Genomic DNA, 72,089 nt, shown 5'->3' on the forward strand with positions numbered 1-72,089 from the left:
AAATACAAGGATACATTTTCTCCAAATGGTTTCTTATTTTTTTAATAAATGCAAAAACAGTGATCTTGTAGTACATCATGTCTTAAGGCTAAATTGTTGATATTAAAGCATAAAATGATATAAGAGCACAAATGTTAAGGAAACTAGTTTACTACATTTCTGGTCAAGTAGTCAGGGCTAATCCGGCACATAGCTGTAACATAAGCCATGAAAACTTCAGACAGGATGTCATAATGTTCAACATTCAAAGTATCCACTCAACACATCCAAAAGCACACAGGTGGTAAGTATAGAACAAAGACAACAGAATATAGAAAATGGTTAAGATAGGTAAACTACCAACATATTCCTAAAAAAGATAGTTAACAAAAAGAATCTCTAAAGAAAATATAAGTGTTCATTTTCTTCAAATTGTTTCTAGTTTTTAGATTAAATGTGAAACTAGCTATTAGATATTACATAACTCCCTCTTTTGAAGCGTTTAACATTGCATGTGTTGGAGTTTTAATTAAAAAAAAGATTTAAATTTTCTTATCTACTAACCTTCAGTTGTTTTGAATGCTTTAAAACACCCTTTTATGAGACACCTCTTTTAGAAGAGTTGTGACTCTTCGAAAGAAAATATTGATTTTCGAAAAGATACAGTGTTTTTGAAATATTATGTATCTTCGGAACCATCGTATCTCTTCGATTTTTGGATAGAGTCTATAAATAGACTCCTCCGGGATTAATCAAAATTCAATCCATTCTCTCTCTTTCTCTCTTTTTGATATTATGTTGTTCAAGAGTTATTCCACAGACAGAGAGTCCGTCAGGTCAAGCCTCCCGGCGGTCGTGCTCATTGGAGAAAGATTGGGCTAAGCTGGGTTGCTGTACCTTGGAGACGAGATTGCCCAAACCTGCGCATAGGGAACAAATCACATTCTTAGAAAAGTGTATATCATATGCCTCGATTTAGATAAGCTCTTTTCCATCTTCTGATTTTATTCTAGTAGATTATTCTTTAAAATACTCTTATAAAATAAAGATATAGCAATTTCTAGGCAAACTATTTCTGACAGTCTAAGAACGTAAGCTTGATTGTACTAGGAATTGCTATACATATTTGTTTATCAAAATTTAATTTGATAGCATAAAATTAGATTTAGTTTAATTATATACAAATTTAAAAGCTTTAACTTCATCCAGAAGGTTTTTCTCTTCACAAAAAACGACGTTTTAAAAAAGTCATATTGCTCTAAAAATTGTGCAAACAGACTTTTTGTAACTTTAAAAATCATAGAGAAATTTTCTATAGCTTAAAAATTCATGTAGAAAATTACAGCATCTTTAAAATCCGAACAAATTTTTTACAGCTTTAAATTCTGTGCAATCTATTTTCTATAATTTTAAATTTTTGTCCAGAATTTTCTACTTCTTTAAAATCTATGCAGAAAGTTCCTGGACTTTTAAAAGCTGTGTAAAAATTGCCGTTGCTTTAAAAACTATGCATATATTAGCTGTTCTCAAAATATATACTACTGCTTTGAAAAACATGCAAAAATTACAAAGTTATATTACTTATTATATTTCTTAGTGTGGTTATTTAATTGTATTGATATTATGGTTCTTTATTGCATTTATTTCAAAATCTAGAATCTAACTCAAAACCTTATGAATCAAAAAAGTGCTAACAAAAAGATGAGTTGATATATCCTGATTCATCATAAATTTATAAGACAACTCAAAAAGAGTAATATTATTTCCTTGGAATTTGTTAAATCTGAGAAAAACTTGGCAGATTATTTAACCAGGTGTTTGTCTAATAATTGAGTCCTCGATTCATCAAGTAGGATAGAGCTTAAGCCCACTATTTGGTCACGATAGTGGATTCCCAACCTCTATGATTGAAAATCCCGTGAAAAAAGTTTAATGTGGCAGAAATGAAGCTAATTGAGTGATCGTGTCAGAGGATATTTTTCGGAGTATATCTCCTCTCATCCCTATGATGAATGCTCTTATTAGTGACAAGAATATATTGAAAAGATTGAGTATACTCTTAATGAGTTCAAGACAGAAAATTTATAGGATATTAGGTCACAAATATCCTTAGAGGACTTACCTATGTGAAAATTGTCATATATGCCGTGACTAGGGGTTTAGGCTAACCCTAATAAAATTCTCATGAAAAATCAAGGTATTAAGTACATAAATAGTGCTGATCGTATAAAGACCTAATTGATCCATACTGTGTGTGTGATAAATAGAAGTCTGAATCAAAAGACCTAGTTCAAGGTCTAATCCACTATAGTTCCTTCAAATGGATGCTATCAATACTAAGTGAGGTTCAAGTCTACGGGACACCTCACCTATTGCACAGTATAAGTAGCCTAGATGTTCCACTTTATGATTTTAAATGCTTTAAAATACCTTTTTGTGAGACATCTTTTTCGGAAGAGTTGTATCTCTTCAAAGAGAACGTTGATTTCCGAACAGATATAGTGTTTCCGAAACATTACATATCTTTGGAACCATCACGTTTCTTCAGTTTTCAGATAGAGTCTATAAATAGACTCCTCCGGGATTAATCAAAATCTAATCAAATCTCTCACACTGATACTTTGTCTTTCAAGAGTTTATTTCACAAACAAAGAGTTATTTCACTCTTCAACTTTCTGCTTTCTATATTTTCTTCTTTTCTGGGCATATAAAGGAGTCTATCAAGTCAAGCTTCCCTAGTGATCGTGCTCGTTAAAGGAGGATTGAACTGAATTGGATTGTTGTACCTTAAAGACGAAATCGCTGCAAATCTACACGTAGGGTGTGAATCACGTTCTTAGTGTAGTATATATCACATGCCTCGATCCAAGCAAGCTCTTTTTAATCTTCTAATTTTATTATAATAGATTATTCTTTTATAATACTTCATAAAATAAAAATATAGCAGTTTTTAGGCAAACTATTTTTAACAGCTTGATGGAGACCTAATGAACAATTTGCTCTGATGTTTTAATTCTGAATTTATTGTGCCTGTTTTGCTCCTCTTGTTTGTTGTTTTCAGGTTCTGGACCAATAACAATGGTAGAATTTATGTGATAGAGAAGGCAGGCATGTATTCTTGGCAGAATAAGTCCATGTTAATTTTGTTCTCTAAGATAATTTTCCTATTGGGTACTAACGTGGAACTTTCCTTTAGGTCCATATATCAGATGTCATCATCTTCAAAAAGATGACCTTTTTGTTATATATAAAGATAAAGATTCTGAAATTTATGTAAGTTAATCCATTATCTTACCCTTCTTCTTCTTGCTCTTCTTCTTCATCCTCATTTTTCTTTAGGTGATGATGGTATTTTAGATAGATAATATTTCAAGAATTTTTTGACAAATTGTATTTGAAATCTCTCAGTTATAAGATTTCTACAATTCTACCATTTAGTTTGATTGAACTGAATAAGTAGGCAAGGAGCAGTAGTATGAGGTACATATACCCAAGCAAGAATTTTTACTTTTGAAGAAGTCAATAGTTCTTCAAATCTTTAGAATATAATAACTATCATTTTTTCGATAAAGTTACCAATCTTCTATGCAAAATACAAGCAGCAACCAACCATTCAATTGCACTAACCAAGTAGTTTTATTATGTCTAACAAATGGGTTGTTTTCCTATTACATGACTTGTAAGGACTAAAGTTTTTCATTTCTCTAAAAAAAATTCTTCTATCTTTATCAAAAATTCCCGTTGTTTAACAAATGAATCTTAAAGTAACCAAACAAGATAATAGGTCAAGCAGTTTTCCTATAGATAACATGAGTAATTTTGTTTCCCAGCATATTCTCTGTGTTGATAATTTTGTATCTTGATTATGGAGATAAGACATCTGTTTTATTTTTGATTAAATGGAGAAACAGTTGTTTCATCATGCTATCCAATGCCTCCATTGCAATGAGTTTCCAGTGATAACAGGATGTGGTTGTTACTCTCAATATATCCCATGTTATCAGAGCTCAATGGTGAAGCTTGTTTTCTTGGAAATCTCCTCTTATGTGAATAATCAAAATAAAAATTGCTATTATAATTCTCGTAAATCTTTTTTGATTAAGTCTTCACGTTATATTTATTATAATACTACTTCCTGTCCTAATTTTTCTCTTTTTTTTCTTAAAGTATGTTTCTTTCAGTAAGAAAATTCCACCACCAAACATAATGGATGACAAGCAAGACAATGCCAACAACCAGCAATTGGTCAGGGATGGAAATGAGAGGGAATTACGATGCCAAATTTGTCAAAAACCAAGTAAATGCCTTGCTCATGTTTGCAATTTATCCACTATCATGACTAATAGTTAATCCTTCTCTATAAACAAGTTCCTTAGATAATTCTAAAAGGGAGCATGGAGAGTTCCCTCCTATCTTTACTGTGATATAACCCAATAAATATTTGTTTTGATGATCTCCAATTCTAAATAGATATTAGCCTTTCCATGCAACTTCTCCAGCATTCTGTTAAAAAAATTGCAGTGACAAATTCGAGATTTACTGTTTATGGACCACTATATTTGTTCCTTTTCCACTAAGCTTACTTCAATCTGTTATTATGTCATCTACTGTTTTTGCTTTCCATTTACTGATCTTTACGTTAATTACCTTCTGATGGTCTTCTGATTTTATATAATTTTCATCATCAAGCTTAATTCTGGCAATGGACTGTTGAATATTTTGAACTACATAACAATGTAGGAGAGAGAGCATATTTTACAGTAAGCTTTTATACATATGGACCAAATAAATACATAACATGGTATACTTTAGTTTGAAGAAGCAGTGCTAGATAACCCCAAGTCAACATCAATTAATCATCAAATAGAAATAATTTTACACTATGTATTATACCTTGTTATTGACCCTTGTTCATCATTTGGATTTCCCATGACACAACTATGACTTTAGAAACACATTGATGCATCAAATGCAAAATAAAATAAAGTAAAAATAAAGTACCATGGTTCTACCATTATTTGGTGGCTGTTATGATCAATAACTGTATAGTGAAAGAAGAAAAATGAAAAAAATATCACAAATATATATAAATCATACATACGTTGACAAACTTATTGGATATAGAAGCAAATGAAAGTTTATCGGTAAACTTCCATGGATGTTTATCTAGGAAAGGAAAGAAGTGTGACGCCCGGCCCTTTAAGTGAATTGGGCCTGGTCCATTTGACCGGCTCAGTTAAATTTGGCCCAAAAACAAATAAAAAAGAAAGAAAGAAATGTTGCGCATATGCTTGGAGAGAAGAGGACTCCTGATGGGAGTCTTCTTCCTCCCGATCTCTCAGCATGGAATCTAACTCCGGGTCAAATTCCGGTTTAGGCCGAGTCTATTTAAAAGCCCTCTCGGTCCCTCTTCTACCCCCACCGGAGTTCCGGCCCTGATCGGAGCTCACCGCCAGCATTTTCTTTGGTTTTCTTTCCAAAGCTCGGTCACCATCGCACCGCTGCCGTGTCCATTCCTCACCGGAAAATTAGGTAAGGTCCTAGGCCCCTTGAGCTATGCCTCTCCTCTTCCTTTTGGAGTCGTTAAGAGCTCCAACACCAGTCGGGGATCGCCGGATTTTGGCCGAAAGGGGAAAGCTCTGATTCCCCTGTTTTAACTTGTCGAACCCATATTTTTCTTGATTCCAACTATTTCCGCCACCGGTGCTCACCGCCGAAGTCTCTCTCCAATCCCTCGCCGTGGCAGAAGGCCATGGCCAGAGCTCAAGCCATTAGAATGCTTGATTTCTATGGTTAAAGGGGTTGGAAACCCTTGTTTTGAGTGGATTTTGTGCTGCTGTCCGCCAGTCCCCACCGGTCGTCCGTTGCCCGGTTGTGAGTCTCTTGACCCCAGGAACCACTACAACCATCATTTTTGCTTTGAATCGGGTTGGTGAGTAACAATATTGCGGGTAACAGGATCTCCCTATTTGGATACTTATTTTCTTCTGTTTTGCTGGTCGTCATTGAGCATGGCACGCCGCCGACACCGCCATGAGTTGTCGGCCGCTGGAGTCACCGACCACAATCACCGTCGAGAGCCTTCGTCTATTTCAGGAAGGATAGGGAGGGAAGGAGAGAGGCCTCACAACTATTTGCTTCTTCCCTTATTTTCTCTCTCCTCTCTCTAGTTCTTCTCTCTCTTGCTCTCTCTCTATTTCACTCTCTTTATCACTCTCTCTTTTTACTTGTTCTCTTTCTACATGTTTTAGTGGATCAGTGGCGGGTTTAGGTACTTTGTGAAGTTAGGCTGTTGACCCTTAGAAGTGTCCCGACCTGTGTTGTGTGACTTGGAGCTTCGAGCCAGTATTGGTCTTGGGTCGGCACTATACAACCATAGGAAGAGTTCGAGGTCGGCGTTATGCAACCGTTCAAGAGGTCCTGGGTTTTCCGATTGACTTCTTTCTCTATCTTGGTGTTTTCTTTCTCTAGTTAATCCAGAAATTTTGAAAAAGGGACTCAGAGGGTAGTCCTGGGTTACCACGTAATGGTGAACCCTTTAGTAGACTAGTAGAGGATTCTGGGGTGTCGAATACCTCGGATATTTTTTTGATATTGATTTAATTTTTTAGGAGAACATTATTTTACGCAAGAGGACGTTGAGCAGGGTTCTGCACACTCCAGTTCGTAGATTGTGGTGTGGGCAAGTAATTAGTCTGTCTGAATTGTCAGCAAAGAGGTAAAAATTCTTGTACACCCGCCTGCATAATTATAGGTATTTTATACACATACGTATGATATGCTAATAATCCTGATATTGAGGTTGTAATAAATTTTTAGGCTTTGCATATTCTCTAAGGCTTTGATTTAGGGAATACGCGGTTGTGTCTCGTGGTTGGACCCAGGTGTTAGGTTCAGAGTGCGACAAGAAGGCAACATATGTTTAGTAACAAAATCATTCACCACCATTTAGCTAGAACTCGGAAGTCAGTTCACCATCTTTCATCTCTTCTATCAAGTATGAACGTCTCTACTTCCTATCTAATCTTACCGAACAATAGAAAGTTCAAGCAATAGTCGTGTAAGACGAAGGTTGAGAGGAGTTGGGTTGTATCTTTCGCGCAAAAAAATGATTAATCTTCTTTCACGATGTTGATTGTTGGACCGCATTTTGCACAGCTCTCAAAGTACCCCAAACGCCATCCATCAATCGCAGCACAGCTCTTAAAGCACAATCCAATGGTGGACTCACGCTAAGGAAGTATCCTTCTTCCGCGCGAAAGATACAATCCGTGTCCGGCCGAGAGATTGGTCCATATTGATCTTTGGGCCAGGTATTTCGGTCTACATGGGTTTATCCTAAGGTCAGACCAAACCGGATGTTTTTGTCCCAACTAAGCCGCAAATGGGTCGGGTCGACCCGTGACCCGACCCGACCCGACCCGATCTGCATAGATCCGACTTGACCTGACCCACGGATCCGGATCGGATCCTACAATTGGACCCAAACCATTTGCTGGGTCGGATCTGAGTTTATTAAATTTGGACCCGACCCGGCCCATTATTTTTTTGGGTCTATTTCGGGTTTACTGGATCTGGACCCGACCCGCAGAGCCGACCCCAACCCGAAATGGAGCGCGATAAATTGAAAGCACAGCGCTTGGGTTTCTTCTCCTGAATCCCTATCGCTATTCTTCATCCTCCGAGCGCCGCCTCCTCCGAGCCCCTCCTCCGAGCGCCGCCTCCCCCAACTAATCCGGTTTGGAAGTCAAACTTCCACTCTTCCATGTAATTCGCCCACCCTCTTCTCGTAAAACCTGGTTGCTTCTTCCCAAAAAGAAAAGGAAAACCCTAGCTTGCGGTTCTGAAGTCAATGGATCCCCAGCCTGAGCCTGTGAGCTATATTTGTGGAGGTATAGTCTATACAGCGATCATAGATTCCATATTCCTCTCGTTTTCTCTTTTTGATCATATCTTCCATCCTCGATTCTTAGCTGATTGATTGGTTTTTGTGTTGATCAAAAAATTTTGGGAAAAAACGATGCTTAGATTGCGGGGCAGAGAATACTTTGAAACCTGGTGATGTGATTCAATGCAGAGAGTGTGGATACCGCATCCTGTACAAGAAGCGCACTCGGAGAAGTATGTGCATACGAAAACTGCTCTGATTTTTCCATGGAGTTACTCTCCGTACAATTCCTAATTTTCTAATTATTTCATGGGTTTTAAGGATGCGATTCTTGAGACTAGTGATTTCATCGTTGTTATTGCTGTGCTGAACTGCTGACCATTAGAAATAGCGTCCAATGGCCCTTTCTCTTTATTTTCGAGAATTGGGTTTGTTGTGCTTGTCGCTTCTCATCCCCAAGTCCATCATAATGCTTTTGAATGGTAGCAATAGTTCCTATATGTGATTGTGTCTTTCTAAAGTGAAAAAGAATATGGATAATGATGATTGATGGAGACTGATTGCATCATATTAGCTACTAATTTGTTTGCACTACATTTCGGAAACAACTAGTTACATTGAACACTGGAATTCTCTCTTAATTTATGCAACCCTGTTAATCTTTCTTCATGACAATAGAAAGTAATAATTTGATCTGCTTTGTTCTGAAATATGTATTTTCTATCTTTTGGGTGAAGTCGTCCATTTTGTATATATCTGCAAACCATTCTCCACCATTTTTTTCTCAAATCTTCTGCTATGGCATCTTACATGATGTCACATCTGCATGCCCATCCTTAGTTTCTCCTCCTCTGAAACCCATCAGTCGAAATGTCACTTCTTTATTCTTCAATTCTAAATTACTGATGGTTTCCTGATGCACAAACTATTGCCATTTGATGATGATGTAATGGAATGCAAGATACCTTAAGGTCATGAAAGCTAAGGATGTGGTACATAAGCATTCATATGAACTTAAAATATTAACCAATTATCAAGCAACTGCGAATGACAACGAGAATCTTATGATCATCAAAAAGATTTGTGTCCTGTAAGTACATCTTGAAGATTATGGAGAGGCCTTCCTTTGATTGGGGAAGATTGCGGTCAGAAAAAAAAAAAAAGGAAACATTGAACTAAATAACAATTTGTACCTACTTGTACTGATCAGTTTATTCCAATACCATATATAGCAAGTCTTAAATTTCTTTTTGATTGTGCTGACTTCTACTTTTATGGCTTGTATTGGCTAAATTGATTTATGGAGTGGTAGGGGCATCTGTAGCATGATAGGTTTGTATAACTTGTTTTAGTTAAACCAAGTTAATGCTTTAAGATTATGTGCCCTGCTTGAGTTGATATTTATTTTTATCCATGTTAGAATCTTAATTGCCAGAATCATGAGTGGATGTGGGAAAGAAGATTTGTGTAGAACTGTTTTGAGTGAGGAAGTTGGTGTGTGTTCGAGATTTCTTGAAGATTTTGAAGTGGGTTTGGCACACTAGGTAAATGATAAGAATAACATTTTGAGTAACATGTAGGTAGGGTTGTCAAATGAATGACACGTTCATGAGTAGCTTATTATTTAGCTCATTATTGGCTCACTTGATAATAAGCAAGCAGAATGGGAGTTGACATTTAAGCTCAAAAAATAAATGAGTTGAACTTGAGTTGGGCCAAGCTGCTTATGTTCAGCTTGATATAGCTTTGAAATAAAAATAAATAAATAATATCTGATAACCATTATTAAATATTATTAGATATAACTTATCATTCAACAATAATAATTTTATCTGAGGAAAGGTATACTTAAGCCGTTAATCTAGTGGATGAAACCTATATTTTTGGGACCTATTAAGGAATTCCCCTAGGAGGGTTAGCCTTGATTAAATTGTAAGTTGCTCCATTATGTCCTGGGCATCATGGGTTGGAAACATGGAACATTCTCTTCACAAATCGAGGTAAGGCTGCATACATATGACCTTCCCTAGATTCTATAGTGGTAGGAGCCTCGTGCACTGGGCTATGCCTTTTTTTCTTAATTATGGAATGCCCCTAAGAAGAGTTCCCCTATTATATTAAATGATATGTCGGTGATTGGTTACAATGGGATTGAGAAATCTAAGTTTTGTATTTACAACTAATATTTCATGATATAAATTAGCAACAACTAAATTTCCTAATATTACCAACTTTAAATCTATCATTTATATTTCACTAAATTAAATTGTAACTCTAAATAAGGTGGTAAAAAAGGAATAAGTGCAATATACAGGTAGGTTAGTGATTGAGATGGAGAGATTTTTAAGGAAATTACTGAGTAAATTTAGAAAGATAATGGGTGAGTGATATATTATTGTTTAACTAAATGTTAGTAAACAATAATAATTCAACATCATTAGTGGTAAGTAGGGATTTGTTAACATTTTTATTTTTATTTGTTAACATTTTCACCTGTCATTATTTTCTAAATAAAGGGGAGCACGAACTGTTCTGGTTGTACTTGTTTTCCAATTGACCTTTCCCGAGATTTCTTTTTCCTTGTTGGATTTGTCTATTTTCTTCTAATACTTCTGCTAAATAACAGCCTAATTTTTCCGAAACATGTTTTAGTATTATATTGGTTTCTTCTTCTTTATGTGTGTGTGTGTGTGTGTGTGTGTGTGTGTGTTTTCTGTGATTTTGGGCATTGACTAAAAGTCATTTGGGTTTTGAATGGCGAGTTATGCTTTCAATTGTTCCTATCATTTTGTCTTTTGTGTTGGTCATGTGCTACTGCTCCTTTTCATGACTTAGCTTTTAGCTTTTCTCAATCATTTATGTCCTTCTTCATTCACTCGTTTTATTCTCCCCTTTTCTCTTAGATGTTTCATTTTTGCTTTATTGTTACTTTCTCACCGCAAATTCGTCCCCCTACTACACTCTATGCCTGCTTTTGGCTTCACTACCACTAAGTTTTCCATGATGCGATGCTTTACAATGTACTGTTAATGTTTTAATTGCTGCTATGGCAAATGGATGGTGCAGCCCATTAATCTATGTTATCTGACAAGGCCAAAAATGGCTTTCAAGGTTTCCATTTTCATCTTTTTCATATCTTTATTCACTAGCATCTAACATTGGATTAATCTATTGATGACCATGATAGGGTTGTCTTTTCATTTTTCACATAATTGACATTCAAATAGCTTGACAAAATAGACTCATCCCCTACATTTCCCACTTCTATGACTGGCTGGATGAAGATTGCATCTATCAAATTCTATGGATTACATATCTGCTCAACCTATAAATGGTTCATTAAGAAGTTATGCTTTCTACAACCCTGTTTTTGTCGTCATTTTTTTGTATCTTCATTTCAACAGTGCGACTGAATTAGTGAATTGATGGATCACATCCTATCTGATAATTTCAACAGCATTGTCTCTTCATCTTCAAATAATCAGCACTCATGCACTTCAAGAAATTGTGATCTTGACTATATCCAAGAAACTTAACTCTGTAAAAGCCAGTTTATTTTGTCAATTCAGATGATGGAACCATAACTTGTTCTATTCTGCAATCTGTAATGGCATCATGTCTTCCTTTTCATAATCCTTAAAATTCACTTCTTATCTCTGGACAGCAGCATCTTGAAATTCATTACTTCTCATCTGAACAATCAAATCATAAATTGTTTCAGTTTTTTGACTTATTAAATTGCTTCTTCCATGTAATTGATATACTCTGTTGAAAGATCTGGTTAATCTTGGGTGCAGGCATCATCCTTTTATTATGGTTTGCTTCTTGGGATGAAAATTTGTTTGGTCACAGTGAATTTAGAGTTTACCTGACTAAAAGGAGACCATTATCTGATTCAGATCTGACCGGAACCCAACCTATTAGGAACATCAGCAGGTCAGACCTATACCTGACCCTACCATAAGCCAGTTAGTTGCAGTCCACCTCAACCCAGAGTTGCCTGAGTTAATCCCATCCTTCTGTTTTATTGTATGTATAACCATGATGTGGCTGCTGAGATAGAGCAAGGATGTTGATGACGTAGGATAAGAAAAATTGGGAAGAGGTGGAGGAAGCATTTGGCTATTAATCCTTTTATTTCCTTTTTGTTTCACTTCTTAAGAAATATTCATATAGTTGAATTCTTGGATTTATTTTGGTGAGTGGAAATTGAAAAGCCTAAATAGCTATTAGGCATAAAAGAAAATTTTCTGATTTTTCACCCTGTTGCGAGCTTTCCAATTTTTTGTATCCACTTACTGGCCAAGTATTGCTGATATCCACTAATTGAATTCTTATTTAGAGCCTGTTTGGATATTTCTACAGGATTGGGCTGAAAATTCTATAGGAATCTGGCCTGTTTGCCCATCGATCTTGTATTTTCTAGGAGTCAGGCCAAACCTAGCCCAAATTCTAACTTTTGGGCTATGGAAAAAAAAAAAGACCTATGGAGGTCTTTTTTTTTTTTCTTCCTACAGGATTTGGGTTGGGTGGTATTTGGTTGGTACAAGGCCATGATTTAAATATATAGCCCAATTCACAAATGCTACAGGATATTCAACCCAATTCTGTAGGAATATCCAAACAAATCCTTAGTATTTGAGTTCTCTCCCTTGGGCTTTCAAATAAGATACGAATATTACTGAGACTGGCATTCCTTCTGGCTAGACTAGATGAATCTTCTTCTTCTTAGCGTGCCATCTCTAACTAGATTGCCCAGTTCCGAGGTAACACTTGCCAAAAGTAGAAATTGGTGTGACATCTTTGAGACCACTGTAGCATGGAGGTTATATTTGAAATGCTTCATAACAGATTTATTAAAGGCTGTCTGCAGCTTGAATTCCTAATTCAGGAACTTGGTTGTCTCACCATGTTTGTTGTGTATAAGAATGGCTTCTAAATGGTAGTAAATTATATGCTGCCTTTTGTTCCAACTGTTTCTTGTATTTTATGTCTTTGCATGATCTGCTGGAATTTTTTAAGATGCTTCTGTATCCTTTCTTACACAAATAATATTTTGTGCAGTTGTTCAGTATGAAGCGCGCTGAGGACAAATGTGAAAGGATGTCCTTGGTGGTGGAAGCTGTTGTCTACCGAATGGCGTACTGCAGTGTCGGAGTTTTTTAAAAAACAATACTCGTGGTCTTTGTGTTTATATGGATAATTATGTCTGAGTGAACTTTGTTTCTGTAATGGCTGACTGTTATCATATGCTGTTTGCTTAGTAATTTCGTTATACATCTTGACAGCATTTCTTGGTCCCGTCAGAAATTAGTATTTTATCAGTTGGTGGAGTTCCTGCATATATATAAAATGTGTAAACCATGATATTTATGCTTTGAATTGGAATGCTCTGTGGGAAGATCTCTATGGCCAAGTATATCTTTAGAGGACGAAGTTGAACATCTTTATGTTATAGCTTGGGGAATGTAATACGAATGCATTCTTGGTCCACGCAGGGAAAAAATAAATTGCGGCTCCAGATCTTAACAGGATTTAGTGAGACAAAGTATTCATAAGCAATCCTCTTCTCAAATTGGAAAGAAAAAATTGCGACTCGAGATCGGTTTAACACTTTGTTGGTTAACATTGCAAGCTTGCTGAATCTGTGTAAGAGGAGAACTTGCAGATACTTTTGAATTTGCTGGTTAACATTGCAAGCTTACTCAGTAAAGGAGATCTGGCAGGTATTTTTGAATAATGCACAAAGCACAATTTGCAAGGAGGTTAGTGATACAGAGTTTTATATTCTTGTAAGTGGAGCTCAAGATTAGTCTAGAAGAGAACAAAATGGCTCTTATCTTCATTCATAGAGATGGTGTCCTACGCGATTTTTAAATCTCATTCATATTTCAAACACTGCTTCATTAACTTTGAAGAAGGAGATGTTCTGTCCTTTCTTGTCATAATTTTAATATTGAAAACGTTAGAGGTCGGAGATATGATGGCGCTAGTAGTATGAGAGATGAATGGAATGGTCTGCAAGCATTATTTTTGATTGAATTGCCCATATCAATATTATATACACTGGCACAACCACTTTCCAACTCGCAAGCTTATCTAAAACTAATCTAAACTAAATCAAAGCAAAGCAGAATTCCTGAAGGTGTTGGATAGAACAGCTGAAGAGCTATTTCAATCTCTTGCAAATTCCATATGCACATTTTAGGCGTGCTCTCTATCGTGGCAAAATTTTAAAACATCGGCATACAAGGAGAAACGAGGAACCCCATCTATCTTAATTCATCCACTGGGGTTTCAAATGGATCGTATGCCGGCATGATGAAAGTTGGACCCTGGGTAGTTGTTGTATGTTGACATGGAAAGAGAGCATTAAAATAGCGAGCAGCCTCAGCTGGCGACAAAGACCAATATAGGCCGAAATCTTCGTTTATCTCAGCTGATGGAAGGTTGAAAATTTTAGAATTTTCTGAAGATTTGATTGATATTCTAGTGCCAAGCTAAGAATTTGGTTAATATGGTCAATCCGATACTAACTATTATATTTAGGCATTGATATTGAAAATTGTTGATTGACAAAGCTATCTAAAGAAGTAAAAAAAAAAAAGGTGAGATAGAAAAGATGAGTTTGTAAAATAAAAGAAAAATAAAAAAGCTATTCGTTTTCTCCATCTTTGGCTGCTGCATCGATGGCTAAAATGGATTGACCAACCCAACCCCTTAAATATCCTGCAATTGGTGCAGAGAGACTCTCATCAGATAGAACCTGGGCTAGACTTTGGTTGGGCAATTGTAGGTAGATTTTCTTATCAGCTGATATATCGAGACTTATCAATTTATCATTTGCCACCATCCAAGATTGAATGAGGACATCCTTCTGCAGGGAGCTATGTGCCAACCAGGCTAACTTACAGTTGTTGGCAGCATTCCTCTAACCACTAAGTCTTCCCCTAACCACTAAGTCTACCCAAATCAATGCCCGCCTCGAATCGGTTGAGTCCTCCCTACAGAGATTCATTGAATCCAAGGAAGATAACGTCACCCACTCTCGAGGTCTAGACTTCGATGAAATCCTAGGACTGCACGGCTCAGTTCGACAGGATAATTTTGACCATATACCTTTACAAGGTCGTCAATATGCCTACCCTTTCCCTAGAGGAGCGGACACCTTCCCTAATGTTGACCGAGGTCATCGCTATAATGTGGAACCGAGACAGCCTCGTGACCATGATGACGATGTGATGAACGGCATTCGGGTTGAGGCCCCCACCTTTGATGGTCGCCTTGACCCAAAGGTCTTCTCAGACTAGTTGCACGAAATGGACCACTTCTTTGAGTGGTATAATTTATCTGAAGACAAAAAGGTCCGGTTTGCTCGAATGAAGCTCATTGGTCGAGCCAAGCTATTTTGGCAAAACACTAAACAACTTTTGGCTAGGAGACATCAACCTGCCATAACTGAATGGGTTGAAATGAAGGAAAAACTTAAAGAAAAATACTTGCCCGTTGACTATAAAAATGATATGCTTGATCGATGGAACAATTTGAGACAAGGTACCCAATCGGCCATGTTTGAGAGGCGCCCGAACATTCAGGGCACTTCCACGACTTTTAATTTTTCAGGGTCCAAGCCTTCTGTAGGGTCCACTACTCCTAGGCCCCCTCTTGCTGTCCCTGTCCCAAGCCGAGACACTAACGGCAAGAGAATCCTTTGTGAGCTTTTCAAACCACATTCCAAAATTCAGTGTTACAACTGCCAATGTTTTGGTCACGTTGCCTCCCAATATGCTAACAAATCTTTCGTTATTGCTCAGTAAGAGTAGAGAGGTGACACGGATGACTTAGAGGAGCAAATCTATGAACCAAACCTCGATGACTTCAAGATATTGAAGAAGAGTGTAACGACAGACCTGATACCCTAGGAAGCACCAGCACAACACTCATATCATTTGCATGCAATAATATAGTCAACAAGCCCGTAGGCATGAGTCCATTTGAGAGAGCGCATGGTTACATGACTAAACAACTTTTAGATCTCTTGCCCATGTCACATTTTAGAATTTCCGAGTCTGCACATGCACTAACACAGCACATTCATGCATGTACTACTCAATCTATGGTGAAAGCTGATTCCAACAAGCATACCAAAGAATTTCAAACTTTGGGTTATGTAATGATCCGTCTTAAAGAATTGCAGTCTCTTAGTGTTGGACCATTCAGGGTGTTGCACAAGGATGGCACTGACGCCTATGCCATTGACTTTTCATTTGATTTTGGTCATAGCCTTACTTTTAATATTAAAGATTTGGTTGCATTTTCTGATGGCTCTTTTGCTAAACCCTCTGCTGAGCCAATTGCTTATCCTATTGCTGATTCCATGTCATTTTCGTTTCATTTTCTCCTCCATCGAGCACAAAAAGAGTATATTGATTCTATTTTAGTTGAGCAAATAGTTTTTGACAGTGATGGAAGCATCCAGCATTTTCTAGTTCGTTGGCGTGGTCTACTAAAGTCCGGTTACACTTGAATCCCGCGCGAGGAGCTACAGCCGATTGACCCAAACTTGTTAGAGTACTACCAGAGCTTTACCGAGCCACTTTCGTCGAGGTCAACTTTTTTCCACCCGAAGAGTGCGGACACCAGTGCCAGGTCAGCCGATCGCCACGAAATCCAGCCAGCTCAGCGGGTCCCAGCCGATTCAGCCAGCCTGATTTTATTTTCGATTGATTTATTTTAAATAGATATATTTTATATTGATTGGATTTATTTACATATTATCATTTGGATTTATTTGCATATTGTCATTTTAAAGCCTTTTTGGGATTGTTTTATTTGTAGGAGTTTGTTTATTATTTTGTAACCCTATATATATATATATATATATATATATGGATCCATGCTCATGTTTAGGACGATAAATGATGAATGAAAATTAGCCTCCTCCTCTTCTTCTTCCTCCTCTTCTTCTTCCTCCTCTTCCTCTCCTCTGCTCTCTCTCTCCCTCTTTTCTCCTCTGTCCTGCATCACTTCCACAACAAAAACCAAGAAGAAAAAAAGAAGAAGATGTTTTTGTGTTCACTTTCTCAGCAACAAAACAAGAGCCTTAAGAGATTTGCCTGACTTCGCTTCTAGCGTACTGGACCATCTGCTAGTTCAAAACTAGGTTCATTGAGAAGTGGACAATAACAGAATACAAACAATTTATCTTATACTTTTCTCTTTAATCACAAACTACAGAAATTACCACAACTGACCTATTTATCCTCTCATGGAAGAAAGTGCAAAATGTTTGTTGGAACTTCTGTGCAACATAAAGGTAATTCGAGTAACCCACAATTCCCGAGCAAGCACTTTTTATATACTCTGGATCCATGCCATATTGGCCTGCTGCTTTCAGACACTGTTTTATGGGCTCCTGTCATAAGCGATAGGGTAATTAAGGCTATATTTTTGGCATTCAGCCATCCAAACACTTGCGATCCTCAACTATTTTTGGGCTGAACATGTGTAGATTTTCTCTTCCCACAGAAGGTGATACAATAGCATGAGAGCTAAGAAATGGTATAGCTGTATGCTAGAATGAGTTAAATAATTCTTGTGCTGTTCAACCTTGTCCACCATTTCCTCTTTGCCTTATCTGAATTGGCATCATCAGTTCTGAGCTTGTTTATAATCACCTTGCTCTCTCTTAGCCGCAAACTAAAATCCTTCTTCCATGATTCAAAATTCTGCTTTAGCCTCCTCAGTTCCTTTTCTGGATTTAGACTTGCCTCTGCATGCCCCGACTTCACCTCCACCAAGAAGTTCACATCATCTGCAAAAACCTGACTCTGCTGCTCAAATTCCTCGGCTAAGCAGCTGATAACATTAAGGCCTGCACTCATATCTCTGTGCAGGACCCGGGACCCCACTCGCTTACCACTTTCCTCCCCCCATTTTGTTCCAATATGGTTTCCATTACTGTCCCAGCTTTGGTCCACGGATGCATCAGATCTTCGCTCTGCATCATCAGTGGCAAGGCTTTTCTTTGCAACTGAGAGGCTGGACTGTAAGGATCTCATCTGTTTCTGCCACACTTCCTCCATGGATCTCATCTTCTGCTCATACTCTGACCATCGGTTCTCGTACTGCTGGAGCCGCTGACGGAGTATGTCATTCTCCTCTTCCTTCTCTCTTAGCGCAGCCTCAGCCTTTAGGATTCTTCTTTGCAGCTCTGCAAGGAAGGATGCCTTCACCTGCACTTCATCAGATTCCTGCAACAGGGATTAAGTCAATCGAACCAAGTGCGGAAGCAACAGAAGAATATGAGTTGCTTGTGCTACTACTAAAATGATTTAAACAAGGTGTCAATGACAGAAAGGCTTGCTAAACCCATCAGAGACAGGCCAAGTCTTATGTTTTCTCGTCTTCCTGAAAATTGTTCATGAAATTACAAGCTTCATGGTTAACTCGACAAAACAAGGCAGGTACATAAAAAAAATGTAAATGGGAAGACAATAGAATGACAGAATAATAAAGGGTTGCAATAAACATCACAAATCCACGGATAGTGACATAGCAGAGGTAGGCATCCGTTTTGGAGAATGCACGTGCAAATACATGAGTTAAATTCATAAACGACCAAGGTTTGAAAACTTGACCTGGTTTTTGGTTTCACCTGGATTTTGTTGAGGTTCAATTTCTACAGCTTCAAGCTTTTGCAGCTTCAGAAGTTTTGCTCAAGGTTTTGAAGTTTTGATCAGAAAAACCAACAAAAATTCAAAAAAATAAAAAAAAAGATTATGACAATAAAAGAAACCAAGAAACACAATTACCCAACATTTTAGAGCATGTTGTATTATATAGGTTCTTCATCTCCATAGTAAATTTTAGGCTGATATATCTATTAGTAAGTGCACCACACACACACACACACACACACACACATATATATATAATATACTTGTTTTTTGGACTGTAGTTGTTGGAAAATACATTTTATTACATTCTTAGTAAAACTCACACATATATTGAATTTAGATTATTTTTAGTATTTTTATAGTTAAGTGGTTATTTAATCAAATGCATGTAGCTACAAATGTTATATTTATTTTCTTTAAAACAAATAATTTTGCAAAACATCTTGCATCTCATCGTTCACATTAGTATTTATTAAGTACTAAGGGTTTTTTTTTAACTTTATCTAGAAAGGTTTAAAGTTATTATCAAACTCCTCTTGTAACTCCAAGAGAAAGAGAGAAAAATATCTAAAATTCGATACCACATAGCCTATGCACTTAAAGTAAGGAAAGTAATGTACCCAAATATAATTATAAACAACAAAAATGGCATGAAATTAGCCAGTTTAATTGAAACTGACAATAACAGTAAACTGGATGGTCAGTTTTGGCTAGGTATCACCGTATCAGCCAAAATGGATCAGTTTCAGCCAAAACAATAACCTTCTATATGATTAATTTGTTGGGTTGCATTAGGCCTAATCTTAGTCATTTTGGGCTCCAAGATAGCAAATTATTTCCAGATGAACTAGTCTGGTTTATTATATTGGTTTAGGATGGGTTTCAATTAACTTGAACATGACATAACATGTAGGTTTTGTCTTAATTAAAGAAATCAAAACAAGTGGAACTCAAAATGTGTGTTGTGTGACTGCCAAGACAAAACTACTGATCTCCTATTTTTGACTTGCTTCTTCTTTAAAGAGTTCTGGTCTGAAATAACGAATAAGTTTCAGGCTAGAAATGATTCTCTTGTGGACAATATGGGATGCACTACTTGAATGGACTCACTTCATAATAAGACAGAATTGTCTGGTACATCATCACAGCTGCTATAGACTGGAGCATATGGCCAAAGAGAATAAAGGGACTTTAGAGAAAAGAAGACCAATGAGGAAGGAGTGTGGCATGGAGCGTAGGATCTAGTTTCTAATTGGGTCTATATGTTGAAGGAAGATGACAAGCTCAAGACCTTGCGACCTTCTCGAAACAAGGCCATGCTTCTCTCGTCTAACTAATATCCCCCTACCCACTTCTTATAGTCTCTGTATCTATATTTCCTCCATGTTTCTCAACTTTTCTCCCCTACCTGAGGATGTTTATGTCAGTTTCATTTTTTCAATGAATTTGATGGGAGAACATCTTTCCTTTTCAAAAAATAAAATAAATAATAATAATAATAATAATAATAAAATAAAAAATAGACAAATTTCAAGAAAAAATTGTCCCAAATTTCTTTCATGGTTCAAACCTAGGACCCTCTCCTCAGCACACCAGGGAAAGGGTTTCCACCTATCGACCCAAGTCCCGTAGGTGGATTTCTCACAAAGCTTGCATTGGAACCTCTACTCTTAAATCCTTTCATCAACAACCGCAACATGCACTCCTCGGTTACAGTACCAAAGGGCTATAAATTTTATAATCTACTTATAGGCTATCGATTCTGCACTCTACAAAAGGGCTACAAGCACTATGATGTCATAATATATAATGCGAGTTCATTTATTGTGAACTGTAATGGCCAACCACAATGGGCTGTAGTTTGAAGGGCAATTAATGTTTTAAAAGGGTAAAGCCATATATGCATGAATAAAGATATGGTTGAGCGGGCAAGCAAGCAAGCTTGCAAACACAATATTTTAAAACAAACAGCCAAATATAGCTGGATGTTTGCATCTGAAAACATGAGGCTCACTCATCTTTACAAAGACACCATATTGATACACAACATCGTTCTAATATAGGACTGTCACAGTCAGTGCTTAGGTAGTCTGCCACTCTGCCTAGAACCTAGGGAGGCCTTACCATCAAGGTGCAAGATAATTAAGCAATGCGCTAGTCAATGCTAAACAAAGAATCCATTCACCAATTCATCAGTAGCCCTCTGCAAGTCCACTACCCACAAAAAGGACAAGCTCGCTTGCAGTTCATCCAAATATTGACAACCCTCCAGAATCTTTCTGCAACAATTTGGCGGCCCAAACAGGTACATTCTTTCACCTTTTCTTCTATCTTCCTCTCTCCTAATCTTATTTCTCTTCTTTCCCTTTTCTTTTCTTCCTTTCTCGCTCTCTTCTTGTTGTATTATTCTTTTTCTTCCCCTTTGTACTCTGTTCTTTTTCAATTCTTCCTATACTCTCTGCCAACGAGCGAAGGCTTTGTCTACAATGTTTTGCCCACCAGCAAAGCCCTGATCTCTCTATGCTACTTTGCCCATGGATAAAGCCTTATTCTTTCATACTTTGCCGCCCATCGAAGGCTTAACACATTCTGTTAATACTTTACGATTCAGCGAAGTCCCTACGTTCTGCTCATACAAACATTGACAAGTACTCTTCTTGGAAGTTCATCATCCCAATAAAGCCACTATCTTGTGGGGATAATCCCGTGATGCATAGGTTTCGCAGTGAAGCCTTTCCATGAGACTAATTTGATCCCTATAAAGTGAACATAAGTTGATTACGTGAATAATAATGTGAAGTAAAATAGCATGAATTCACAACAGTGGTCAATTTTCATGATTATATCATCTGATCTGTTCACCTGATTGACTTTCTGTCAGAAGAGCATGAAAACATTGAAAACATCTTAGCACTCCAAATAAGTCAATCTCATGTCCAAACTGTCGCTGCACCTTGTAGATTCTAGGCCTATGAATCTGGATTTTGGACCAATTTTTCAATAGCCGAATTTTCTTTAGTTTAAGCATAGGTCGTCTGGTGAAATTACCAATTTGCCCTTTCTTCTAAAAAATAGATAATTTACATATATTTAATAATATTGAGTCAAAATATAACTCAAAAAAGGGATCCCGGTGTATAAATCTCCTACCACGACAAGGTTTCAAGAGGGTCAAATATATGCAGCCTTTTCCACATGTGTAGAGAGACTATTTTTCGTGTTTTGAACCTGTGACACCTAGGTCACAATAAAACAACTCTTACCATTGCACTAAGGCCCACCCTCTCAAAATATAACTGAAACATCACTATAAATATAAATCATAAATCATTGCCAAAGGCATTCTCTCCCTTTTGTTATCATTATACCCGAAAGAATAAACTATGCTCAAAAGTATTTTTGCCATTTTTTATTACAATATGCACATCTTGCATGTTTGTATTTCTTTTAAATTATTTATAAATTATTGGACAGGTAATTGATTTTCAACTAGCTTAATCCATTGTAACAAGATGTACATATTACGATATGTATATCATGATTTTCACAAGGCTAGATCTTTTTCAGTTTAAGCTTTTGTGTGAACTCATTGTCCCAACATTAGCATTGAAACCTCTTTATTAGTAATAGTGCGTGTTTTAAAAGCTCTAAGTTTCCCAGAATGTTCCAAACATCCTCATATTTATTTAAACAGCTGCATGGCTTAGTTTCTTCTTGGGTGGGGACATCTTGATCATGAGATCCTGCTACATTAAACATGGGTGGAGGTTGAGCCTTTAATCCTATCGATATTAGTACTTCTCAAGATTTGTCGTATCGGTCGGTACTGTATCTGTATGGAACCACTACGTAGTCTTGAACCGCACTGACACTCGGTACGCCTTACCGTCTCATACTGTACCGCGTACCAATAGGATGGTACCGATATTAAGATGGCGAACCTTGGTTTATGCTTTGGGGTTATAATGGTAAAAAAAAGATTGGTTAAATATAGTTGCAAGTGAAGGTATCTGACCCTAATGATTTTCAGGATTCTCTAAGAAGGTTTGGTTAAATATAGTTGCAAGTGAAAGTATTATAGCAACCCAATCCCCGCATATTGTAAAGTTAATCAGATGCCAACTCACCTCCAATCCCTTATTTTGTGAATCTACACACAAGCTTGAATTGAAAATGATTCAGCCTAGTGAAGATAAAAGGTAGAGATAAGTAATATATAAGATGAGTGTGGGGACCATATCTCCTCCGTTTCCAAGACTCCTAGTTAATTGTGCTCATTTATATAAGCAATCTCCAATTGAGCTGGTTGAAAATCAATAAGCCATCCAAGATTGTATAAATAACATTTAAGAGATGCAAACATGCAAGATGCAGATATTATGATACAACATGAAAAAATATTCTTGATTATACATTATGTTTCGATATAATGATAACAAATGGAAGAGAACGCCTTGCTAATTATTTATTATTTATAATAATATTTGAGTTACATTTTGACTCAATATTAATAAATATATGTCAATTTTCAATTTTTTAGAACAAAAGGCAAATTGCTAGTTTAACCAAATGACCTTGGATCATGCGTTGAAGGGGCAATCGGAGATTTCATAGTGTCAATTGATTATAATTATCCATTTTTGATTTAAGTTATGAAGGTTAGATTAATATTTAAACCACACACAAGTTTAGGTTGCATTTCCAATTTGATTTGTGTCGGATTAGGACTTAACATGAGATCTGGCCATATTTATGAAACTGGATACAAGCTTGAATATTAATCAATTATATCCAAGGTTCATCTTTGAAGCTTCAAAGTTCATTGATTTTGACTAATTTGAAGGAAGTATTATTGAAGGTCAATTAGACCATTGGATGAAGTTTGGTTCATTATGAGTCAAATTGGGCTCAAATTGAGAACCATCATGAAACCAGCTGTAAGCCAACTAAGATTAGGTTCATGACCATAGGGTCAAACCAATCCAAGATGGCAGAACTTCTATAGCAGTAGCATAAGATTAGGTTCATGATCATACAGTCAAAATAATCTGAGATGGCAGAACTTTTATTGCCGTAGCACATGCATTGCTGTACTCACCTGATATTTGAACCAGTGATCATCAAGTTAGGCGGTCTCCCTTAGGCTGAACTTAGCTCAAGTACTTCTAAGTATCTGGTTCAGGTTCAGACCCAGACTCACATAGAAACAGTGCAACTAAGTCACATCTGACTCTGATTTATATAAAATATTACCCCTACATCAGATGTGCATAAGCCTATGACAATAAAAACCAATTAAGTCCAATTTATGCAATGTTACTGCAAGATCCACCATTGGATTGCCTCAAAATCTGAACATTAAGGAGTCTTCTTTAATAAGATTAAACAGAATTTTGATCAGATGAGCGAAACTGGTTTGATGAATCGTTGAAATATTGGGTGTTTACCAGCTTAAAATCTAAAATAGCAAGTCTGAAATCCAAAGACACAGATGAATTAGATCAGGATTAATTTAATCAGTTTAAACAGATTTTCGATCAGATAAGTTAGATGAATTCTACAAACTGATGAAAATTCGGGTATTGAGAAACTGGTCCAAATTCCAGATTCATAGGGTCTAGATTTTAAAAGGTGCAGCAACTATTCATATATTGGATTCAGGTGAAATTTGGACTGCCAAGACGTTTTCATGACCTTTTGAAGAAAGTCAATCAGGTGAACAGATTAGGCGCTATAATCATCAGAATAGACCACTGTCATGAATTCCTGCAATTTTGCTTCAGATCATTATTCATGTAATGCTCTATAAAGATCAAATTAGTCTTCTCGCAAGGCTTCATTGGGAAACTTCTGCATCATGAGATTGTCCCCTAGGTTAACTATTCAATATCCAAATGCAGCCTCAGAGTTTTCATTCACTAAACCATCCAGAGAAAAAGTTTAAAGCTTGTGAAGTTTTATCCCACTGCCTCCTTGAGTTTCATTCAACAACTCATTCATTTCCAATCTCTATCTCAAGTAACAGATATACTAGTGCTTCTTTAGCGATGTGAGTAGTGCTGCTCCTTGCTAATCCACTAAGTAGCTCAATGTACATATTGGATAATCCAGGATATTCCAGTCTGTTAGTTGTTTGTGCGCTTTATACTTTTGAGAATTCATGTGAGGTTCATGGAATAATTGGAAGAACTCTAATTATCGCAGAAGTTGGATGACCTACTTCCTAAATATGCAATTGGACTAGTTATTTCCAAAATAATGGAGCTAAGCAGTGATATTGAAGGCTTAACTTGTCCCTTGCCTGTAGACTTATCAAAACATCTTTTTATGGTGCATATGTTCCAATAATATGCAATCAGGTTCAGCATCACAATAATATTTTCTTCTTATTTTGTTCTTTTCTATTTTTCTTGTTCATCTTCTATGCCGCTAATTCCTTTTCTTTAATGGGTAATCCTATTGCAATAGTTGTCTATTTTCAGGTCTTCCCATAAAAGATAATGATGAATCAATGATAATGATGATCATTCGCGGCTGCTGAACTATCTATTTACCAGGAACAAGATATAGCCTTTAGCCATTAAACAATAGTCGTCAAACTAATTAAATCTTACCTGATTAGTTTCGATATACTCCTAAGACACTGTTGCTTATTGTTCAAACTTCAAACCAAGGTTGGAGGAATCGGTATCGGGCAACGTACTGGTTCTCCGGCGGCATGAGTCCGTACGGGCTATGCCAGGCCTGTACTGACGAGGGTACGGTACTGTGGGAGAGAGAAAAAGAGAGAGAGGAGGAGGAGGAGAGAGGGAGGGAGACTTGTAGAGGGTGGCGGACGCCGGCAGAGGCCCCGGGGGGCCGGCGAAGGCCGCAAAGTGCGAGGCCGCAGCCGGTTTTCCTGTTTTGTTCGAAATAGGAGCCCGACCGTGGCTTACAAAATTAAAGAATTTTTCGAAACAGGGTCCGGCTGTGGCCTTGTCCCCCGCGGCCTCCGCTGGCGTCCCGACCTCTCCCTCTCTCTCTCTCCCCTGCTCACTCTCTTTCCTTCTCCTCCAGCTCTGGCAACGGATCTCATTTCCGTTGCCAGAACCGTACCAGTGAGCTATTGGTACAGCTTAGAATGGCCGAAACCCCCTGGTTCGGAACGGTTCCGCCGACCTTGCTTCAAACATATTGTGTTGAATCTCTATGATATGCCTATGTCAACAGTAATTAATTACAATTTTCAGTCTTTTATTCTATAGCTAAAAAATGTTGACTTTGATTTCCAATAACAATATGAGAAGACAGCCGAATTCCAAAAATCTGGGATAGAATTAAGGGCATCATTCATATCAAATAATATTCACAAGTATGGTTTTTATGAGAAAATCACAAATGCAGCAATGCATCATGACAAACAACTTGCTCATAATGGAGGCAATGTTACTGTTTATCAAAACAAAAGGTCACAACAAGTGTCGGACAGGAATTTATGGAATATACGAATAAGTCTTGTAAGTCAAGCCACAAGGATCACTCAATTGATAGAAGTGGAAGGCTACTAATGGTGGGAAAAGAAAAAAGAGGAAATTGAGATTAGAGTTATAGGAAGCAAGAATACAAGCATTGAGATTTTCCACAAACAAAAGAACTGCTAAACAACCAAATGAAGGTATCAAATATGGTTCTCAAATCTCAATAGTTAAGTTGATCAAACATACCTATATTTGATACATGATGGAAGAAGTTAGCTAATGTCTGCAGTTTAATATACAATGAAAGAGAAAAAAAAGGTGCCAGAATTCTTATTGTAGTGATCCACAGAATACTGCAAGTTTATATACATGTGGAGAATCTGAAATTAGATACACTAGAAGAATTAGTATAGGATCAATCAAACGGATGCATATTACCTTTGTGCCTTCAAGTTTCTTGGCAGTGTTCAGTAAACCAGCATCTCCAGAACACCTTCTAACAAGCCATCCACGAATAACTGTTTGGTAGAATTGATGCATTGGTAAGCCAAATATTATGCTCTAAATAGACCAAGTCCAAAAAAGCATCTAAAGTAGAATGTGGAGGTTCTAACCAGACTGTATTACAACTGTAGCATTACGAACGTCTATAAAACTTTTTCTAGAAGATTGAGATTTTATATATCTCTGTAGAACATTTGCAGCTCTGTGTCTCTGTAACAAACCGGAGTAAATCTGTCTAGTCTTCTCACCTCGAATGACTGAAAAAATATAGCAACAATTTAAAACTTTCATATTTTCTTAGTGACATCAATAGACAAAAACACCTAATTATATATGTACAACCAGATCGCGAAACAATTTCTCCAATATGGAACAAATCAAATAATTAAAAAGAGATGAGAAAATACAAGATTGCAATGTAACAATTGCTTTTCTGCGCTCCTTCACATGATGACGAGCTTTATGTCCTCGGAAACAGCTTTGAACCCTTAAAATACCGTGAAGGGTACGATTTCTTGTATCTTCAAGTGCACCAATCTATAAATTGTAAAATTTCAATAAGAAGAACAAGAGAGTTGATATAGTTGTGCTATAATAGGAAAATAAAAAAGAGAAAAAGAAAAGGCATCAATGAATTTGTGAAAATTTGTCATGGCACTTGCATGTTCTCCTCGTCAAGCTGATATTATATCTCAACCGAACAGTGGCTATTGAGCAAGATGAGTAAGATATGGAACATAAACAATCATAGAAGAAAAGGGAAGATAAAAAGAGACACCTCAAAATAATTTGATATTACAGGACTACATGAACAGTTTGGAGAACTCAAAAAAAAATGAGCGATCACACTTGAATGAGCACTCGAGCAACTATTTGCACATTCTACAATCTAGAGTATTTATCTCACCTGTCCAGTACGGAAGAACAATTTTGTGTAGCCAACTTGATACATCTCTGGGAGAATATTGAACTGTTGAAGAATTGCCACAGAAACGCTAAGCGGATCTTGAGATGCAATATTCTCAAGAAGAAGAAATCCATACCTGATAACAGTAAGAAAGAAAAAAGATACTTGTACCTTGGGAAATTAATAAAAGATATACAGGCTTTCTCAACTGCAGAATCAGTATATGGATTATTACCTTCTAGCAAATTTTTGGTGAGACATTCTGGTAGGATAGCCAGATCTTGATATGCGAACAACTTCCAGAACTCCACAACATCTTAGTTGCTGGAGTACAAGCCCTTGTTCATAAATTGCAGGCAGTTGCAAGTTATTTGGCTTAATGCAGCGTATGAAATGGGGTGTTGTGTTTTCAAGCCTTTGCATCAGTTGAAATAGTTGCCCCTAAACCAAAAAAGAGAATAAGAGCAGGCTAGTTTACCAACTCCATTCTGACATAGTTAAGAGAGTTTTGGATGGTATATTTTATGACATAACTTTGGTTTACAAGTTGTCAATTAACGGATCTAAAGTAAATTTTCACCTCACTATATACATTGGACTAGTAATAAGGAAGTAAGCTTTACATGAGCCATAAATGGTCCACTATATAGCTTAAGGGATAAAAATTAAATATAAACGAACCCTTCTTTCCTAGGAAGAAAAAGGCTCCTATGATGATATTCCTTGAAGACAATAGAAGATGCAAAATAATAATGAATGAAAAATGAAAGAACTTACAAAAAAATGAATTTCCAGAACTCCATTTTAAAGACAAAGAAACTTCAAAATACTTGATAATGATGACCATAAACAATGTAAAGCCAACTGATACCTATGATATGTCTCTTAGATATTGACCTAAATAAAATAGGCTTTCCAAACGACCAAAAGTTTAGCTCCTTGAAATCAACATTGAGCCTTTCAAAGAAGTCAGGTAAAATTATATGAGCTACTCTTTACTGCACTACGAAAAGGAAAAAACTAATAAATCAAAAGAATTTCCAATAACAAAAGGAATGCATGCTTCTAGGTAAGGTGATTTTAATTTGATCAGGCCCATCAGGGACTATGCCACTTAACCTGACATATTGTTGAACCAAAACAGGACCATTTGAAGATACAAGGTACCCTAAATTACTAAATACTTCAATCAAAAGAGGGAGAAGTGAGCCTAAACGAGTAATCTACCAATTGGTTCCTCTGCTCTGCAAAAGGTATAACTTTCACATATTTATTAGACCCACTGCACTGAATGAATAAAGTAATCAAAAGAAAACTTTACAAGATATCACAACATTGTTCTTTTTCAAGCTATGCAGATAAAGTTGTTTTGAGCAACAATTTAAGGTGCACGACGACCAATGACTTGACCAGTAGAGTATCTATCACAAGATTGAATCAAAATATTCAAAATATAAATACAAAGGACCAAGTAGGTTCGCCGTACCGGTACCGAACCCCGTACCGGTGCCGCACTAGCATAAGCGTACCGAATGTCGGTACGGTACGGTACGCGGTACGTCAGGCGTACCGACACTGGCGTACCGATACCGATATCCGTCGGTACGGATATGGTACGCCCGGTACCGACCTGTACCGATCGGTACAGCATACCATACTCCAACAATTGCAAATTACATTAGAATCTTTCCACAAAAAATGCTAATAAAGTGCTCCAAGTAGAAGACAGTTGCTATCACATGGTTTCTCTACAAGATTTCAGCTGACCATGGTTGCTAAAACCCTAGTGCCATAATTGGGTTCTTGAACTAAGTATAGATTTCAATAGTTGCAAAAGGCAATTGTCAATGAGATAGAATTAAAAAAATTGTTTATTAGAATGTTCAGAAACCTGATATGCAAACATTAGAAATCATAATCACAATCATCTAGACTTTTCCAACTACCGGGATTGGCTTTATAGAATCACATTCACCAAGAGTCTCTATCAAGGCTGCTTATGATGTTAGACCAAGTTTCTCTATATCCTTCCTCCCAACCTCCACCCATGTTAAATTAGGCCATCCTCTTCTTTTCTTACAACTGTCAACCAAACTAAAAGTACCTCTCCATATAAGAGCCTCCTTAGATCTTTGTTGTATATATCTATACCATTTTAATTAATTTCCCATCAGTTTGTCCTTAATTTGTGCAACTCCTATATATCCTATAATATATTCATTTTTCAATCTACCCTTCCTAGTTGTATCATACATCCATCTTAATATATACTTTTATTCCCAGCACTCAAACATACAACATTGCAGGCCTTACTTTTGTCTATAAAACTTCCAGTGAGTCTCCAAGGCATTCACCTATCAAATAATATTCCAAATGCGCCTCTTCACTTTATCCAACCGTCGATACTATGGAATGCCGTACCGGTCCGGTCCTAGACCGGTACCGGAACGATAAAAAAACCGGTATTTCCTGGTGTTTTATCCGAACCGGCCGGTTCGGGCCGGTACCGGCCTCGTACCGGTGGGAACCGGCCAGTTCGCACCGGTACGATTTTTTTTTTTTAGAACCACAGCGCCACGCGCTGTGGTTTTTGAAACCACCGCGTACCGGCCGGTACGTACCGGACCGGACCAGTACCGTACCGGTCCGGCCGGCCACCGGTACGGCGGACCTTGGTCTATACACACACACACGCACACATATATACGTGCTATATATATATATATGTATATATATCTATGTGTGTGTGTACATGTGCGTGCGTGTATATGTGTGTGTGTATACAACAATCTTAATTGATATTATATCTCATTAAATTTGCATTCCATATATTCTATCTTTGTTCTACTAATTTTTAAGCCCTTATCCTTAAAAGTTTCCTCCATAATTCCAATTTAGTATTTAATCAAGTAAGCAAAAAGGAAAAGTAATATATCAAACTCAAAAAAACAGTCAATCATACTGAAACTCATTTTGGCATCATTCAAGAATAAACAAGCAAAGAATGCAACACTTATGAGTTATGACTCCTCTAATTTGCCAAACACTTTTATTTTTTTTGTTATGACAGAAAAGACAACAATATCTTGTTTAATATCTACTACAGTGTGTATCAAGATTCGCAATCTCGGTATTGGACCCCGTACCAGTGTCACTAATAATGCACCGGTATAGCACGATATGAGGTCTTTTCGGCATACTAAGTATTCGTACACCCGTATAGAGTACCGGTACTGAACCAATACGTATGCCCTATAACGGCCAGTTCAGGGTGGTACAGCGAACCATGGTGTGTATATATAGAAATAAACCCCTTACCTTAAACTTTGTTGCAACACTTAGCCTTTGAGAATCTGCGGCACTGGATCTATATGGATTGCTGGCAACATTTGCAGATTGAGCAAGCATTTTGGATGCAAATATTGGAGGAAGATGGCTTTTGCAAGAAGCAAGAAGTTGAATAGAATCCATGTGCAATAAATCCCTATTCTTCTCCAAAAACCCCGATGTGTCATAGGCCACCTGATTACATGTGTTAAGCATCAATAATTTTGAATTAAAATTTAAAAAAAAATATTATTTGGCAGATTTAGGAAGGATATCACTAGCAACCTCCCCTGCATAATGATGAACAGTGAAAGCTTTGCCTCTTTCCCCCCTAAAGCAAGGATTAGAGTTAAGATGCTGCTTAAGCTTGTTTGCAAAAGTTAGGTCAGTGCCATTTGGAAAAGTAGACTCCTCATCCAGAAGAGACAGTAATCCTAATGGTTTCTGCAGTAAAGAGAAGACAGTCAGTAAATATATATTAATAATGAGTCATGATAAATACTCTAGAATAATTATATAGTAGCATTTTTCACATTTCTACTATCATAATAGCAGAATTGTAAAAGAAAAACTGTAGTTTAGGTTAAAGTAAAATATGTATGTTGTATGGTACGCTCCAATAGTTAATGGAAAGAAAACTTTGACCATACACACATGGCTCGGACAATACACTTCTTAATTCTCCGGCAGTGGAGCTATTTTTGGTTGTACATGAGCATCACAATAGGTGCTTATATTAGATTTTTTTTTATATATACATGTGCAACCTATTCACAATGATAAGACCTTGTTTTGATGCACATCCAATGCCATAAAGCCATGAATTATCAAGTAGCTGTCAAGTTCAAGTGGAACAAAAACAAATACACATACATGTATGAAATGCATATGTATGTGCAATATGTCCACCAGGTCTTTTCTGAAAATTCAATAAGAACCAGTATCAGATAAAGAGAATAAGGTTGTCTACTGGTTCTATGGAGTGAGTCATGTCCTCAAATACTTCCATGAATCCTGTAGCCTGTGCCATGATTATAAAAATATGATTTGACAAGGCTATCTGTGTCAGCATGCAATCTTTTGAATGCGCATGATCCACACAACACAAATGAAGAAAGGTGACTCGAAATAGATCACAATAGGCGTGTTTGATATGATTGTGTATGTATACAAGTTACTGAAATTACTGGGACATGAAAGTCGACATATATTGTTATGCAAAACTTAGTCTGCATCAAAGTCAAGCACAACCATCACTGTTAATAAAAGATCAATCAGACACAACAAGATAAAGATGTGGTAACATCAAGCAAAGACTGCTATATGATTTCTCAATGCCAATACTCTAGAATAGATTTAGATGTGGAAGATTAATCATCCTCTTTTAAATATCATTATTTTAATAATTGGCATTTGAAATACAAATTATAGAAAATTGATCATGAAATGCAATATAGTAAACAATAGAAAAAACTTACTTTCTCAAAAAGATAAAGACAATCCTGATTGTCTTCAAAGTCAACCTTTGCCCAGTCGATGCCATCTTGGATATATTCCTGATATAAGAAATCAAAACTGAGTATCAAGAATTTTGGATATAAAGAAAAATTGAAAAAAACATTTGGTACAATTATGTTAGAAATAGTAAAATTATATAATACAAACTTCAATTTACATCCATGTACATTGAATTCTTAAACTGGTAATAGAGAAACATGATGGATTTTATAGAATTAAAGTAAGCAATGAAGAAACTGGAGCATGTAAGATGAATGATAGACTACCATTTAACTAATTCATATGGCTTTGGATCCAATAAACAACTATGGCTTCTTAAAACACAGGACATGAACAACCAAGTACAAATTTACTACTAAAATGTGCGCTAACAAGACTACACAATGAGAGGATGCAATTTAGATCAGCTAGAGGGCATAATATGGCAAATTGTGGTGTTTAAAGCAAATTTGAAAACTAAGAAACTACAAAATGTACTTTTTTCCCTTTTGGTTTGCTCAAGACTAATAACAATGATCGGGTTCATAGTACCTAGAATTATAATGGAGAAGAATATCAAACATCCGTGAAACAAAACTATTGACCCAAACTATTGAATCTCCATTCAAATATTCTAAGTGCTCCTTGGACGAAGGACACGGCTAAAAACAGCTTGTCTAAACAACTCCTGTGTAAACTAAAATAATCAAGTGTACTATAGATGAGGAAGAATTCATGGCGAGATTAGATTTCAAATCTAGGTGGTGGGCTTGCCCATAAATAGAACCTAATTGGCATATATCTAGTTTGGTATGGTGATTTGAACAGGAATGATCTGGTGCTGCTGATGCTTTTAAAAGGTTTGACAAATTTTCGCATGGTTTTATTTTAAGGCCCCATCCTCAGTCATCTAATCATTTTCCACATGCTAATGGCCATGATGCACATTGTTTGATTCACCCTAAAGAACGATCCTTCATATGGAATAACATATGAACTAAGTTATAGAATAGACTTATGGACATGAACTCTTCCCATAGGAGTCTAGCTATATTAATTCATGGTAGGAGGTATTTTAAGCATCTTAATTGTTGGTGCATGCAAGAAGGAGACCTAAGTTGACCTAGGCTCCCTTATCCCTCTCGTACTCATTATGGGAGTTCCCCAAGGATCTCCTCTCTTTATACACTTAAGGCCTATAACCGGGTGTAGTATAAGACTCAGGTTGATGACCACACCACTGATACAAAAATAGAGCGGACTTAATAGTACAGAATGAAAGACAAATAGACAAGTGTTGGAGCATAAAAACATAAGAAACTCTCAGAAGATTTTCGCAGTTCACATACTCATTATTAAGCACAGAAGGGTCCTGCGACCAAGTCAAGCTGCAGTTCACATATTCTCATTATCAAGCTTAGAAGTTAGAAGAGTCCTGTGACCAAGTCAAGCTTCTAAATCATGATATCAACTAGAAGAATATGAAAATATGATCATGTTAAACTCAAGATATTAATTTTTCCAGTGCAGTTGAACAATATTCACTTTCAGTTTCATTGATCATCTATATGTAGCACATTTAGGGCAAGTTTGGCATTGCTATATTTTCTTTTTTTATTTTTAAAAAGAAAATTAGAGAAATCGAGACAAAAAACATGTTTATGCTATTGTTTTTATGTTCTGTTTTTCCTAATTATTTTTATTATTTCTAGAAAAATGAAAGTAAGAAATCCTTACTTTCAATAATTTCAATAATAAGAAACTTATATTTTTTTACCACCACCAACACCTCCACTATCACCGCCACCTTCACCACCTCTACTGCCACCATTTCATTGCCACCGAGGCCATCACCTCCACCGTCATTGTCACCTCTACCACCATTGCTACCACAAGAGGGTCATCACCTCCATCATTACCCCCTTTTGCATGCCATTGCCATCATCATCGCCTCCACATTGCCAGCACCCTTGGTGCAACTGCCATCGTTATTATCATCATCGCCTCCACACCGATGCCCCATGCCCACTACTGTCGTTGCCACTTTCACTATACCAATATAACCATTATCACCACCTCGGCCATACCGCTATCTCCCCTACCACCAGCACCATTGCCGTCTTTATTGCCTCTACTACAACTACACTCGAGCGCTACTATCACCATCTCCACCATCATTGCTATGTTTATGTTTTTTAAAATAACTAACTATACCTAACACGTTTATATTTAAAATTTATTTTAACAAACAAAAAAGATTTCTATTTTTGTTTCTAAAAAAAATCAAATTGATGCCAAACGGGACATTAGTATCCATACCATATTTGGATTGTTGCAAGGTTTTAGATACCGATACCGAATCCTGTATTGTTTTTTCGTTAGAATTATATGGTACGTGTATTAATCATATGCGTAGAAACTAACAATATATTATTACTCTAAAAGCAAGAACTTGCGGTGGATCTTCATCACCCCCTTGGTTGTATACTACTAAGTTTACCAAACTACCCTCAAATGTGTCTTTTAAAATCTTTTAAAGATGTGTTTTTAAGTGGGTCCTAGCTATCCTAAACTGAAAAAGAAAAGCCATAAAAACTACCAAATATATACTTATGATATGAAACAAGATATAACCCAACTTTAAGCCCCATCAAGCTATCTTGATCAAGTTAAACTTTTGTGTCGATTCAAAATTAACTAATTTTTAGTGAGGTGCTTAGTATTTATTTTGAGTATGAATACCAAATTCAGGTTAGTACAATTAATTGCATGAATCAACTCATTTATATTTGACATGGTCTCAAGATGCATCAAGCTACTCACCTTAGACATCAATCAAAATTTAAAAAAAAATAATATAATATTAGATGTATTATAATAGAATGACCGAATTAACTCATCAAAGCAACTTATATGTCATTAGCAAGGATGTAAATTGGTCAAATCAAGCTTTACTTTTCCAGATCCACTGCTCTAATCCTAGCCAAAAGATAGACTTGTTAAAGATCATATCAAAGCAATGATATAACTCAAAACCCTTTTTGCCTGTAAATAAAATTAACTCAACAAACTACTTAAGCAAATCCAGTCTAGCTAGGTTGAATGCATGGAAAGTTAAACAACTAGCTAGCTTAGATAAAAGCCATGCTTGTTCCAAATCTGACAAGCCTTGATCAAGTTCGATTTTGGGCAGGTTTAACTCAAGTACAACTTCAAATACTTAAAGTTGCCCTTCAAACTCTATCGAATTGCAAACTAAGCAGTAGCTTAATGGTCACAGCCCCTTGCTTAGGAGCAAGGGGTACAGGTTTGAATCTTGAATTTATCCTTCAAATATTTGATCCTATGTCGAGTCCCAGCAAAAACCCAGGTTTAGTTCCTTCGAGTGGGTGGGATGTAAATTCCCCCTAATCTCAAATATATATAATATAAATATAATTGATATCATCAAGTAAGAATGGACCAGGCCTACCTCTCTCCTTTGGTGTTCTGATACTAGGTCCATTTGAATAGTAGATGCAAACAAAAAGAAAGGGACATAACCTCTATTGGAATTTGTCATATTATATGGAAAGAGGGAAGAAAATAAACACATTCATTCAATGTTTTAGCTGCCCTCTGACTGAAAATCTTTCAACTACTATAACTTCTATTCATGATTGCTCTTAAATCTGGCCATATCCATCATAAGCTACAGAAAGACGCATGGCATTTAGGTGAGGATCCAGGAGGAGGTTTAGGTGCATGATGTATACCAAAGTCTTTGGAACGTGCATGATTGGGCTGTAAACCTCACAACTAAATCTTGTTAGACCGAGATGGGTTCCATTTGCATAAAAAAACCCTCCAACATTTCAACTCCCAATCTCAACATTCATTGTGGACATTCGTTGTTCAGGTTTGCCACATGTCAAAATTCTTAAAACTTCAAATTAATAGATTTAACATATTAGTCGACTTAATATGTTAGGATCTCTTCATGTCCTTTCTCACTACTTAGAAGTTGATAGACACGGGTGGCAAAGAATAGAATAACAAAATTACTACGTAATGCCATGAATAAATTAAACTCATTTCAAAAGAAACATTTTTCACATTAATATTGCTGACAAGTTAACATTTAGAGTATCATAGATATATAAATGATAGCATACAATAATAGAATTATAAAAAACATAAAATAATATAATTAATTATATCATATTATACTATACTATATTGTATTCTGTTGTATTGTATAGTATATGAATGTTTCCATATATAAATGTATCATAATGACAACCATTGACACTATAATCTAGGGCCAGCATATTTGTCATTACATTCTTAATATATACAAAAGCAGTTTTTCATATTAATATTGCTGATCCAGTGTTTAAGTGGTAATTTTATAGGATTTTGGTCGATGGAAGAGTGAATTCAAAGTTGCATCTAAGCTAAGAACTAAAAATAGAGAGCAGTGGGATCATGTCATTCAAGGTTTGGAGGTGTAGAAAGCACCAAAGAGAGGTAAGTATGTCATAGATTGAAGTATGGTGAAATATACAATTTGTTTCAATCATATTAGCTATTTTAACTTCATAATTTTGGTATATTTCTACATTATTTAGTTTTTTTTGGTAAATTTCTTTTTACTGATATCTCATAATTTTTCACGTGCATCACATGTGTATAACACACACACACATAAACTTTTGACCTTGGTTTTTTACTGAAATAAGTCTCACCAGAGGTTCTGAATTGTGACCTTCTACATTTTATTCGGGCTTATTCTAGTTTCAAAAAAAATGAAAAACTATTGGTATGTATAGATACAGTTTATATGGCACCACCAACACCTACAGGTATGCATCAATATGGCTTGTACATGCCGACACACAGAGTTTCGACATCCAGGCACCCATACTGGTGCCAATTTCATGCTAGATCAGTACAATATCGATCATAACATCTCGTTCCGATGGTTTTCGAATCCATGGATTCTTGCCCCAAACAAGAATGCTTGACAAACAAGGATCCAAAAATCCAACCCCAAACAACTGGGGCAATGTGTGCCCCAAACAAGAATGCTTGACAAACAAGGATCCAAAAATCCAACCCCAAACAACCGGGGCAATGTGTGCTGGTTATAGTCATTCATATCAAGATTCCTAGTCAACATCAGGTGTTGCATCAGAGCGTATTGATTCAGCATGACTACATGTACATCACAGCATTTTCATATTGACGGGTCATATCAAGCATATCAACTAGCTTTCAGTATCAAGACCTTGCACATATGACTCTGTTCTCTAATGGTCCTATATTTCTGCAACATAAAGTTGATCAAGCTCATTGAGAATCTTCAATGTAGAAATAAACAGGAAAAAGGTAACATACAAGTCAAAGGTGGGTGACGTGGGTCCATGTGATACTGAAAACATGTCATATAAGCTACTTAGCATGAGATAGCAAAATAAGTTACTATCTATATAAACACAATATTAAAATATTCAAATGCATTAGTGTTTTACAAGGAAGAAAAGAATGCAAAAACTAACAAATAACAAATAAGTACCATAAAACATGGGAGAGATAAATTATGATCATTAACACTAAGTTTGACACTCCTAAAACTGGTAACTTTTCATGATTCCTGTGTTTTATCTCTGCATTCCATCACCACATTCAGCATTTTAAAACAGATTAGTTTTTCATAAGTTCGTTCTTTTATATATGTGCCCTCCTAGTGTTTCAACCACTTGAGGACTGCAGAAACTTACATCCTGTTCCAGCTTAAACAAGTGGCGGTTAAAATGCTGTTGAAGCCTTTCATTGGCATAATTAATACAAAACTGTTCAAAGCTATTTTTCTGCAAAACAAGAAATTTCTCATGAGAATAAATTCTATAGAACCAAAATGGACAACTAATTGTCAGAAGAACATTACATCAAAAGATTCAAAGCCATAAATATCAAGAATACTGATGGATCTGCCTGTGCGGCGCTTGCCGACAGCAAGTGATTTGTTGATCTGTTCCACCAGCCACTCAAAAAGACTAGCATATAGTGATTTGGCCAATGCATCTCTTGTATCAATTGCCTAGTGAAAAATATCAGAATGAAAATATTAAGAAATCAGAGATTAAAATAAATCAGTAATTCTTCTAGTCAATAAGTCTAACAAACCTGTGAAAGATTAAGTTTTTGGACAATATTATCATGGCCAACTTTCATTTTACGAGTTGACAAAGCTAACTTTAAATCACCAATATTGCATCCAATAAGTTTAGCAACAGTGTGCGCCCCTGAAACAAAATGAAATAATTTTAACTCAAAAAACAAATAGAACATTGAAGTTCACTACTTACAATTTTACATACTTCACAAAAAGATGCAAGCAGAGAATGTTGACTGACAATCTAGTTTGAGGCTTGAAACAATTTTTTAAGAGAATTGATTTATTCTAGGATTATAACACAACAATCCATGAATACCCTAAGTGATAGTAAAACAGAGACAAGAAGGCTCAAGCCTCCAAAAGGATAAACATAACCAGCAACCATACCTAAGCAAGAAGGCACCATATAAATATAACAGATCTTTCTTATTTGATATTCTATATAGATAAATTATTTTAAATACTGCAGTGGATCAAGCATGTGAGTGCAGGTGCTTGCATGTGTGTCTGCGCATTGTGACTTGATATTTTATGTAGATATACTATTTTAATAATGCAGTGAATCAGGCGTCTGTTTGAACATGCATGTAGATATGTAATAATTTAAAAACCAGATAAATTGAACTTTGCCAAACACGCCACACAATAGTCATTTGTCCTTGTTATCATAATGTGGGAGGTCAGTGCAGCAAACAGGTCACATCATAATCCAATCATGTATTAAATTCTTGTGAAGCTAACAGGTTTAGAATGGCGGGCACATAGAAGTCAGCACACAAGGCTTATTTGTCCCTTAAAATAATCCATTTTCCATCTCTCTCAAGCTTTAGATCTAAAAAGAGAACACTTTATATGCACAAAATTGTCAAGATGAAGCATCACCAACTTAAAATGCTATCATAGGACATTTTAAGTAATTTGGATGGTCATTAGTAGAGTCTATTGCTATTTCTAAAACTTATTGTAAACTCAAAGATCTTAAAAAGCAGACACATTAAGGACCGTAACTAGAACGGAGTCAGGACCATGTTTTCCAATGATTTAAAGACCATTCAAACAGGAAGGTACCATCAGTCTGGCGTCATTCTGACAAGAAACAGGCAACAATACCATAGTCAGAATGCCGAAACATGTGTTCGATAAGGTCTAAAATTCTGAACCATGATAAAATTGGGCTGCGTTAGGACCATTTTTCCCCTAGTCCTGACTTGTCGGGTCTATAGACCTAACAATAATTACCTCAAATTCAACGAACAGGAGGGACCTCTTCCTCCCCTTTCTTCCTTTTTTTTCTGTTCCTTAAAAGAAAACCATGTTTACTGACATTGTATCATAGGTACAAATTTTATGTGTGGGGCCTAATCTTATCAATGCTTAGGGGCATAGCTCGAGTATTGTTAAAACAGCTATTATATGTCTTTCAACTCATCCAATACCCCTTTTTTGTAGAGGCCCATCCAATCACCTTTGAAATTCAAATATCTAAAAATAAAAAATGTTATGTGTGTCTCTGTGTGCTTAATTTCTCCCTGTAGATTATAAAAAGGAAAAAAAATTTGATTTCCACTATAATGATCAAAGACAACTGTCATGACAACAATGAGTATATTCTTAAAAAAGAAAATTCGGTGATTGATCTATAATTCCCATTACATATGATTCAGGGAGGTCCCATTAGTTAATATATTTTCCCTGTCTAGTTGATAAAAAAATTTCAGAAGTGGGGTGCTATCTGAAAAGCACAGATATAAAATGTAAATTGGGGTCAAAGTTAGCAAAAGCTACAAGACATAATCTTAAGATCTGATAGAACTTAGAAGAAATATTTTATGTTTTATATTTCATACTGACAGTTGTTTCCTTATTAGAATCAATTTGTTGAGAACTTTTATTAGCCAAGAAAACATAATCAAAAAGTTTTTAGTAAAACATAGCTCAATTAAAGGGATTCTTATTGTAAACAGGATGAAGGTTTATATACCAATATCTTTAAAATCATGTCTTGGGGCCACGAAGGAGGGGTGCGAGCCAGTTGGGTTACATGCCCATGGTATAGGAAGGAACCTTGGCTCCATTGTCTACCAAGCAAGGTTTTGAAATCTTAATATATTGGCTCTCTTGGTGTGTGGACAAGACTGTGATGAACCGAGATCTCCATTTATCTTGGCGTACATGGTAAGTGCAAAAGTATGGAAACAACCGAGATTTTCTGAGATCTCGGCTGATATATTCAGATCAAGATATTGATATCTCCATCAATATAATAAATCCAGATTAATAACTATATTTAAGTATTGATTCCAATATTTATTTATTAAAGATATATTTATGGAAGTGAAAGAGTGATTAAGAATATCAGCCAATATGAATATATTATATTGGCCGACATATCTGATTTTATCAGTTTATCTGGGGCAAATAATAGGGCCAAGAGTTTTAGATATATTGTATTGGGAGGTGCCCAATAATGATAGAAACAAAGACATCTAGTTATCCTGGCCGTGATGAAAACTTTCTGGTAGAGGAGGGAAGGGGTAGAGAGTGAGAAAGGAAAAAATAAATAAAACAAAAGATAGGGAATGATGACGAGCCACAAATGGGCCCCACATAAAATTTCCTTGCTAACGATCAAGATAAGTATGGCAAGGTGATGAGAAAAAATGGATATAGATGGGGTATTTTGTGAAAGTAGTAGGCTATCAAAGGGAGAAACCAAAATGGGGTGGACAAAATGGCATGGGGGTTCTACCTTTAGCAGTAGTATAGATATCAAATTTCATCATAATCTAAAGAGTCTGATGTAAACAAAAGAAAAAACAAGAAATATGGATGGAAGTACAGTGGAAAAACTTCAATAGATACGAGGAAATCAAGAATTATGAGCAAAGAAGATGAAGAATGAAAAGGAGAGAAATTGATTCCACATTTTTTACAGCATGAATAAAGAAATAGAAAAAGAAAAAAAAGAGTAATATACAAAGAGAATTGAAAGTATTATCTTGATTCTTAAACATCAGTCTTTTAAATGGGAAAACTCTACAGAGAACAAACACCTAAATTTAATCTTTTAAATTGATCATAATACACATAAAAGACTATACCTTCATCTGCAACAACTTCAACATGGTTTTCATTATCTATCACAGAAAAAGATATGTTGCCCAACCATAGAACTGCTGCTAGCATTGCAAATACATTATCCTGATCCTCTTTGCTGATATGAACAATATTCATAGCTTCCTGGTGCATGAGAACAATAATTACAAACACTAGTAAAAAACATCTTTATTAATAAAAATATAATTCATGAATTTGAGAGGCAATCAGAAGATGTACCAGCACAGTATGAAACCTTTCAGCATCATCAACGCCCACAATAGAATAGCAATTGCTCTGCTTCAGATATTTGTATTCATCGGCTTTTCTCAAATTTAGTTTCTCTGTTTTTTTAAAAAAACAAAAAAAAAAGTTTAACAGGTATGAAGTGAGAACAAGAATAACAACAGAAACATAGATTATACAAGTCCATAAATGAACCTAGACAAATAATTTACAAACTATAAAACTTATAAATGATGTAGCCCATAAAGTGAGACCATTATTCTTGAGAAGAAAAAGAGTCAAAATGCTAATAAAACTTATATTAATAAACACAAAACAATTACTAAAATTTAGAGGTTTAACTCACCAAAATGGACATAAAGGAGACTTAAAGGAATCATGATTGGACAAATTTTTTGGAGAAGCAAGCATGCAGGAAGGTAATAATTAATGAAGCAAAACTAGTGATATGTATTTTACTATGACTGGTTAAGCAACGATGACAACAAAAACGAACATTGCATGTCATTTGTTAATGTTTCCCTAGGATTAGTTAGCTCATGGATCAGACAAGCATAGAACGGAAATGGACATAAAGAAGAATTAAAGAAACCACGATTGGAGAAATCTACTTATTTTGGAAAAGCAAGCATGCAGTATGGTATTGATTAAAGAAGAAAGAACAGTGATATGTATTGGATTGTGACTAGTAAAGCAATGATGTCAAAAAAAAAAAACGCACATCCTTTGCCGACGTTTCCCCAGGATTGGTTGTCTCATAGTGTAGGTAAGCATGTAAGTTTAGAGGGTTAGATGTATGTTCATGATCTCTGATCATCATGAGGAATCATCTATTCATTAAGGATTTTTTGAATAAACTTAATATATCGACTAAGAAGACTTCTTTTAATAGCTTATGTTTGTAATTGATTAACTAAAGACAAGCATATATCATAATTTATCTCCATAAATAACATGAATGCTCAGGCTGGCATTCTTAAAAGAAAACAATTTATCATGGTCAATAAGTGAAAACGATAAGCCAGGGATAGTCTATTACATTCACAAAACAAATAAAACATAACTACTGCCTGCATAAATAACCCCCTGCTCAAAGCTGTCCCATGAAAGAATGAATTGGGTTGACATCAAGTCGTTGTCAATTGTAGAATATAATGCAAATTTGGAAACAGTCTGAATTGAATGTCAAACCAAAATGAAGCTCTAATCATCTGTCAAAGAAAAAAGAATAAATTGAACTTGTAGGATTCCAAAGAAATTCTTCAATTTCTTCCCCAAGCAAGCATTGTTTATCCACTTCTCAAGTTCCTTGAATAGCCGAGACCAAGGTACGTCAACTTGGTATTGGACCCTATACCAATACCAATCTATTACTGTGTCGGTACATCCGATACGAGGGTCGGTTGGGCATACCACCCTTTGTACGCATATCGATTCAGTACCGATACATATGGTACGCACTGTTACCGACTGGTATGGCATTCCTTGGCCAAGACATTGACAAAGATCCAAAAAGGCATTCCGGGAATACATAAGTAAGAAAGCAAGGGTGCCAACACTAAATGGAAAGAGGATGGTACATAAGTTAGCTCCAATAAGAAAAAAAAACATCATTTTGCTTATTTCGTGGAACTTTAGGAGTAGAAACGATTAGCTAGCTGACATAATGCTAATCGTTCACTGCTTAGCAATAAAGAAAGTACAAGTAAACAAATTGAGCATGGCAGAAATAAGAATGTTAAAACTAGGAAGGATAGGTTAAGAAATGAATATATTAGAGGAAGCTATAAGAATTGAAAAAAATAAGGATAAAGTGATGGAAAATCGATTGCGATGGCCTAGACATATTCTAAGATCTAAGGAAGCTCCTATAAGGAGAGGTACTTTACTTTATGTTGAAGATTGTACAAAAATAAGAGGAAGACCTAAATTAACATGGATGTTGTGAGGAAGGATATAAAGAAACTTGGAATAACATCAAATATGGCCTAGACAGAAATACTTGGCAAATTAGAATCCATAAAGCCGACCCTAAATAGTTGGAAAAAGGCTAGATAGTTATGATTATGTTATAATGTTGCCAGTTGATGCTAAAAAGGAAATGAATTTAAAGAAGAGAGGCAAATCAAAAGAGTTTTTCAGATACATTTAAGCATAACAATGTTATCTAACATGAAGTAACCAGTGTAAAGAGTAAACTCAAAAAGTAATTTGTACAAAGAGATGCAAAATCCCCATAAACCCTACTAAAGGGAAACAACGAAGTGGGGTAGAGGAAGAAAAAAGGGAGCTTACAGAGGTTGACAGAGTAAAGGGGATTTGAACCAAAGGTGAATCAAGTTAAATCAAATTGGTTTCCGGAATCTTTAGAAGACCATCACGAAATTGAAGATTGAATTCAAATAGCTGGAAATGGTTGGTCGCGGCTACAAGGCCCTTCCAATTCCCAATTTTAGTACAGGATAAATGGATGGGATTGATTAATTAAAAATTAAAGGCTTGTTTTAGTCGCTAATTCACAATACATCAGTGGCTTAAAGCATGCTTTAGATCCCACTTTTCCCTCGATGAATGGATAATACATAAGCAGAGTCAAAACAGCCTCGAATATCACATCAAAACTAGCAACATCAGTACTCTAGCAGTAGTAGTCCCAATGCCAAGATCCCATCCATTGGTTAAATAAATGGTTGATAGCTCCAATCCCTGAACTGGTCTCAGAAGCCCCCACTTAATGGTTCTGAATCTGGGCTCCAATACCATGTATTTGAATAGCATGTGTTAGAATGAAATGAATCCCATTTGGACATCTAGTCACACCCAAATGAGAAGCAGACATGAATGTTGCAACATGTACTGATTCCATACACATATCCATGTATATGCTCATACATTGGACAGAATCACTTCATGTACAACAAACAGTCAAACAAGTTATACAAAATGTATGCTATCTCCTTCTAATATAATAAAAAAAGTTAAAATATACAAAAAGAAGCATGGTATGAGCATTGATAAATTACATACAATTCGACCTTTATTTAGGTTTTCATGAAGAAAAAGTGATACAACAAAAAAATTAATTATAAACTGTAGCAAGTAAAAGGTGCTTAAAGCCTTAAAGATATGCAAACACAAGCATTTTCCAGCAGAATAAGCCCTAAGCAATGCATGTCGCAATCAGGATCATGGTATCACAGGATTAGCCTCACTATGATCCCCTCTATCAAATGGCTCCAGATTAGGTATGCATATCAGCAGTTTTAACTAGTCCTCCAATTACAACTTGGGTTAGTCGTCTCTTGTGAGCTTACATTTATCAATTTTGAGCAACCCTAATTCTTGGAATCTGTTGCATGATTTTTAGAAGTCACAAGTACCACCGGGCTGCAAGATGTACAGATTCTATATATGCATGTATATGCTCATACATTAGACAGAATCACTTCATGTACGGCAAACAGTCAAACAAGTTATACAAAATGTATGCTATCTACTTCTAATATAACAAAAAAAGTCAAAATGTGCACTAAGAAGCATGCTATGAGCATTGATAAATCACATACAGTTCAACCTTTATTTAGGTTTTCATGAAGAAAAACTGATACAATAAAAAAAAATGATGATAAACTGTAGCAAATAAAAGGTGCTTAAAGCCTAAAAGACAAAGGAACACAAGCATTTTTCGGCACAATGAGCCCCAAGTAAAGCATGTGGCAATCATGATCATGGTATCACAGGATCAGGCTCACTATGTTCCCCTCTATCAAATGGCTCCCGATTAGGCATGCATATCAGCAGTTTTAACTAGTCCTCCAATTACAACACGGGTTAGTTGTCTCTAGTGAGCTTAAATTTATGAATCTTGAGCAACCCTAATTCTAGGAATCTGTAGCATTTTTTTAAAAGTCACAAGCACCACCAAGATGTACAGATTCTATATATACATGTATATGCTCATACATTGGACAGAATTCACTTCATGTACGGCAAACAGTCAAACAAGTTATACAAAATGTATGGTATGTACTTCTGATATAACAAAAAAAGTCAAAATATGCTCAAAGAAGCATGTTATGAGCATTGATAAATCACATACAGTTCAACCTTTATTTAGGCTTTCATGAAGAAAAAGTGATACAACAAAAAGAAATTGATGATAAACTGTAGCAAATAAAAGGTGCTTAAAGCCTAAAAGACACGCAAACACAAGAATTTTCTGGCAGAATGAGCCCCAAGCATGTGGCAATCATGATCATGGTATCACAGGATCAGACTCACTATGATCCCCTCCATCAAATGGCTCCAGATTAGGCATGCATACTAGCAGTTTTAACTAGTCCAATTACAACTCAGGTTAGTTGTCTCTGGTGAGCTTAAATATATCAATCTTGAGCAACCCTAATTCTGGGAAATTGTAGTATGTTTTTTAGAAGTCACAAGCATCACCCAGTTATTTGTTAGATCTGCAATTAGAAAACAATAAAAAAGGAGATATCATGGTGGCCAACTAAAACTTCCAAAATCTCAAGAAAACGACCCACAGCAATCATGTAGAATTTTGTTCTACTAGTCCTTTAAAATTTTTTAGATGCTAAAGCTTGTTAATAGGGGAAAAAATAAGAAAAAATAACAAATTCTAGTAATCACAAGATGCATTCTGAATCACCAAGATTACAAAACAAAGATGCCAACATTCTTATGTCTGGCAGTCTGGTAATGCCAAAATCTCAAAAGAGAGAACCATGGACCCGATATCCCCAAAGTACAGAAAAACAATGTGATCCAGAGCCTCCATAGCTCACATAGAAAGCAAGGTCATCTTTCAAGAATCCCCAAACAGGTGAAATCCATGCTCTATATCTCTAACATTCCAATTCAGCTAGTTAGATAATCAATATCCTCAATCTTTTCCTTCTTCAAATTTATGAGAATGCAAATAAAAATTTTAAGGATGAGTCTCTCTTCTAGGTGCCTAGAAATGGCTCATAAAAGAATGCCAAGTCAAAATACTTCACAGAAGCCACCACTAGATCTTAATAAAGGAAAGAGAAACTCTTACACTTTCACCAACTTTAAGTTCTATAGATGAAGTTCAGGGAAATATGGCAGCACAAGGTTCCCTTAAATTGACTAACCATTAGAATGACCAAGAGAAGTTTTAAGACTATGAGTTTTCCGCTTCTTGACCATTACTGTTAACCTATTAAAAGCTCAGAAGCATTGTGTGCAGTAGGAAGGCACATTAGCGTACTTGAGGATGGGCAGTTAGCAGGCGAAGTACCACAATTACCAATAACCCTCTACCTAATTTATTATGACCCAACTAAAAATGCCAATATGCATATATGATTTTGAGAACTACATAGCAAAAGCACAAGAAAATAAAATTGATTATGTGCATGTTACAAAATGCATTTGGGTTGGGGGGGGGGGGGGGGGGGGGGGGGGGGGGGGTGAAGGGAATGAATGAATGGAGATGGTATACCTCTAAGAGATAATGAAGCACCAGCACACAGCTGATAAAAGATATGATATGACCGTTCTCCAATGGCACATTGAACCACTCTTGACTGCAAACAGTATAAAAAATTTAAAATGCATCATGGGACAGAAAGCAAAAAACTAGTAACGATCATCACACCAGGCAGATAAAGTACCTTCTCAAGTAAAACTGTCCGCACATATAAGTTGAACAGGAAGAAACATAAAAAGGGTGCAGCAATCAAGGTCAGTTTGGAAAAATAATGGAATAAAATATAATGTGCAAGCCAAAGAAAGTGTTTCAAAGTAAATCTTCTTACATGTTTGAATCTTGGCACCAGAAATTTTCCCAGTTGTACTGAAGTGAATTTCAATCAGCTTACCCTGAAGTTATATACAAGGATTTAATAGAAATATATAAAATTGTTTTAACTTCTAATGTGAATGTTCTGCACATAGAAACAGCTAAACTGAATATCTATGAAGAGGCAGATTTCAGAAATCAACTACCTTACTCAACTATAAATATTTTAGGCTAACTAAAGGATAGAAATAGAACATTACAGAATACAGACACATGATGACTCACGAGATGAAAAATCGTCAGAACTAAATAACTTACAAAGCGACTGGAATTGTCATTTCTTGATGTTTTTGCATTCCCAAATGCTTCTAGTATAGGATTTGTCTGCAAGATTTCATATTCTATGCCGCTACCCCTCCTACAGCAGCCAAATATTGCATTGCAATCTTTGCTGTTTCAGTTTTTCCTGCTCCACTCTCACCACTAGAAAGAAGACCATGGTTAGTGAATTAAGTGCACAAGGATTTGCTTCATTAATTTCAGTTCTGAACTTGAAATATTTAACAAAAACCAGGCAAAGAACAGAAAGAAGATAACAGATTCTCAGAATTAAAATATGAAAATTATTAGTCAGAATAAAACATGATAATACTATTGACCTGTATTCTTATTCTTTCACATATTTTCCTCCCTACTTTAACTGTAGAAAATAGAAAGAACTCCTTAATAATAATAATAATAATAATAACAACAATAATAATAAACTCAAGCTCTTTTATAGCCTTTTATAAAGTTTACTCAACTCCAAATGCAATTTTGATTTCACAAGGATCTCATGGCTTGATCATGGCTCAATCTCAGGGTAAAAAATAAAGTAACAAAGAGCATCCATTAAGTCATGATGCTGACATTCTAAATTTAATATCAAGCAAGCATTTTTATGGTGCAAATATTCCATGTGTAACCCATATGGGTCACCTATACATTTTGAGCAACTTCTATGTTCATGAATATCTTATTCTTTGCATCTAGGATGCATCGCACTTCAATCAGTGATAGGTCATAATCACCTCCTATAGCTGGAAGACAGAAACTCATAAAGAATCTGAAATAAGGTTTAAGTTATTATTATTTCAAGAGCTGGAGAAGAAATATAAATTCTGAAACGACAAATCAATTAGATATTCGAACCACCACCAAATAAATGACTGACAGAAAATATTACAATTTTACAATGGCATGACTTATAATTTGTATTAGCCAACTGATTTTTTTCAACAAAGATAATGAAGTCTCTGCAATGTTTATCATCTTATTTGCATATTATTCAACAACTCCAATCACATACAGATAAAACTTCTTCTAGTAGGTGGTTGGGAAAGAAAAAACCTAAGTTACAAAAGCAAGCAAAAGATAACATTTCAATTGCGCAGAACACAGCCAAGAACATCACAGAAAGAGCATCTGCTTCCTGTTTGCTACTTTAGTTTCCTAATGAGCTGCTTATTTTCTTAGTCAGCCCACTCTTTCAGTGATTTGAAAAGCATGACTCTGTTTTTCGTTTTGATATATTGCTAAATTGAACATCATGCATACAGAGGAAAAAGTTCTACCTTTCACTTGAAACAAACATCATTTTATATATGTTATAATAGCATTGACTCTAAAAAAAAGCAATAGAAAAAGGCGAATGCAGAAAATGCAGTCTTTATTTAAAGAATACTGGAAAAGGAACTTCATGAACATGACCTGCATTTATCAAAGAACTGGATAAGAACTGCCAACCTTATAATAATCGATTGATTAACTTCATCTGCAATTAAAACAACCAAAATATAAGTCAAAGCTCAAGGTAGCTAAATATCTTAGATAAAAATTCAATGCTGTATTTATGAAACAAATTGCATACTTGAGATAAATTACCTCTTGCCATTTCGCGAATGGCTGTATCGGCTATTGCATAAACATGTGGATTGTCCCCAGCTTTTCGCCTATATGCTTCAATATAATCATTTCCATAAAGTTGTACTTCTTTAAATGGATTGATAGCAACCAAAACAGGTCCTGCTTTAGTCTAAGTTGCAAGATGAAAAGATTTTTGTGTTAAGAAAATTTATTATGATGAAACTTTCAAGTCTACAGGGAGCATGACTTGATGAAAATACTCACATATATCATATCTTGGGAATATCTATCTTGTAGGTTGTATAATACTGACGGTTCATTTAAATAACTGAGTTGCATAAGATCATCCACACCATCAAGAATTTCAGGGTTGGCAGGTAACAGACTCTCAGTGCTCAGCCTTAAAACCTGAAAATGCAAATTTAGATGACAAGCTAGAGCTAGAATATGGTATGCAAGAAAACAAAGGTTCCTTAGTATTTGGATTTGAAAAGCTTACTTCACCCTCAGGAAGAGATATAACAGATTCTGCCCCAGAAGTTGACAGTATCTTCCCTAATGCCCAATCGCCATTTGTACGTCGGCACCAAGCTTGAACCTTCTGAAACGATAAACTTCAACATGTAGGTCTTACAATCAATAGACAGTATGTTGATCATATCATACCAACATCAGCAGTTAATTTTGGAAAAAAAGTATGCAATACTTGTAGGAATCTAGATTAAGATACTAAACAAGAAACCAACATAACTAACTGTAACTTCCAGAAGCCATTTGCTTGGCAGAAGAGACCCTACAACACTATAAGTAGCAATTGATACATTGTTGCTTTATTCAAATACACAAATAAGGAACAACAAATTTGCCCATTGAAGACATGCAGAAGTAGTAAGTATAAAACATTACAAAGTATGAGAAACAGACTTATTTGCATCAACTCTAAGTAAGACCACTTAATCATATCACGTGCGAGGTATGATAATTTTTTTAAGATAGTGATAAACAATGCAAGAGCTTAAGTAGCATAAAACTTGACAATGCTAATTCTTAGGAACCAGACTCATCAGCCCAAGCTTACAAAAGTACAAGGATAATTGGATTATTAAATAATCAAATGCAACATTTAAATTTATATCCAGCTGTCAGATTACAAAAAACAGTCCTCAAGAAACTTATGCAGGAAACTGATGCACAACAATGATGAGATTATAAATGGAATAGAATGGCAACATTGATGCACCGAACAAATAAAAAGATCTTGAATATAGAAAGCCATAAGCAGAAATATCTTCTGCCAGGATGCTCTACATTATGATGCCAAAGCTAGGATTAAGGCCATACACATCTGATTGTAAAAGAAATATATTAGTATATGTACTGTCCTATTGTCAGAAAAGCTGCATCTCTATCTATAACTTGCTTTGGAGAAAACACCATGGAAAATTTGGACTCAGGCACAAATTGAACAGCCTGATCAACATGATTCTCAAAGTATGGATCACAGTAGATACTGAACAACATTGTGGTTCTCAGGTTGTCTATCAAAAGAAGTTCTAGCCTTAAGATAATATGTAATCCAATGGGGAGGGTAAGACCTCAAATCAACTGCTAACAGACTAAGAGGTCTTGACCTCGGACGCATATGAAAATACCACTAGGCGACTGGTCTCATGGATGTGAAAATAAGAGTACCAAAGCACAGAAATCAGAACTATCCCTTATGACGATTTCTTGCAGATAGTGGGCATACTTGTTAGAGATAAGAAACATCATCTTAAGGCAACATGCCGTTTTCTTATTATTAGAAATGAGAGGGGGATTGGGTTGGGTACACAGAAAAACTAATCCCAGAATAATCCCCTGAAGAATGACTTTTTGACAGAATGGAAAGGTTAACTGTTACTACATGAGAGACGGATAACAGTTAAAAGAAGACAAAAAATTTCACACAGTAGAACCCATGATGACAAGTCCAACCACAACACTGAAGATCACTGACGGATCACTGTGCATGGCTTGCAAAGTTGCAATGTAGAAGAGTACCAATGGATCCTTAAGAGTGAAGTTGGATGGATAGGCATGGTTCCCAGCACAATGTGCTATAGCTAAAAATGTGACTCCATCAGAAAGTAGAGCAAATAAAAAAAGTTATAGAAAATTTTCTGCCCTAAGAAAACTGATACAACCCAAGAGGAGATGGAGCCATCTATATGAATAACACAGTGACAAACACGAGGAAGAGTGGGACGTATGATGATGATGGACCATAGGATAAATTAGAAAAGATTGGTTCTTTTTTATCAAATCTAGCTAACTAAGTTAAAAATAAATCTCCCAATCTCAATTACAATGGAAGTACATAAATATAAGGAGAAATTGTTGCTCAAAATCGCACCTTTAGCCATTTACGACGAAACATATACATGCTCCTGCATTTTTTGTCCTTTTCTTGATAATAAAACATATGTTCTCTTACCGAGAACAGAGAAATGGAACTATGGTGTAAATTTAATTCTTACAAGTAGAATTAATAAAACCATAGCGGTAAATAAATCTGGTCTCACTCTCACGGAAAAGGAACGTAATTTTAAAAAACAAAAAGAAAAAACAAAGACTTACCTTCTTCGCGCCATAAGAGCTAGTATCGCTCCACCTTGACTCAATCCTTGACGGAGAAACCGCAGGCAATCGAGAAGTTACATCCTCGGATGAACCATCTTCCTCTCCTTCCAAACATCTCTCCTCCCTGGAAGTCGTCCTCGAACTGTACGGGGAGTCATCATTCACCTCGAGACTACCCGTATCCTCTTCATCCAAAGGAGCAACATTTGCCTTCGATCCCTTCGACTCGTTCTTGTCGCCGGCCTCCTCCATGGATGAAGGCTTGGAGGAAGGCGAGCCTCCGGCGAATCTATAACCTTGGGGCAGCGATTTCACGGACTGGAGCGGGAGCGAGAGCGGGGAGCGGGATTTCACCCTGGATCTCTCCGGCTTGGCCTTCTTCGAGCTCGGCGCCCTTCGTGACCGCATTTCAACGGACGCCATTCGATCGGACGATCCCAATCTCTTCCCTACCTGATCTCAAACCCTAGATAACCTCCAAGATCGATCCCCCCGATTCTTCCAAATTCTTGCCGTGTTCTACTACTCTTCCCTCAAGATTCTTCTCTTCAAACCCCAGAACAAAATCAAACAAACAAATCCAAGAATATATAAACGTGGACGATCTCCCTATCTAAATCACCACCAGGAGGTGAAAAATCCTTTATAAAAGGGAAAAAAATAGCAATATTTGATGCTGAGGACGGTAGAAAAACTGCAAAAAAATCAAGAGAAGAAAAGAAATAATCTCAACTGATTGGATGAAGATAAGAAGAATTTAATGAGGAGATCGAAAAACGAAGTAATTGGGAGGGATTAAAGGGGAATGGCGGTGGAGGGGAGAGAGAGAGAGAGAGAGAGAAGGAAAAAGGCGCGTGGAGAGAGAGGAAACAGGAAACGGTCTTTCTCCCCACTTCCACACTGTTTTCCTTCTATAAAAATATTGATTTATGGATCGAACCGGGGAGAGAGAGATCGAGAGAGAGAAATAAAAAATAATAATAATTCGTTTGGTAGAGAAAGCTGGGGCTCGTCGCGGCAGTCGTCACAACCTCCGCTCTTTTTTATGGAAGGTTTTTTAACGCGTGGCCCAGTACGATCTACGACTCCAAAATCCAGTTAACGGCCAGGCCTGGATGACTAATTTGACCTCAATAATTCTCATTAATGACTGAATTTTTTTTTTGTAAGGAATCGTATCTCACCTTAGGAATCGGAAGGGTCAAAAAAGGAAATGCGGGAGATGAGGGGGGCGGGGAGGGCGGGGGAATTGATGCGGGCCTTCGACGAAAGAGTGGAGGCGTAAGGAGGAGGGAGAGAGAGACCGACCGGGTGGCCCACGTCATGGGCCTCTTTTTAAATTAGAGCCGTCAATAACCGATCTGACGGCACAGAGGAGGCTTTTAAACTTTCTTTGTCTTTTATCTTTTGGTTTGCTGGGAAAAGCCGGCAAAAAGGAGGCCTGCCAAAGCCTGCCAAAATACGTTTGAATTAACGTGTCTTTTCCGTTTTCAGCTGAGCCTGCCAACGTGCTTTAAAGAACACGGTCATTGCCAAAAGAAAAAAGAAATCCAGGTTGATGCAATCATTAAATATTAGCCATTAAGATTTTGTTTGTGTATCATTTTATAGGAAAACAATGTTGGTATATTAGTGCAACTCTACCAAATTGTTTCATCAATATAGTTGGAGCGATGGCGGTCTTTAGCGGTTGTGTGTTCTATGACCATTTCGACGGCTTCGAACTTGGAAAAGGCAAAGGACAATCTTGAAGCAACTGATGGAGTCGGAGTAACGCGACTGGTTTGCAGGAATGAACGAAAAAAAAATCATTTAAGACAATTCAACATCAATGATTTATCCTTCATATTCGGTTATAGCTGAAACTTCTGAATCTAGAGCTGTTTGGCGTTCCAGCCCAGTCCCAACAATGCACTTTTCGGACCGAAAAAGCGAAACTGCTTGGCGCAAAACTGCAAAAATTTTAGTCATATGGGGTAAAATAATTTAGGGATTTCTAGCACTCTTTTCGAAGAATTTTTTTTCACCGATTTCGCTGAACTTCAGAAACATGAAATAGAGGTTCTTTTTGATTGTCTACTACTTTTTATAAATCTAAACAAAGGAGTTCCAATAGACCCGAAAAAGCAAGAAATAGTGATTTTTGATGAAATAAGAAAAAAAATTATTATTATTTTGCTACAAGGTGACACAAAAAAAAGAAAGACTTAAAATCTATTCCGAAAGATTTTATAGGCAGTAGCCCGAGCATTCCGTATATTGCTGCTGTCCTTTGTGACCGCAAGAAGACGATGTAGCTTGTTTCACTGCAGCTTTTGATTTGATTATATCTATTTTAAGGTTGCATGCAACTACCATCACAATCTTTTGATTTGATTATATCTATTTTAAGGTTGCATGCCGCTACCATCACAATGTGCTCCAGTGAAGCGGCACTCAAATGATAAGATGGTGCACATAACAAATTAAATAATAACTATTCTCAATTTTTAAGAGTATTTGTTGTTCCCTTATAGATATCATTTCAATGAAAATATGATTAGATGGATTTTTAAATGATTATGATGAGCATTACAATGTTGCATATAACAACCATCATGTCAAATCATATCAAGAAAATTTCTAGTGTAGTTTTGGTTTACCAATTAATTAGATGTAAATTTTGGTATAGGATTTACACCTATATTTGGTTCCTAAATTAATTTTAAATGTCTAAAGCTTTTCAGCATCATCTCTCTCTTTTGAGTCTTTCGTAGGTACTTATGTCTCTAGTTCAATTAAATTATTTGCCCCCTACCATAAATAATTTTAATCCAGTTACAGCCGAAAGAGTGACAAAAGGTACTCCATAATTTTTCTTCTCAAAGTACTCCTCATAACTGGGGCTTTATTCAAGTGCACAAAAAATATGTTTGGCTGGGCAAACTTAAATAAAGCTAAAAAGTAGATTTTATTCCTGTTTATTCGGAAACCAAACAGCGACTAATAGTTTTAACTAGATTCAAACTGAATCAAAAGATGCTTTTCAATTTTTCTTCCTAATTTCAAACATGTCCCACGTTTACCAAAAAAAAAAATAACATGTCCCACAGTTCTAAGACTTTATTCAATAAAAATTATTCCATTAAATACACTTGAAAAATGAACTTTAATTATATTTATCTATATCTTTTCAGAAGAATACTTATCTAAAAAAGCAGAACAGTCGAAGTTGCTCATGTTAGATACCATTGTTTACTATTAATTTAATTGTTGACCATATAAATCTTTCAAAAAATTTCAAAATTTTGTGGCCAAATTATACCTTACACTGCATGTATCATGTGGTCGTATATGTAGCCAATCATAGTTGTTCGTTCCTATGAGCCTGATTTATGAGATGCTCATCTGCGCCAGGAATAAGTAGTTGTGGTTATCTGCCTGCACATCAAAAAAAATAAAAAATAAAAAAAAAATTATTTAGTATCTTTCTGGAAGAGCACAGGATCTACAGTGTTGTTCCCAAAAGCATGCCCAATAAGTAGTAGCACAATGCAGTGCAAATCTGAAAAGCGGAGCAGCTTTTGTTATGGGTTGGAATCTTGAATTGCCGAACTCATTTTTTTAATCCAAGTTTAGGCTTCGTATTGAATGGGACATATCATTTGTTAGCTTCACCATATAAGCTACAGCCCACATGAATACATGATCAAAGCGGTGGTCCACCCCACAACCCGCATGGTTAAAGGTTCCCCAGAAGGTATATTTTTTGCTGAGAACTCGAGATGTTAACATGCTTCTCATATTAGTTGTTCAACATTCAAAACTATTGGGTAGATTCCAAGTCTTCGCTGTCTAGTTGGTTGTTCTTTACTATGAAATTGTTCTTAATGAGGAGTATGTTAATATGAGAATCCGTATGGGCGTATGTTTAGCCTCACATCAATTATTTATTGGATAGATCTTGGGTACTTATACATGATCAAGAAATCCAAATAATACCTTCCGACTAGTCTTTTTAGATGAGGTCCTAGGTTGTTACAAATAGTATCAGAGCGAAGCTGTCTCATAGTCTATGTTGACTAGGAGACGCTACAGCATGAATTTTTTGATGTTGACCATAGGTCGATCGTGGTACTTGTGATTAAATTTGAATTGATTTGAATCTTTAGCCTGATGAGGATGTGAGAGCTTAAACAAGGAAGTATGTAAGGACCCGTTTGAGCATGTGTTTAGTTTCACATCGATTATTCAGTAAATAGATCTTGGATATTTATACAGGATTAAAAAATCTAAATAATATCTTTTGACTAGTCTTTTAAGCAAGGTTCAATGACTCGCCTCTTGTCATGCATCTTGTTTTCTATTTGGAAGGGATTGGAGGAAACAGGGGGATTGTAGGACACAAGCATCTGAACTAAGGAGACTAGGAGGTGCAGGCTCTTCCACGACACTGCCCATAATGCCAAGGGGACTGCACCCTTTTGCTTCCTTTATCCACGAGGCCAAAACCACTAGAGTACACAAAGCAAAAGTGAGAGTATTTCCTCTAGAGTTCCTGTCGGAAATATCTGTCAGCAAAAAAGAGGAGATGCGGAAGCTTACCTCGAATCACTTTCTCACCTTACAAGCCACATCATCAATGTTCTTCGGCATCACCGTATCACTACCATCGCCACCATCGATGAGAGAAGAGGCTGCTCAAGACCTTCTCACCATTTCCACAACTCAAAATTCTGGACTTGGGAACCCAAAAGACAAGGCCAGAAAGGACGAGAAGAATAGATAGACTCATTCAACGCAGGGCCGGCCCAACCGCCTAAGGCCCCGGCACAAAAGAAGGCGCACCGCAGTGTCAGTTGTCCATGCCCTCGTGATCGCCTGTCGCCGAATAGGTTACATTGATAGTAGCATAGCTAGTTTCTTAATGAGTTCGCCTTAGGCCCCCAAATGTGTTGGACCGCCCCTAGATTCAAGCTGGGGCATTACGACCTAGTTTATAAGGTGGATTCTTGCTTTTACAAGAATCGAACATGTAGAAGGATGAACTTTATTCCCTAAAGATTGGCTTCATCTTGTCCTTGGGAAAGGTTCGACGTGGATGTCCTTATTAATGTCTGAGTTCAACTACGACCTAAGTCTAGCATCTTCCACTTGTGCATGTCAAATTTCAAACAAATTCTTACCTTAGAACTTCCAATTCATTCCTCTCTTTCATATCTGTAATAAGGCATGCGACCGGCAAGAAGAACAATAATATAGGAGCATCATGTTAAGTTTCTATCTAACTAGCATGGTGCATCACTCACAAAAATCTTGTTTATGCCCTGACTAATTTGTCCACAACGGATTGAGCATGTCCAATCTCTCATGAACTCTGGCTTATAATCATGCTCAATCCATTATAGTATTGTGCTCAAAATCAAAACCAAAATATATCATATACTATAATGAATAAGTATATGTAGGGTCCAGACTAACTATTTTATGCTACCAATAAGCACTAACCACTTGCATAAAATTCCATATAGATGTATTGCTAAAGAGCCTCCTCTAAGCTCTCATGTCAATCTATTTTAGCCTGATTATTTTCCTACTCATGCTTCGTAAGATCAAATTTAGTCATGATTGGCCTCCACTCCATGGCAATGTCTCAAGATAGAAAGAGAATAAGATAACTATACAAATGATCTACATAACTCAAACAATGATGAATCAATGATCCATTCAATTACTACTCTGCACAAAATTGTCATTGCAGCGGATGCGGTATAATGCACATGCTATGGTGGAGTTCTCAAATAAATAAGAATGTGACACTTCGAACCCGATAAGAAATTTAGGTCTAGTTGCTATATTAGCAGCTTACCTTAGCTCCCCAATCTAGTCAATGCTAAGTGAATGATCAAGATTTTACATTTAGCTTTTTCATGCAGTTCCTTGTCCTACATAAGGTGATAGAATTGAAATCTCTCCAAGCATATCTTAGATGCTGAGATTTTCAATGTCTAATCTTGCTCGCTATGTAGCACCAAGGTAGATTGCTGCATGAGAAAGCCAACCTTTACCTGGTGATATATCGTCAATTCATAATAACATGGCATGCGTAATTATCAATCATATCACATGAAAAAAAAACTCAATCAATTGACTAATAATAGATCAAGTATGATATAACAATCACTGTTATCTAGCAAGGTGTCCAGGGAAGGATGTGAATCATAATCTATGAAGTCCCAAACTACTAACATGAGTTTGGTAAGTATCCCTAGCTAGTTATAGGTTTGATTAAGGGATCAACAAGTATCACTTTTATAGAAATATAATTTAGACCTCCTTCTATTATGCAATAATATCTTAAATGTATTGAAAATGAATGTCAATATGTTGGCCTGCCACAATATTTGGGATCCCCCATATAAGACAATGTAGCCATGATATCAAAATAGACTGTGATAGGTTCAGCTACATGTTTGCATAAATGTACAACGAATTACTAGAAGTTCTAGAACTATGTCGAATAATTACCTTCAAAACCACCGACAATCAAATTATTGCTCTAAAAAGTCTAGGCGATGTTGCACACCCCTTAGCCACACTTCAACCTTTCTTTGACAACATATAGAATGATATGCTACTCAGTGTAGATCAAATATGCCGACCCAGGATCTAGAAGTAACACCAACTTAATCAGACAATAATAGTGGAAGAAATAATTTAGGAGAGAAAATAAATTTATTCAGAATAAAATAAAGGCTAAAATAATACGTACAGTTCCTCTTACAAAGATGTTTTATAAAAACTTTCTACCTCTCTTCCCATAGCTCTCTTCTCATAAGTTTGAGGGTCATACACTCTTTCCTACTACATGACAAAAACATCACCATCTTCTAGTAAAGATGAAATCATCACTATTCTACTTCCACTAAAAATAAACTCAAGTATATTGAGACCAAAGCTCAATGTAACTTAATATGAGTCAGCACTAAATAAATTATTAATAAAGTAAAGACTTAGCAATGAATCTCAAGATTGGTTTTTTTTCTCTTTACAATGATTGCAAATCTGATGAGAAGGATATGGAAAAGAGCAAAGTCAAGGGGAAGAAGTTTTGATATCAGCATAAACAAGTGAGAGGATAGAGAAGCCTACTGCCTCAAAATTCCAGGCTTAGTATAGGAACCCAAGAAATAATGAGGGAGAAAAAAAAGAAGAATAGATAGACGGAGTGCAGCATGCTACACCCCTATTTAAAGGATAGAGCCCTACTCTGCTAGAGTCCAAACATGTCCAAAGATGAACTTTATCATCTTGAGGATTGGATTCATCTAATCTATCAAAAAGTTTCAATATGGACATCCTAATCGGGCCGAGTCGAGTTAGGATTCAACCCGGAATCTAACAAAACCATTAAAGACTACCAATCAGCGGTAAGCACCTCATTCTTTTTTCTCTGTGTCTCCCCATGCATATTATTTTGGGCCCCACTTGGATAAGCAACACAAGTGATGGCAAGGAGATGGGTCAGAAAAGCTAAAGCAGGAGGTTAATATGTCACCAAGACCCACTCCATAACAGTGACCATCACAAACTATAGAAACAGGAAAAAGGTGATCAATTGAAAGGACCTTTTACCTACTAGGAGCTCTAATCCGATTGCAACTCTTCAAATATCCATAGATTCGTAGCTAGGACTCACTGATCACCATCTCTCAAGCAATCTAGTGTGGTCCTATTAAAGACTTTGGATCAGATCGAGGCCTAGCTGGTCATTGGAGCTCTATCAAAGAATTCAGTCAAATATTTCAGCTTGCCACGCGCCCTATCAAATTATGGATACGTAGGGCTGCTATTAGATTTAATCTGGTTATGAAAATTTAAGGAATAAAACTATAAAACTTTGGAATGGGACACATTAGGGAAGAGTGGAAATGAGAACATAACTAACGAACAAGCCCATGTGTGGGTTTGTGACTTCTATAATTGAGAAAGGTGGCGAGTGGGAAAATAATGGATCGAGGAGCAAGGGAGGAAAAAAAAAAGATGGGGCGGAGCTGACTGCATCTCTTGGCTTGAGGGACCCTCCATCACGAGGCAATTATGCGACGGTGTGCTTCTCCCTTGACCTATGCCTTGAGACACCCCACACATCAGCTTAAAAATCTTTTAATAGTACCATTAATGGCAAGCCATCTTAGCATGTGCATAAAGTGGCTCGCGATGAGATAAGCAGACTGGCATCCACCACAGGGTAAACTACCGCCTCTCAGATATGTCTGACTGATTCTACCATAGAGACTAACGATAGGCAATAACTCCTCCAGACTCGAACCACTAGCATCCACCACAGGGTAAACCACCGCCTAGACAATCCTTCTCACCCCCAATAAACACAGCTTACAACTTTTATCGTACAGCCCAACAGCCCACAACCCACTTGGACGCAAGCTAGCCGGTAAGTAGGTGCTCAATGCCAAAGTCCAGCTACTTCCATGCATGCATGTATTGAGGAACTAGGTTTCCTCTTTTGCATCGTTAAGCAGGCAAGGATCTTCTGAAGAATGGCATCCATATCTCTTGGTGAAGATTGTAATATCTATCATTAATGTATGAAGTGAAAAGAAATTTTAAAATTTTTAGCTTTTGATTTGTTAGCTATCTTGCAGATCTTATGGCTATTCTGGAAAAAAGGTTAAATATTTCTGCTCTTGGTTGAGCTAAGTCTGAGTCTGGGATTGAGCTTCAGTTGGTAATTTTGAATTGGGCTCTGCTCTCATCTAGATTGTCACCTTATCTTCTTTTCAGTTTTATATATTTACTAGTTGTTATTGGGTCATTCGTAAACTCCTAATTTTCCCCTTTCTTTTTGCAGTAGCAAGATGCCCATGGGAAGTAGGTTGCAAGAAAAGCAATAGACTTCCACAAATACTTCTTTGAACCCTGATGAAGGCAGGATTTGAACCTAGGATTTTGGCATAATTACTAAGCGACTTTACGGACCAAGTTAGCTGGCATGTTCAGCAATGAAATATCTTATGTTAACAAGTTACTATTGGGCCTTTCACAAGCCCAATGATACTAGGCTATAGCCTCAGTTCTATGAAGTTGGGCATAAGGGAACCTTTATTGCTGTTTTCTCATCCGTTGTTCTTGTTAATACTAAACTTTACAATAAATTATTTACCATCTTTTCAAATAGTTCTTCAATTTCTTTTTTCTAAAACATTTTTCCTGGACAGTTGAAAGGCAAAGCAGTTCTCAAAAGAATAGAGAGACAGTTAAAGTTCAGTTCATTCTGAATATACTAGCATTCCAACACTCATCCTAATGAAATCCAAGTTTGTCGATCCTGCTCTTATTGGGGTGGCCAAACATTTCTATGGAAGCAATGTGCTGCATGTCTTCATTTCATATCATCTTGCCAATTTGCTAGACTTTGTTTAATTTTGGATAACATTAATATTAGTATAATAATATTTTTATAACTAGTATTTTTGTGAATTAATACTTTCTTCTAATACTATTGATCCTTACATCATTGTCAATTTTGATTGATATAGATATATATTGTTAATTATATTGATTTGTCAATGGTTTATCATTAGTCTATTAATTTGTTGAGTGAAGCTGATATTTCCACCAAGGTGGTAGCACGGTTGGAACGTGGCTTAGATTCTACCGAAGTGACCTATGTTTGAAACGCGCGGGCGTCGATTAAACGAGGGGACCAATTGTTTCTATCTGGTTTGTCCAGTGGAGTTGCTATCTGGTCTATCGGTACTGAGGTAGCGTTGAGGTGATGTACGTGTTGATCCCAGTGGGGAAGCCCATGGGTCAGGGAGGGTACGCGGAAACTTGCAGCCTACATCGAACATTTCCTGGTAGAAGGGGGGCCCAGTGGAGGCTGCTATGCGGGTGAGGTTCTCCTATCTCCCCTCCTATTGTTTTCACCAAAAACAAAAAAAAAAAAAAGCTGATATTTGATATTATCCATTTAAAAACATCATTAAATTTTCTTTGGAGGACTATTTACTCACAAGGCAAAAAAAATATACTTCTACCATTCACACGCATGCAAATGAGCCACTGCACCATATTCTTATATGTCTCTTTCAATAATTTTTTGAGAACGAAGAGTGAAGCCGGCTAAATTTGATGTCAGAGTGGGACTCAAGCCTGGGTCACTTATACCCACCATCAATGACTTTACTAACAGAAGAATTGGCACCTCCATATCCCTTGAACAATATAGGAGCAATATCACTAGAAAACGTCTATTCCAACACACTCAGTTTCTTCAAAACTCTTCTCTCAGCATAAACTTTAAACCTTGTAAAGTAAACTCACTTATCTACAAATATGTCCAGTTCTATGCAAATATGATTTTCACTCATGCTATCTTCAACTATGCTAATAAACACAAATATCTAGCAAAATAGTTGAAAGTCTCTAATGACCAGTAATATTGACCATTTATAGATCAAACTATTAACTACTTTGACCAAATGCCTTTATATCCCTCCCTCATGGTAGCAATGATGGATCCACATTTTGCTTGCAAAATTGAAATGAGGCATGCGGAAGTCCTTTATTACTCATCATATAGAGATTATTTTGAAGTAGATTTTCTCTAGGAGCAAAACTATGGTAGCTCAGAGAAATCACTCAAAAAGGTCACTTAGTTGTCTTGCACCATTCACTTTTGTTACACTACATGACACCCTTCTTGATGCAGTAATGCAAATTCAAGAGAAAATTTTGAGTCACAACTGCATTGTTCTTCTTTTAGAGGAAATCTAAAACATAATATATATATATAAAAATAACATCACACAAAGAAGATAATACCAGTTTAATCCAAAGTTTCACTCAAACCAATTTGCCCTGTTGATTTGTCACACCTTTCTCAAATCTCAATATGTACAAAGTATATAAACTGCCAAAAAGAAAGTTGTATATGAATTAGTTATTCATTTTAAGATGAAATCTCTAAGTTACCAATTCACTTCTCTCAATAAACTAAGATAACAATTACAAAGTAAGCATTTATTAACTTTCTATATATCTTCCACAGAAAATGCACTAGGAATTAAAAGAAGTCAGAACACATTGTGGTGGTTGTTTTACACTATAGAGAGTGATGCATATTTTAGTAGGTGATACGTTACCTATCTCGTAAATAGACGATTGTTGCTCATCTTTCAACCATGTTTGGCATGCCAACATTATGGACTATAGCCATCCGTTTGCAAGATGGGAGACGTGTCACCTATCCAAATATGCATTGCCCACTATATTACAAAACACACGCCCATCTCAATAGATGTCTCCCACTTGTTGCTTCATCATTTAATTTTATTTTTTCTTTTAGAAACTTTTATTATAACTTGTGTTATAGCAAGCACAATCAACATAGGAATTTAGCTTGGTATATGGCTTTTGGATTGTAGTTCGTAGAGATCCACATTTTAATAATATGGGAGGAAGAGAAATAAATTCGGGCTATGGTTAAAAAGAGTCTCAAATGAAATGCTTAACAAATTTATAATATCTTACAAGGATTATCAATTGTCCATTGAAATGAAAGTTCTTAACTAAAATTATCCTAATCATTTAACCATTTAAAAGGCAACTAGGATTAATTAAATGCTAAATTTAGAGAGAGAGAGGGGGGGGGGGGGGGGGGGGGGGGGGGGGGGGCAAAAATGACCTCTCTCTCTCTCCTAGGTCTACTATCCAATAAGGATTATTAGAAGCTTTTGAAGGCGGCTTGCCACCTTACCTCCCCCCTTGCTCCATCCATCTGCATACATAAGAGGGATAATGGTAGATTAAATTGGTCTTAATTTACTCTATCAAGGAGTGCTTGAATATTGATTGAACTTATTAAATCTGAGATTAGATTAGACTTTGAATCAATGCCAAGTGGGAAGAGATTATAGGATCTAATAAATGAATATGAATTATTCAACATGATAAAAAGAAGAAATTAGTCACCTTATAAAGGTAAGAGTAAGGTCATGAGCATAGAGGTATATACTTGCTCAAATAAGTGTATTGGGGGGCTTCCATTGCTTTTTTTTGTCAAGTTTGATTATTGCTAGATTTTTGCCTATTTAGCAAAAGTGTGGATCTTAATTTTTATTTATAGACAATCTACAAATTCAAAAATTTTGCATATTAAGATGGGCCCAATCCATTTCTTAAATTATTGGATTTTACCAAAACCATTTTTTAAATTTGCTCATGTATTCAATTGTTCTCATACATTACATAGGTTTCTTACTTGTGTTGAATTCATCTATGACGAGGATGAAGCTCAATCATATTACTTTGTCATGTGCATACTTCTATTTATTTAAGAGGAACAAGTATTTGCATGGTCAACCATATTCTGTAGTCAATATTATTTGCAGCTATAGTTTTAGAAATATATTCCATGTTCACTCTTATAAATTTCTCTGTCTTCCCTAATCATTTTAGGGTGGAATATGAAGTGGTGTATATTTATTATGAAGTATAATGTTATTTGTCAACTTTCAGTTACCATGTTAAGATTCAATTTGTCTAAATTTCTTTTCAATTATTGTTTTTATTGCAATCAATAGCCTTAAGATTAACTAGGTCTAAAGCAATTACTTTTGTCAAACTTGTACCAATACCCTCAGCATATTGGTATCCAATAGTCAAATCAACTTTTCTGAGGGTATTCATGAAAAATACCCATATATATTATAAAAACTATTTCACCAACTAGCCGATGCCCTAAGTTGTTGCGCACATACGTGGTTCCTATTTACCTATCACCTCTCCCTTCTTCAATCAGTGTTTTTCTATATTTCTTTATATCCTTCGCATTATACATATGTTATATAATTTCTCTAGCAAATTAACATAGATAATTGAATAGCATCTGAAGAAAATACGCTTTATTCAAGTCATGCAAAAGATCATTGATATGTGAAGAATTACTACTTGGGTTGCTATTCTTAATTTTATGTTTAATTGATTATAATCAATATTATAAATCAAACATTATGGAGTACTTTTTTTTTAATGTGAATAAAAAAGTCCCTAGGTAATTAGTGAAGCCAGGAAATTTGCATAATCTAAATGAATAAACTACTCCACTAGATGAGATAATAGGAGCCTTACATGGGTGCCCTTCTGACTAGAGAGTCCATTAACTATTAGCCAATTGCCAACATTACTAATTAACTGGCAAGATATGTAGGTCGGGTTCTAGTTCATGTTGAGACATTGTTACTTTAGAAAAAGACTTGAACTAGACATGTTTAAATTAAAAACGATTGAAAACTCAAATGGTGACACTATCTAAGCTTATAAAACAAGTGACTAGGCCTTCTTTGTGGTGACACCTTTGGGCCTATAAAAGCACATATATGATGGTTTATATTTCATGGAGTACATAGAAAGCTAATGAAAACAGTAAATTTTGGAAGAGCTTGGTGTGTAGAGTTTGAAAGAGGCTCTAGAGTACGGTTATTCAGAATTCTCTTATCTAAGCAATCCTCAAAGATAGACAAAATAAGGAGAATTTCGATGCAATTAATTTTGCAAAATTAATTATGTTTGGGTTGAAATTATTAAAAAGATAGGATTAAGGATCATGGTTGTATCTTCTGTGCAAAAGAAGGATTCACCTTCTTTCACATGAATCCACCATTGGATCATCCACCGCACAGATCTCAAAGCATTATGAACTCCATCATTCATCTCCTTGCACACATCTCAAATGGCCAGTAGATGATCTTCGTAAGAAGGAAGGTGTATCCTTCTTTTGCACTGAAGTCCTAGGAATGGAGCATTTGTTGTTACAGTTATGGAAAAAATGTGCTTAAACCCAATCTGATAGTTCATTGGGTCTACTTTTTCCGACCCAACTTTCGAGTTCTATATTAGGGTCTGATTTCGGACTAATCGGTAGGTTATCGACTCGAGCTAGAAACAAAGCAATTAGATGTAGAAATTATTCCCTATCCTCCCGATGACCATGGTATAACAAAATCTCCTTCTTAACTGAAACTACCATTTTCGGTCTACAAATCTCGCAATTCCTAATTTTCGGTCCCTAATAGCTATGTCAATATTATTAAAATTCTAAAGATGCCCCCATGCCCTCCACCAAAATGGTTACAATGCGATGAAGAGATCTTGATATCCCGGGTGATCGCAATTCATCCATTTCAATTAAGGTAATGTAAGACATAATAGGTGTGTGCTATATGGAGTTAACTGTGTCCCGACAAGTAAAAGGTGTGCACCAAAGAAAAATAAATGTGTGCTATGAAGAACCAATAATTTGCAAATATATGATAGGTGTGTGCTATATGGAGTTAACTGTATGCCCGACAAGTAAAAGGTGTGTGCTAAATGGAAATAAATATGTGCTAGTGGTTGTAAGTATGTGCCAAATGGAAATAAGAGTATGCAGAGACCTCCCTCTCTCATATGCACCCTCTTGCAATATCTCATCTCCTCGCTTCTGGCCTATACTTATGGCCTTCCTCGCGAGAGAAGGTGCATCTTTGCCTCCCTAGGCTCTAGCTTTTCAATCACTTGATGTAGGTAAAGACTTAAATTTTGCATCAGGTTAAAATAATTGCAATGTTAGAAATGAACATTCAAACTTGAAATTATCTTTAAGTTCTTCATAACTTCAGTGATCGCATCTACCTTGCGAGGGAATGGGGTGTTGCTCCAATGTAAGAGATGTGATACATGAATGATGGTTGATGGCTTCCCAAAAGGCTGTTCGTATGCTCAACAGCCCATGCTTGCTAAAAACCAATGTAACCATCACATTTGAAGTCAATACATATCTCAACAATAAAATTGTAAAAAAATATAAAGATTTTTACCACCAGAGCAACCGTACAACCTTCCATATACTTAACAAATCCCTTGCCGGTGATGTTTCTTGTCCTCACACTCTTTGCTAGACTATGTATCTATTGGCGAAGAAAAGTGAAAATGGCAAGACCCCAACTGTAAGACCCTAAGTTGTCTAAATCATCAAAATATAAGCATAATACCTTAGGAATATAATAGTGTATTGTTGGGAAGAGGATCATCACAAAGAGATATAGAATTCATAATTTAGTTAAATCCTCTACATCTCATCCACTCTTTCCAACAGATGTTGTAATTTATTTTTTACTGTATCTCTATTAACCTTTTTGTGGTCACCCTAAAAAACCAGATGATGAGGTCAGACTTAACCCTCCCCTCCTTATGTAGTTCGACCTCATCTCCCATGACACTCAAACAAAGGATGAGTGCACAATCGCTCCCTACAAAAGGCACTAGCACCTTTCAAAACAAAAAATCCTCCTCATCATCATCTCAGAAGGGGAACAATGTGTCTAGAACTTGCCTAATCTACTTGATATATGGAAGAGCTAGCATATATCCAAATGGAGTGCTGCTCACCCTTTCCTTCTGCTCCTGAATATAGACTCGACAAAGATGACAGTGAAATATATGAAGTGACTGAAGTAACACCTTCTATCGAGACCATATTCTTCAGGTTAACAGAAGATGCTTTGCCTCTCCTAAGAATTTGCCATCTTAGATCTCTGCATCACAAATTATATTTAAACAATATTTTTTAATAATTTTATTTTAAAATTAGAATCATATATTTGAATGAAACATCATGCATTAATAAATGATCTTCGTAACTCTAATAAAGAACAGAAATAACACTGAATAAATATTAATGAAAGCTTATAAAGATTTTTCCATGACAAATATGTCAAATGTACTATGTCAACTTTTTATCTATTATTTTCTTAAATTCTGACCATTCTTACAATTTTAAAACTAATGACGTAGAATACTATATGATAATTTGGTGTTTGATATAAAATGAAGTTAATTATGCTTTAACGGTTAACATACATAATGAAAGGCTGTAGAGACGATTCAGGGACTAGAGACAAAACTACAATGCTCACGTATGCAGAAGAGTGAAATCGTGAGTGCGGAAGTTAGGCATCTCGAAGCCATAGAGATTGGGTTTTCAAACTCTTCAGCTGGACGGTAAAGTGGGGAAGACAGGATAGTTTGGAAAGTGAGTCAAGTGAGGAGGCAGAGTCGAGGGAGTCGGAATATTATAGAGGCTTCAATTGAATATGAGTCGGGCGAAGTCAGAAGGGTTAGAAACATCCTTCGATGCATTACCGGTGAGAAAATAGGAAAAGATTGGAAATAGCCGTTAGGGGTGGGAAACTAGGGAAAGAAAATTCAAGGAAGATTGGGAAGGGAGGAAGGATTTTCTCGTCCAATGATAAGAATAATTAAATCTCAAAATCTCTTTGGACCGGTTGTCATAAAACCGGTTCACTGGGACCAATCGTTGAGGCACGCTGACCGGCTATTAATTTCTTTATTATTTTAAGCCCTCAGAATAACCAGTCCACCCAGCCCGGCTTGGGTTTGAACCAGACCTGCAAGTCCAGGCCTAGATTTTTTTATCCGACAGTTTGGGGCCGGCCTCTTCTTTGCCTCTAAGCCTCGATCCTTCCCAAAACCCCTCTCTTTTCCTTCGGTCCCAAACCTCCGTCCCTTCGCTCTCCGTCCCCGCGCTCCGAACTCCGGATCACCTACGACGCACGCCGCTCTGGGATCCCCAGCAAAGTACGCCTCTCTCTCCCTCCCTCCCTCCCTCCCTCCTCCTCCATCCTCTTGGGACCATTTTGTTTTCGAATTACTGTGCTAGTCTGATGAGTAAACCATTTGAGTGTAGGAACAACTTCACCGGAATTCAACCAAGTTTGATGTTTGAGTTTCATGAAAAAAAACTCAAGTACTATGACAGTAATCGGTATTTTTTCATTGTCAAATATGCGAACCGTCAAAGTATGATTCAAAACAAGGTCTCAACATGTCAAATTCGTTAGACCAAAATAACTAGAAGTAGATATATACTCCCAAGAATAGGTAAGCTGCAGTGCTTAGCAAAGTACAGGTAGCGGAATTTAGACTTGGAGTATTTCTTGGTTGCAAGTTCCATAATTTACAAAAGCCTCAGAGGTGCGGTGTTTGTGATTTGTGAACTTATTTGCTATTATTATTTTTGTTTTTGTGTAATAATTGCGGTATGCGAGGATAGCTATGTGAATAGGGTTTGAGTGATGCTGTGTTGAGCTAGAATTCCTGTTGAGATGGTGGAAGAATCGCGTGTCTTGTTTGATGTGCAGTTCGCCGACTTCTCATTGTGAATGAGAATTTGTGTGCTCATGTGATTGAGACTCTGGAAATAGGTTGGTATGGAATTTGTGGCATTGTTTCCAGTGAAGCATATTGTTCAAAATTCCAGTGATTTGCTGCTTTATATTTTGTTGAAGTTTGCTTTGAACTTTTATGTATTGATGAAATTAGCAGGTCATGGGCTAGTCCTAGATTCCCTTGATGCAATACCAAGTAGCTAGCAAGGTTCTAGGAGTGCTTTTATGGATATTGATAGATATAAGAGAAGTAATAGCTGTTATCTGCTACCGGTCCAGAATTTTTGTTCTTTTTTAATAATATAGACACTGTTACAGCCACCATTATTAGCCATTATAGTGCAATGCAACAGGTAATATCGGATAAAATATATTTATAGAAGTATCAGTTGGATAATATTTGTTCTCAGAATAGTGAATGGATAAAAGAATGTTTCATCACGTCATATGACAACATCATTTTAGAATAGGAGCTATTACCTAAGTGCTTGTATCAGACTGGCTGTGCCGATACTGGAGCCTGGATCGGTTGCTTGGCAGCATAGTTCAGTACGCCCCTGTGCCGTTTTGTGTCGAGCCTATACTGACACAACAGAGAGGATGAGCGAGAGAGAGAACAAGAGAGAGAAGAGAGAGAGAGAAGGGGGGAGGGAGAGGGAGGAAGAGAGAGAGAGAGATGAAGAAGGCCAACAGAGATCGCTAGAGCACGACCCAACACGACAGAGAGGAGGGGAGAGGGAGAATGGAGGAGAGAAAGAGAGGGGAAGGAGGGAGATGTAGAGGGAGGGAGGGAGGAGAGGAGGAGCGGGCGGATGTTCGGCAAAGGCTGGCGGAGGGCCGCGGATGGCTAGGGAGCGAGCGGGGGAGGAGGAGGGCGTCCGCCTCCAGTTTCCTTGTTTTATTTGAACAGGGATCCTAGAGGGGGCCCGTTTTTACTATCATCAAGGCTTTTAAACAAATATGCACAAGTAGAGAAATGATGCTTCTTGAACCCTCTTGCAGGCATGTGCTTTTCTTTATTAATTCAACACTAAGGACTTGGTGCATTTGTAAACAAGGCAAATCCTATCCAGTCTCCTTAGGTCTGTTTGGTTGCTAGGAGAACTGCTTGGAAAACTTGTGCTCCTTGGAAAATTGAGGTTTTCATTTGTTGATTAATTCATTTCACAGAAACTGGAACAGATTGGATAAATTATTTCAAATCATTGAAAAGCTTTTCTATTTTTATGGAAAAATCCTTTTTTTCCCTTTTCCTTTTACACAAACTTCCTTGCAACTTGAAACACTTTTACAAGAACTTGAATGTTACGTCAAATCATGGTCCAGCTGTTGCTGTTTTTTCTCTGAGCAGGTTGAGCTGATCATGAGCTAGAGCTGCTGGTATCTTGCTAACTGGGGAAAGGGCTATTAGAAGCTTTTCTGATTGTCAGTGGTTTAAGTAGGACTAATTGTTGGACGCACATATCGAAACATGCTTACTTTTGCATCTACACGTTCAAATTTCTTTCTTGGACAATTCATTGAGGGAAATTGTCAGTATCCAGGATAGCTGGATTCCACAAAACTGCTTGGCTCAGAAGTAGATCTGAGAGTGAAAGTGGTGCACTTAGCCTTTCAAGTCTTGGGTTTAAATGTAAAGTTGATTCCAGGAAGAAAGATAATTTTGTTTGATCTTGGCAGTTCAAAGTCAGTGACAAAGAATTTCTTCAGGTAGAGTTAAAGCAGTCGAGGAACAGCTTGTCTAAGACAAGCAGCAACAAAAATACTCTAAAAATAGATGAAGCTCTCTTCTCCGCCAAGACATTTGGTGAGCTTGGACTGTCACTCTGCTAATTGATCGGTTAGAGAAAGAAGGTCTGACTGTTCCAACTGATGTGCAGTCTGCTGCTATTCCTACCATTTTACAGAAACATGATGTTGTCGTTCAGTCATATACTGGATCTGGAAAGACGCTAGCTTACCTTCTCCCCATACTCTCTGAGGTAGGCCCACTGAAGAAGCCTGTGGATGGAAACCTTTCTGACCTGAAGCCAGGCATAGAAGCATCATCGTTGCTCCTTCAAGGGAGCTAGGAATGCAGATAGTAAGAGAGGTGGAGAAACTGTTGGGCCCTGCAGATAAGAAGCTTGTTCCAGCAACTTGTTGGGGGTGCAAACCGTTCAAGACAAGAAGAAGCTCTGAAGAAGAATAAGCCACCATTATTGTTGGGACACCAGGGCGTATTGCAGAGGTCTCAGCAGCTGGGAAGCTTCGTACACATGGCTGTCGTTCCTGGTACTTGATGAAGTGACCAACTTTTATCATTCAATTACCGGGGAGGATATGCACAGAATACTAGAGCATGTTGGAAGGACGGTCTGGTGCTAAACCAAGTGATATATTGGGCCCACTCGCCAGGCGTCTGAACGGCAGATGATCCTGGTGTCAGCAACAGTGCCATTTTCAGTTATACGGGCAGCTAGGAGCTGGGGCGAGATCCTCTTCTTGTCAGGGCTAAGAGTGTAGTACCTCTTGATTCAATTTCTGTTCCACAACCTACCTCTTTTGCATTCCAGTTTGATGTTACCTCGAAGCTCAGGCATCGACAAACTCAAGGAGGTGGCTGATAGCTTACCGCCAGCCTTAAAACATTATTACTGTGTCTCCAAGATTCCAACACAAAGTTGACGTTAAGGAGGATGTGTTCATTGCGCTTGAATGCAAAGACAGTGGATTGGCTTTTATGAACCACACCAAGCCTCTAAAGGATGTTGTGTTTAAGCTTGAGGCTCGTGGGATGAAGGCTGCTGAGCTGCATGGTGAT

The 72,089-nt window shown here is 36.6% G+C and overlaps 1 protein-coding gene and 2 pseudogenes across 1 annotated transcript; 2 read left to right on the forward strand and 1 right to left on the reverse strand.

Moving 5' to 3' along the window:
• Nucleotides 1-7,623: 7,623 nt before the first annotated feature.
• On the forward strand, nt 7,624-13,268 carry LOC120105467 (DNA-directed RNA polymerases II, IV and V subunit 12). The gene is made up of 3 exons (XM_039117960.1): nt 7,624-7,871; nt 8,008-8,100; nt 12,932-13,268. Exons 1-3 carry the CDS (start codon nt 7,832-7,834, stop codon nt 12,952-12,954), a joined length of 156 nt encoding a protein of 51 aa, XP_038973888.1. The 5' UTR covers nt 7,624-7,831; the 3' UTR covers nt 12,955-13,268.
• A 3,653-nt stretch (nt 13,269-16,921) lies between these two features.
• Nucleotides 16,922-53,075, reverse strand: LOC120105468 (annotated as a pseudogene).
• A 17,882-nt stretch (nt 53,076-70,957) lies between these two features.
• The window catches only part of LOC120105462, a 1,445-nt pseudogene continuing 313 nt past the window's right edge, over nt 70,958-72,089 (forward strand).

The sequence above is a fragment of the Phoenix dactylifera genome, unplaced genomic scaffold (genome assembly GCF_009389715.1).
Source record: "Phoenix dactylifera cultivar Barhee BC4 unplaced genomic scaffold, palm_55x_up_171113_PBpolish2nd_filt_p 000292F, whole genome shotgun sequence".
Lineage (NCBI taxonomy): Eukaryota > Viridiplantae > Streptophyta > Magnoliopsida > Arecales > Arecaceae > Phoenix > Phoenix dactylifera.

Excerpts from the sequence above, each read along its gene's own strand:
- LOC120105467 (XM_039117960.1), top strand. The coding sequence starts at position 7,832 with ATGGATCCCCAGCCTGAGCCTGTGAGCTATATTTGTGGAG. Across the intron at positions 7,872-8,007 it reads TGTGAGCTATATTTGTGGAG|ATTGCGGGGCAGAGAATACT; the intron begins GTATAGTCTATA and ends AACGATGCTTAG. Across the intron at positions 8,101-12,931 it reads CAAGAAGCGCACTCGGAGAA|TTGTTCAGTATGAAGCGCGC; the intron begins GTATGTGCATAC and ends TATTTTGTGCAG.